The 53,418-nt window shown below is 39.8% G+C and overlaps 1 protein-coding gene across 1 annotated transcript; it reads right to left on the reverse strand.

The window, feature by feature from the left end:
• Nucleotides 1–4,518: 4,518 nt before the first annotated feature.
• LOC110670528 (uncharacterized) lies at nt 4,519–11,005 on the reverse strand. Its single transcript, XM_058133499.1, has 5 exons — nt 10,817–11,005; nt 9,997–10,141; nt 9,567–9,896; nt 6,474–9,184; nt 4,519–6,378 (listed from the first exon to the last, which is right to left on the reverse strand). Exons 2-5 carry the CDS (start codon nt 10,018–10,020, stop codon nt 5,070–5,072), a joined length of 4,374 nt encoding a protein of 1,457 aa, XP_057989482.1. The 5' UTR covers nt 10,021–10,141; nt 10,817–11,005; the 3' UTR covers nt 4,519–5,069.
• Nucleotides 11,006–53,418: the final 42,413 nt, after the last annotated feature.

Genomic DNA, 53,418 nt, shown 5'->3' on the forward strand with positions numbered 1-53,418 from the left:
AGGGTACATTAGCTTTAGATAGTTATAGAGATTATGGTTAAAATTGATATTTTACTCTCTGAGTCGAACGCTCACTCCTGTTCACCTATTTTTTCAGGCTACAGGAAGAGTTATTTTACAGAGCAACTTGTTTTCTTCCTTGCAGGTTTAACGTCGATTATTTAATTGTTTTACTATTTTTTTCTAAATTTGAAATCTAGAACTCCGCATGTGTTAGTAATAGTGTGGGCCTTGTTAGAAATCATGTTAATTTAAATTTTTCAAATTAATAAATGAAGATTTGTATGGTATTTAAATAGTTTGTAAATGAGGTAACAGGGTTGAACTGGGCTCCCCTAATTTTAGTTTCTGATAATTTCTGGGCTAAGTTGGCCCGAAATAAAAATTATAACAGTTTAATTTAAATTATTTTTATATGCATATTGGACTTAAATTGCGGGCTTGGTTATGGGTTGATGAATAGTTAGGTTGATTACAGGTCTTGGAGGCTTTAGGCTGGCCCAGGTCCTAGTGCCGGTCCGACCCATAGGTTGGGTTGTGACAATTTATTTAGTTTTTAAAAAAATCAATTTCAGGAATTTAATTCTAAGAATTGATTATGACTAAAATTAATTTCTATCAAATTTGATAAATTTTGAAATGAATTCCATAAATTTTACATAACAATATTTTTTGAACTAAAGTACTCTTATTAAAAAAAAAAAAAAAAACTCCCCCAATCAAATTCTATTGTCTAAAGAAGAAGATAAACAACTATATAAGATATTTTATATTTGTGCTTACTTTTTAATATTTAAGCTTATCATACACTTAATAATGATACTATTTGTGTTATTATATAAATACCTATATTAGGAGGTATGTGAATTTATTTCATATTTATTAAAAGTATAATGTTAGCTGGGTTTATATGTTTGTTATTTGTTGTAAATTTATTAGGTATATATTTTTTTTGAATTTTATAAAAAATTATAATTTTTTTAATTTACTCTTAAGGGTAGTTTAGAAAATGAAAGACAAATAAATTTAAATTTTGTAACTATACCAAACATGAATTATTTGGAATTCAATTAAATTCTGCATTTTAAATTGTTTCATATAAAATAGTGGAATTCGTTTCAAATGAATTTCAAATTGTGGTAGAGTTGAACCAAATGCTATTTTTATTGAATAGAAAAAAGTAATATATAAATAATATATAATTCATTGACTATAAAAGAGAGAAGGAATGAAAGGTTAAATAATTTTTCAAAGGATAGAAAAAGGATTTTTAGCAAAGGCAAATATGGAGAAGTACACTCTCATACTCTATTTGGGATTTAAAAAAAAAAAATTCAATTTTAGAGTTCTTGTTGAATAGAAAAAGATAAGATTTTAAGCAATAAGAATAAAATAGTTATATTTAAAAAATAATTTTAATATTATTATGAGAGTAATAATCTTATTCCCTTAATTTTTCTCACCATATAAAATTCTCAATTAAAAGATTTTATTAATGGTAAAATGTTCAATTTAACTCTTATATTTATTATTAGAGAAGTTTAATTTAATTTATTTTTAATTTTTTATCTAATTTAATTTAAAATTTTTAATTTAAGATCAATTTAATTCAAAAATTAAAAGTTATGAACTAATTTTTTTATTTTTTTATTTACATTAAAAATTAAAAAATTTAATTTCTTAAATTTAAAACAAAAATTTTTTAACTTTTAATTTAAATATAAAAATTAAAAAATTTCATTTTTCTTATTTTTTTAATTTTTAAAGTTAATTAAATTTAAATTAAAATTTTTAAAGAGCCTTTTACTAAATTGATTTTTCTAATCATTTCCTGTCATTTTTCCATTATTCACGCTTGCAGTTTTAGGTTTCACATTGGTAGTTTGAAAGTAACATTGACTCCCATCAGCAACTCTACAGCTGGCATTGTTTGTTTGCTAGTTGTGGACCACAACCTGTGGCTTTTGGTGCCCAAGAATGCTAGTTTCTCTTTGATTGGGTGACTGGTGATTGTTGAACTTGAAAACTTCAACGGTGACCGTACATACTAACAGACAAACACTATCTGTTACGTATCTGCCATTCTCATGGTCTGCTCCTGACAGAAAAATTAAGAGTAGACCTGAGGTGGGAACTGGTAAGTGGTCTGGCGGGTCACTAGCCTTTGAATTAGTCCACACGCAAGGAAATCTTCAAACCTGGAACACCATATCGGATTGGGAAGCATATGCCACCAAACCTTTGATGTGATTTGTCATCCCCAACAATTCGATGGGATTTTAGAGTGCATAAAACTCCTATCAATTGCCCGAGTGAAAAAAAAAAACTTATTAATTAAATAAACAAAATAATTATTCCCTTTGAATAATCACTCTCTTAAATGCTGTTGATACAATATTAATAAGTAATTATGACTCTTTTTACTTTTAACCCTCATGCTTAAAGAGATTAAATTATCTTTTTACTATTCTTGAAGAATTAAAATGTTAATCTTGAAAAGCTTAAGTCAATAATTAATCTCATTAAATATTAATTTATAAAGATAATATTTAACCTTTAATTTTTTAACCTTCTACTAATAAAATTTGGACATTCATAGGCTTAATTTGATAATAATTGTGCTTGATGACTCAAGCTTGATATGACAAAAGACAAATGCTCTACGCTGGAGACGGGATCAATTATCCTGCCACGACAAGTTCCACACCCTGCTAGTTGTTCCTAGACCAAACTCCAAGCAATTGCTTTCAGAAAACTTTATCCCTTCCACACTTCATCTCATTGTTATATCCTAGCACTTGCATAACCTGCCAAGTTTTTCAGTTTGAAAAGAGACTGCAACCTAAAGACTCATGTCTATCATATTCATATATTACCTTAATCCCTGCGCTGGAATACCTGAGTCCAGCATTGGGAAAAAGTCCAATCCACTAAGTGAATTTAACAAAAATTCATGATTCCATCCCTCAAAGCATGGAACTGTAATCTTTGACTAGGCCTCATATGAATCCCACATCTTTGGCTCCCCATCTTAATTCGTACGTTTAGACTTTCCAAGAAATTATTGGTATTTTGAAAGTGTAAACAGAAAAAGGACACATGGTTGGGCACGACTTCACTCCTCAATGAGTCACTATCTGCAACAACTTCAATGCAAATATGCAAATGTCCTGATGAGGATTTATATTACCAAATTCCAGAAATCACCATGAAGATTGCTACTTAAAAGATCATTTATGCCTACTCATAGCTCAAAAAGATCGCACAAGTCACCTCTCCCCATAAGTTTACATGGCCGAAATTTGAGAAGTTTCCTTTCAGTAAACATGGATTCCATAAGTCAACTAGGAACATATCCAGTCCACATTGAATGCCATATATTGACTCGTAGCTATCAACATATAACCCAGAATAAGGGTGAAATACACTGGGAAGATGCCAAACCCAAGATACTCCTACATATTATAAATCTCAAAACTGAGAAAATCATGTGTCAAAATCCATTGGCTATATGAATATCAACTCCTTCATTCTAATTTCTGCTACTCCTCCTCCTGTAAAAGTTACTGACAGTACAAGTTATAGAAAGATGAGAGAGCACTAGGATGATGATGATGACCATCGTATGATAAATTGCTGATCCACAAGCAACAGTACATGATCTACATCTAACTGCAGGAGATTTGACCTTTTATTCCATTGCACTTGATCAATATCCCTGTGTTTGAGATATGCCTCAAAATCACCCCTTTCTTTGTTCCATTGATGGCAGTATAAGGCAAGGAAGTTACAGCTACAGCAGAGAATCAAAAGCACTAGTATGAAGAACCAGGCTGAACCAGGCTAATATTTTCAATAGATGTTTCCCCTTAAAAGTACAAAGAGAAGATAGTAAACCTCTTAGAAATCTAAATAAGATGCCACAATTGGCAAATGTGGAACAGATCCAGGAATTCCAGAAAACATCATCATGAGATGAAACCACAAACGTAGCCAGTGACATGCTTAACCTATTAAAGAATGAAAAATGTCACAGCTAAGAAGGCCTACTCCCAGACACATGTATTGCCCATCGTCTCTTCAAAGAGCATAACCTTTCACAAACAAAATTGCCAACATCTAAACTGCTAAAACCAAAAATAGGTAAAACTACGAGGACCCTTGGATGCAAAATATAAGGAGCTATCTAAAAGTTCCCCACTTGAATCATCTCAGCCCACCAGCCATCATCAGAACCTAACAGTTATAAATGCTCTAGTGCTACAAGCAGTAATGGACCTGCAAATTTCTTGTGTCAATTAAAGCACATAACAAGGAAGGCGGACAAAAAGAGAGAGAGAGAGAGAGAGAGAGAGAGAGAGAGAGAGAGAGAGCAACACTTAATAAAACCTTCTGGCCATCAGCACCCCTGCAAAAGCTGTATCAACTGATTTCACAAATTTGGTAACATGATATGAAGGATTCATACTTTTTGCCACATCACAAGAGGAATGTGAAAAATCGAATTAAAGCAAAGAATTAGCTAATTCCAGAGTTCAATAGAGCTCCATTGATGGCTTGAAAATTAGTTCAAAGTTCAAATAGTTCCTTGTAGCATACCTGCTCTGGCCAACTAAGCACAATAATCAGCACAAAAAGCTAAAGATGCTTTGAGAAGCTCGAGGATCTCCACAGAATATATATAAAAAATATTTCACCTAAATGACCCATAAAATATATAAAGAGCCACCATAATCATGACAGTACAAAACTTGCTCAAATGAAACTTTTGAAGAAGTGCTGCTAATATCAAGAATTAGCAAATAACTGGTAGAAAAGTTGTAAGAAGATCCAAGGTATGTACAAGACAGATCAATCATCCAGTAGTTGCAAGTATCTGATAGTATGTGGTCTTAAATCAACCCAGCATCCATAACTCCATATCACACTAACAAAGTGGCTGAGAACCACAAACAGAATAGCAACTTCCTATATCTAGCTGTAATTACCAGAACTAATTCTGCCTTCCGGTTCCTCATATCCACTAAGCAGTCCTGGATCTAGAATATTGCAGATGTAAATTAATCTAGTCAAAATCTTTTTCTCTTCACTCGTGACATATCATCAAAACTATCGTCATACAACACCTGCCCTCCATGCCGGTAATTTCCTTCTTGTTCTTCAATGCTTCTTGGTCTTCTAGGTGCATTTCCTGGACGGTTCTTGATCCGTCTGTCAAATTCCCTTCCCCTCAAATTAGCTCGTTCATGGAAATCCGGATCATCTTCAGGGAAGAACCTAAAGGACCTAGGGCCATCCTCTGTATTGAGAGGAAAATTTTCACCATCAGCACCATTAAAAGGAGGCCTAAAAGCACGAACAGGTGCCCGCCTCTCACCAAACCTTCTCTCTTGACCATTTCCATCACCACCAAGTTCATGAAACCGGCTAGGATGCATGGGTCCCTCATAAAACTCATCATTTTCTGCCCTTTCTCTAGGATCAGCAACACCAAATCTCCTACTGTTTCTGAGAAAAATCCGGCCAGTTGGGCTCCTATTAGAGATGATAGACCTTGGATGACCATGATCCCGACCAGGATCCATTTCCCTCAAATCATCAGGTCGGGACAGATACGAAGGGGAACCATGCCTCCTAGGCACCCTCTCCGCAGGAAAACCTGGGTTATCGGGTGATCTTATCCTCTCCATCCTGTAAATTGGTGACCTTCGGTGGGGCAATTCTGGGTGGACTCCAAACCCATCTGGAGATCTTCTCCTAGAAGATGACCATGGACCAGGAGAACGAGATCTAATTGGAGATTTTGAATGTATTTGAGGAAGACCCCTTCTCTGAACAGAAGAAAAGGTCCTAGTCCCTTGTACAAAACGACCATCTAATCCCTCGTAGGGAGGTTGGGGACGTGTATATGCATGTCCTTCACCATCATCTGGAAATCCCCTCATAATCTTATCAGCATGCCTTAGTCCAACAACTTCAGAATTGTCTTCACCAATGCTTCTTGGAACTCTTCGAACCATTGGAAGCCCACGCGAGGCAGGTCCATCTCTCCCTCCAGGGGAGCGCCTCCTTGAGGAAAGATGACGGAAAATTGATGTCTCATCTTCCAATAGCTTTCTCCCTCCCCGAACAGAACCAACAAATGCACCATCTGGTCCAATACTATAATTCATGAATTCAGCATCTGACGCAGCAACAACAGACGCATATTTATGTCTGGGAATGCAATCACGTTCAGAATCTCTACCACTGCACATAGAGTCAATCCTACTAGCAAGCCTCCCTCTACCGTGGACATAATTCCATCTAGAGTTTCTGGATGACTGATCTTGATACCTTTCTCTTGAGAACTTGCGGGAACCCTCATAAGTTTCATCCCTGAATAAATTGTCAATGAATAAAATCAGGTAACACTAAACATAAGCCTTGAAAAAAGAAAAACTGAATGACAATTAATGATAATGAATAATCACCTCCCTCGAGGATGTAATTTGTCTCCCTCTAGAGGTACATCAGGTAATCTTTCTCTTCCAGGGTGCAATGATAATGGCCTGCCTGATATATATCTTGACTTAACAGCAGAAGACATGTTAGAAGCTATAGACAGATTTATAATCCTACTATGATTAACTCCACTGTTGGCATCCTTAGTTGCATCATCAGCATTTATTGATGTTTCCACATTGGGTAATGATGAATCATTTTGTTCCACATCATTGGTCTTTGCATTCTCATCTGTTCCTTGAGCAACAGCAACCGAAGTTCCTTGACCTCCACTAACTGCTTGATCTGATGACTTTTCAGTTCCAAGACTCTTCATAACATCTTTATTTGCTGATAAGTCGAGTGGTTTTCTTCTAATGGTCTCGACTACCTTCCTTTTATCAGCTCCACTGACCGAGATCTCAACTGCTGATGATTCTTCCCTAGAAACATCTTTATCGGCATCATCAATGGGTTTCTTATCAAGAATTATGTCAATACATTCTTCAACATTATCTTTATTGATTTCCACAGGTTCTTCTGCATTAGTTTCCTTTCCATCAACACAGGATGAAGTAGGATGAGCATCAGCATGTAGCCCTGCAGAATCCACCTTTTTACCGTCAGAATCACCATGACTAATGTCCTTTCTTTTCGCACATAAAGGACTCTCTACTACACCATGCAGTTGTGGTTCCCTGACCTCACCATCTTCATAGTCATCCTGCCCTCGACCGTCGTCTTCTATATCCATGGGCACAGAATTGCCATCAGACTCATATTCAGTGCCATACGAGTCTTCTTCTAACATATCACCTGACAAATTAATCTTTTCCTCATCACTTACAGTACCCTCACCATTTCGGTGTGGATCAGAGGGAAGTTCATCCATGACTTTGAATTTGCATTGTTCAATGTCATTTACATTTTTCTTCTCAGCAACTGCATCGTTCACTGCACCAGAACCATTAAGTTCATTAACACTGTGGCTCACAGGCAAAGAACTAGTTTCTGGAGCAAGCTGCCCAACACTCTCACATGATTCCTTAGAAGCCTCATTGTTAAAATGAGCACCTCCATCACCATCACCCCCACCATGTCCTAAATGGTCTGACACATTGCTGTTCACAGAGAAACCTATTGAACAAGTAGGTTTTGTTATGTTACAGTGACCTTGCAGCACTTGCTCATGCATTGAAGAAGTAGGTTGTCTTTCAGTATCCTGAACTTGCAGCACATGTTTATTTGTTGAACAAGTGGGTTGTCCTATCATGTCCTGACCTTGTAGAATGCATTCATTTGTTGAACAAGTGGATTGTCCTCTGGTATCCTCACCATGTGGCACCTGCTTATCTGATTGGTGTGACATCCCATCTGTTGTCTTTGGTGTTTCTGAACTACCCTCATGAAATGGTTCAGATTTCATAGGTGTAGCATCAACTGGTTTCTCAGTGCTAAAATTTAAAGCCTTGATGGTGTCTTGAGCAAACTTCTCAACTAATTCACACTTCACTGACACTGCTCTAAAATCTAATGGTACCGTTGGATTGGCTTTAGTTCTGCTAGAATCATGTTTGAGACTATCATCAAATGGTTCAGATTTTATGGTTATAGGGTTAACTGTGTTGCCTGCTGATAACAATCCTCTAGGGAAGCTAATATTAGGAATAGCAGTCTGAGAGTCTTTATTAGCAGATGAACTAGAAGGTTCCTGACTGTTAAAAGAATGAAAAGATGGACTAAGGCGCAAATGAAGAGAATCCTCAGAATTATACTGTTGGCCAGATTGTGAAGATATTTTAGAAAAACTAGATCTGCACTCACTCTCAACAATATTCTTTTCAGTAGCAACACCGGTTCCAACCATCCCTGTTAATTTCAATGGCTCGACATCATGTGTGACACCAACCATGTGTGGCCCATCAGCTGTTACTTGACCTACAACTACATCACTAACAGAATCTTCCCAAGTATCCATTGTCGTATTCAAATCCCAATTTGATCTGTCAGCACAGATATTAGCAGTGTCAGCATTTGACTGCACATCATCCATTTTACACTGGGTACTCCTTTCACCATGGCTTAAAGACAAATTCAAAGAAACAGGTTCTACATTTCCATGATTACAACTATTCCCATCATGTCTTTGATCCTCCAAAGCACAGAGACCGTGTTCCTTCAAACCTAATGAAAATTCAGGATTCCCAGAAACTATAGATTTCTCTTTGCACTTTCCTTCTGCTATTTTCTGGTTAAATATCTCTTTATTAACATGAAGTGCAGGGACTTTATTTGGAACTAAATTCAATTCAGTTTCTTCTGATTTTACCAGGATATTAGCTGATTTTTCTGCTGCCACAAGCTTCTCCACATTGTCAAGCTTGGCCAAAGAATCTGACCGAACTGTATGGTGTGGTTCTTCAATTTTAACTCTTGAGTGGTTTATAGTATTGGTCTGCACAATGCTTTCAGGAAGCATCTTACTATCCTCGGGCAAAATTTTCTTGTTTTTATCAGATAAGCAAGAACTTCCTGCAACACTAGCACTTGAAGGAGTTGACTCCTGAGACAAGCTATCATGTTCTTTCTGTAGAGAATCATTTTCCATAGCTGGTAAAGATTGAACTTCACGTGCAGGTGAAGGAGGACAAATGAACCGCCTTTTCTTCATAGGAACACCACCAAGGGGTTTAATCCCAGTCTGCCAATAGAAAATTAACAAATTAATATTCAAGGAAGCAATCATGGTGAATAAACAGATCTCGAGTGTAGCACATCCAAACACAAAATAAGCTTCAAAAGCCATCACCAGAAAGAACTCAAACTTCAAAACCACAAACCACAATTACATCAATTAAAAAAATCATCATTTAAGAACATTAAGAAAAACACCCAAATAAATTGTAATGCACACAAGCAAACACAAAAAAAAAAAAATAAATAATAATAATAATAAATAAACAAAGCAAGCACCAAAATAAATGTTTTTGCAGAAAAAAAATATACAACTTAGTTACTCATTTTACCAAAACGTTAGCAGATTTACTGCATGCTAAAGTCAACCCAGTTTTTGCTGATTTTACCAGGATGTTAGCCGATTTTTCTGGTGCCGCTAGCATCTCATCATTATCAAGCTTAGCCAAAGAGTCAGACAGAGTCCCGCTTGGTTCTTCAATTCTATAACTTGAGTGGTTAATACTATTTGTTGACAAATTATTGTCGGAAGGTTTCTTATTTACCAATTCAGAATCCGGAGATGGGCTAATGTCTTGTTTCTCTAGAGAATCATTTTCTACAGGTAGTGAAGATTGTTCTTCAGGGGTAGATGAAGTAGGCCAAATGAACCTCCTTTTTTTCATAGGAACACCTGCAATATTAAGACTAGACTGCCCAGCATGGGATTTAACAGCAGTCTGTCAATAGAAGATTAATTAATCAATATGCAGATTTCACAAAGCAAACAATTTGAATATTTTATAATCTTATTTAGTAACTCAGAAAGAAAATAAACACCTCGTCGTTTCCTGATACAGGCATGCCTCCAGATTCTGTTAGACAAATAAATTCCTCCAAAATATATCTGAAGTGGCTTCTCTATCCCACGTTGATGATATTAATGATCAGGCAATTTCTGACAGTCTTTCAGTAACCTATCAACCTGCAGGCAACCAAAGAAAAAAGGAAAGAAAATAGATCTATGTTCTTCTCAGTCCATTCAAGATGAAAAATGCAAGTCAAACAGGAAAAAGAAAATCATATAACGAAAGGAAGAGTTTCAATTTACTATCAGATAAAGCAAACCTAATTTATAGTCTCCAGTAACAATTTCTCAATCTAATTCTAAACAATCAACCAATGGCCCTGGAGAAACAAGGAACAAGTCCAAATAGATATAGAACACAAAATAAACTGAGAAAAAAAAAAAAACTGGCAGTGATTCAAAACAAAACCAATCATCTACGACATAATCTAACTAAAAAGAAAATCTATCGAAGATCCAATCAAGCAAAATAAGCTTCATCAGTTTCCAAAACCCTACAAAGCAGAATTTAAATCCACAACCAATAAAACCCAATAATCTATAAAAACAAACAAAAGATTTTAACTATTACAACCAAGATAGCAGAAAACAAAAGCTCCTTTTTTCAGAGAAGAAAACTCTGGTCGTCTGATTACATTCGATTACCAAACAACCACAAAAAAAAAATAATAAATTAAAAACCATCAAAAATTAGGAAAAACAATTTCCAGAAGCAACTAAAACACGTTGACCAAAATGGCAAATCAAAATCGGAACACAATCAATCCAAATCGGAACACAGCAAGAAAATACCTCATCATGGAAAAATCTACTTTAGAGAGAGGGAGAAGATTTAGAGGGAGAAGATAAGAGAGAGAAGAGAGTATCTGCAACTTGAAGGAAAAATACATAGATAGATAGAGAGAGAAGATATGGAAATCAGAGGAGGGTGTTCTTCCTTAAATTGGCTGTGGGCTTAGGGTTGAAGGCAAAGGCAACTTCTCTTTTCTTTCTCTCAAATAATTGATTATTTTTATTTTTTATTTTATTTTTTTATTGTAGTTTTTGCAAGTCTCATTATTGTATTTGACTTTTTTGGTCATGTCGTAAATCTCCTCACTCTTTCTACTGGGGCCACAGCAAGTGGGGACCATTCTGTCATTTTAGGTGAAACGTGAGTATCGTAGTGGAATCTCCAATAGACGTGGCTCCCACACTTTGTCCACCATTAATTACTTTTCACTTGTTTTTATTTGGTGAAAGACTCATTTTGCTTTTTTAATTATTTTTAAATAATTATATTAATTCTTAATTCCAAGAAAAAGACGTATTGACCAAAAAAGTTAAATCTTTTCACATTTTTTTAATTTAATTCAATATTTGTACAATTAATTAAAATTTAAAAATATATAAAATTTTTTCTAAATTAAAATTAATTTGAGAGGAGCAGACCTCATTTTAATATTTCAGTGAATTCCATTTGACACATACACTAATACAAGTTAATTGATTTGATTTAATCTAAGTAATTAGCTATAGTTGCTTAAAGTAATTAAAATAGATAAAAAATAATAAAAAGAACATTAACAATTAACAATCTTATCTAATAATAGAGAATAGCCCATAAACCAGAATGAATCAATTTTCAATCAACTGTTCAGCAATCTAGCATGCAGAAAGGGATCAACTCTAGCACGCAGGGTAGAGGCGTCAGGACTCAAGCGAGGTATGGTAAGGGCAAAGGTTAGGACCACGAGGAAGGGGAGGCAAGGAGGGCGAGTCGTGTGGTGTGAGAGAAGAAATTGGTTCTAATCTAAGAATTTATTATCTTAACTTTTTATTCTTTTTATTTAAATTATTTCTTTATTTTAATTAGTTTAAATAATTACAGTTAGCTAACTTAATTAATTAATTAATTAGAGTGCTACAAAAATTTAATTAATTATAACTAATTATCTAATTAGGTCAAGTCAATTCACGCGGGTTAGTTTACGTGTCAAATGGAGCCCATTGATGAGCACACTCTTCCATTTAATTTAAATTGTAGATAAAATTTTATATATTTTGAAATTTTAACCGATTTTTCTAAAATTGGAAGCATTGAATAAAATTGTAAAAATGCAAAAAGATTTCTTTTTTTTTAATCAATAGGCCAAAGAACAAAGATGGAACTTCATCATCTCTGTTGCAAACGGCCATGAATTATTGCAAATGCAGATGAATATGTAGAGGAAGAGAATTCATGTTAATTAATTTTTATTTTTTGGTAATAAAAAAATAATATTTTACTTTCCAAAAAAAAAATGTTTTTGTTAATATTGAGTGAGGATAGTTTAGTAGGCTAGTATCTTGCTCAGATTCTTTTTCACTCATAACTCTTGGGCTACTATGTTAGAATTACGTCATTACTAACAGTTTATGCTCTTGGCACATTGGTAAATGTTCGATTTTACAATTGGTATCAAAGCTGAGGTCATAGGTTTAAATCCCTGGCAGGTGCTGGGATGGGAAGGGAGGATTGTTGGCACCTAGTGAGGATAATTTAATGAGCTAGCATCCTGCTTAGATCCTTTCAACCCAGCGCTTGGTCTATTACTCTATAAGTGGTTGGAATTACACCTCTTCTAATAGTTTGAGCTCGTGACAAAATGATAAACGCTCAATCTTACACATTTATTTTATAAGTATGTCCCACTATATTTGATTTGTCTTAGATTCATAATTAACTGAGTTTGAGTAAGAATTTCTACTTTTTCATAAAGCAAAAATATTCTATTTTTTTTAGCAACCAACCAAATACTACTTCATCCATGGAAAAAAACAAACTTAGACTTAATTCGTAATGTATTCATTTATTTTATACATGGGTCCCAACATATTTGGCGTGTTTTAGAATCATAATTGACAAAGTCTAAGTAAGAATTTCCCCTTTTTTATAAAGCAAAAATCTTCTTTTTCTTAGCAACCAAATACTACTTAACCATAGAAAAAATTTGCTTAAACTCGATTAATAATATATTCATTTATTTTATCTGTGGTCCCCCACCATATTTGGGAAGATATGAGTTTTATTTTTAAATAATTATATTAATTTTTAAATTCAATTTAAAATCAAATAAATTATTAATGGGGTCGTTCATGGCCGGTGTCACTACCCAACCTATGTGCCGGACCGGCACTAGGATCTGGGCTAGCCTAAAGCTCCCGAGGCCCGTAGTAAGCCTAATTATTCCTCAACCCAACTCTAAGGCCCATTTGGGCTCAATTTCAAGAATTCAATCGGACAGAGTCGAGCCATAAAATGAACTATTTAACGGGGAGTTTTTAACTCGCCCAACCTGTAAACACAATATATAATAAATTGTGGAGCTCAGCTCCCTCATCCAGTCCCATCATGCATACAGTTAATAATTTTACAGGTCCAACATAACTTTTATAATATAGGCCCAAAATAAAAACAAGTGCTTCTAATACATGCAGAGTCTAAAATTTAACTCAATTGTACAAAATATATTAAATACTATTAATGGACCTGGAAGGAGAAGAGCAGGTTAGTCACAACAATTAATTCTCCTGTAACCTGGAAAAATAGATGAACAGGAGTGAGCGTTCGACTTAGAGAGTAAAATATTAATTTTAACCATCTCTATAGCTATCTAAAGCTAATGCACCCTGTGGAGTGAAATGTAACATTATTAATATTTTCATATCATAATAGTAAAAAGACAATTTGGAGTACTCACACACCCAACACTATTAAACAATACATATATGGGAGCTGACCCCTATACAGCCCTCTTAATCAAATCTCTGCCAGCGAGTGTCTCTCAAGCTGGACTTTCGCTTAATAAACCAAATGTGGGGTCCCAGCGAGTGTCTCTCATGCCGTGTCTACCCAGAAGGACCGAGTCCCAATGAGTGTCTCTCAAGCCGTGTTTACCCGTCCTGTCCATATCCAATATCATACCACACGTATGCCACGCACACACACTGCTCCAAATTACCACAAACAACATCCATGGCACTTCAATAATTATGAATATAATATAAAACGTGCCTAGTATTTAACTACATAGATACATATTTATAAGTGATGTATGGGCATACTTGAACATATAATAATATTGAAATTATAATTAAAATTAATATTTTACTCACAGACTTAACCGAAGTCACTGTGGTGGCTGGGCAGAGGAGGAAGGCTGTCCCGGCTCACCTGACAATTTTATTATAATTATTTAATACATTTGACTCAATATAAACTAAAAAAAGACCAAAGATGTCCTAAGTCATGCCGAAAATCCGGCAGAGTTTTCCTTATACCTAGGACCTACCCAATCTGCAAAGGGGCTCAAAATGCACTTCTACATCAATAAATCACACATCCACAACTCAATTATAAGACTTCGAAACTAATATTTTTCAAAAACTATCCAAACTAACTTTAAAATTCTATAAACCTGCCCCGCGGTCCTTAACAATATTATAAGGCTATTGCAATAGGAATTATAATTTTCTTATTATCCACGAATATTTTATAAATTTTATTCTAACCCAGTACAGGGCAAAATTTGAGTAATGTAGAGTTCGAGTTTACTTATGCCAAATCTGACAACTGGAACGCGTCCAGAACGTCTAAAAACGGTGGAGTAGCCTATAATCTTGACCCGGTTCTGAAATAGTTTCAGCAGCTTATCTGCTCGGCCCAAAATTACAGATCCAGGCGACGATCGAATTTCCACGAAATAAAAGTATATACGCGAAGTCCAAAATACCAAGGCTAGAATAATATATATATATATATATATATATATATATATATATATATATATATATATATATATAATAATTATTATTTAAAAATTAGGGATGTTACATTCTTCTCCCCTTATAGAAAATTCGCTCTTGAATTTTACACAAGGCAGAACAATAACACATAGTTGCATATAAGTACTTGCTGCGCATATCCTGCTCTAACTTCCAAGTGCATTCCTCCATAGATTAACTCCTCCACGGGACTAACCATAGGGAGTTGCCTTGACCAAAGTTATCTCATCTGATAGTCTACTATGGCTACTAGTTGCTCCTTAAAGATCAAATTCTCATTTAACTCCACTGTGTCTGGTCACAGCACATGAGAAGGATTGGAAACATACTTTCTAAGCATAAAAATGTGGAATACTGGGTGGACATAAGAAAGGTTTGGTGGCAACTCTAACTGATAGGCAACTGCTCCCACTATGTCCATGATCTTAAAAGGTCCTATATAACGGAGTGCCAATTTGCCTTTTCTTTTCAAATCTCATAACCCTTTTCATAGGAGAAACCTTCAAGAACATGGTCACCCATTGCAAATTTTACATCTTTTTGTCTTGGATCTGCATGGATGGTTAAAAATTTTTATGTTTATCTGCCCCTGTTGTAGTATGCCAGCTACCATCCTCCTTCTGAGTCTAAACCATCACATCTGACTACTCGTTTACCCCACTTTTTTTTTGTCATCTCTCGTACTCATTATAACTCAACTACTCTCGACTTGATATCTGATAACTTTAATCAACTTTGGCGCTTACCTCACTTTTATTATGCCTTAACGTGTCTCTTGGTGACTTCAGTCCTCATTCCTTTGTTTCAATAATCTCTGTTTCCCAAAAACATGACTCATGTTCCTTACCCTATAGTATCCTATGAAATGCTTTCCTGTAGCACCTATCATATACATCTCGTTTGAAACCTTTACTTGTCCTATGACCTCAATGGTCAATACCTATAAATCTTTTCACTCCTATGATACTTCAAATTTTTAATCTCTTTTGTGTCATTACTAAGGTCCTTAGACTAGCTCTTGTCCATCTTATGTAACTAGTTATGTAGAGCTCCATCCAAATGTCAAGCGCACCCTACACCACTTATCAATATTGGAAAATGAACTGGGTCTTTTCTCTTATAGGACAAATGTATTTGTATTTCCTGACAACCCAGTTAATGCAACTTTATCATTTCCCACTCCTTCTCTGGAATGAAAATATCTAGACTTATTCCTAAAGCTTCTTAGTATGTGGCCTACTTCTGACACATTGGCACTTAGATCGAGGCTCTACTACTCCTTTAATCTATCATCTCATAATAACTTTTTCAAACATCTCTTAATGTGTTCCCAGCATACTTAGTTGACACCATATTTTGGCCGATCCCCAAAATCAACAAGACTTTGAAATCGATCCCCAGCACTAGGTCTCCCTGGGCCAGCCAATGACATTTCCGACTTCTCTTCATTTTTCTTTACCAGATGACCATATTTCCGAACTCTCCTTAAAAGGAATTGAATCAATGCTAAGTCCTAACATTCGTTAAAGCCCTGCCGATCTCTCAAATCATTTACCGATCTCTCAAACCCGCTGTCGAATTTCCGGACCCGTCGGGTATATCCCTGATCTCTGTTGATAAATGAAGTGAACTAGCATTAGATCTTTTCTTACCAGTTTTAGTGCCGATCTCCTTTTCGGAAGATTAAGAGCTAAGGTTTTGGTTCGGTTTAACGAGGGTTCCGATCTTAAGTTTTCAAGTTAAATTTTCAATTTTAATCAAGTCCGTTCAAAGATTTCTTCCCCACCGATCTAATGCTTATTGTGCTTTCGATCTCTTATACTTAGATTAATAATTGCATTTTTGTCTTGCTGTGCTCATACAATCAAATACTCAGACAAACAATGGTTTAAAATTTTCCGATCACAACCCTTCATTGAACAAAGAGGCATTCCATTTCATTTCATAATTTGTACAAGTTATTCGGCTGGGGGATCACCCCCAGCCTGATTTACATTCTGCTCACTCTCTCTCTCACCCTCGGCTTCCTCCCCACTGTCCTCATCGTCGCCCTCAGGAGCCAGGTCGGCCATCCAGGAGAAGTCCTCTTGAGTAGCGCTTAGGTTCGGCCAAGAGGTCCTTGTGAGCATTCACATAGGCTCCGGCTATCCCTGTCACCATCTCTTCGTCCTTCTCCTTAAGCTCCTCATCCTTCGCCTTAAGCTCCTCGTCTTTCTCCTTGAGTTCCTCTATAAGTTGAGCGACCTGAGCGGCTTCGTTGGCGTGAAGCGCCTGGACTTCCCCAAGAGCACGGTCCCTCTCAGCCAAAATATGATTCTGCTCGCCACTGTCTTCATGGAACTTTGCCGTCCCTCGACTTGAGATATATAATCCCGAGCGGATGAGAGTTGGGATCGGAGGAAGCCACTTCCTCATTCTTCTTCCCGATCTCCTTACCTGCAGACGAATCTTATCTCGAACCATGGTCCGGTTCACGGACACTCTACGCTTAGGCTCATGGATCGAGTCAAGATATCATCGAGACCATTCGGATAGCTTTGTCGATCCTCTGAAAGAAGATGGTAGACCCGTGACTTTGGCAAAATCTGGTTCTCTCTAACAATCGGTTATTCTTCAAGGAGTCGATCAAGATTTGAGCGCCACGAGAAGAGGTCCTCCCGAAGCTTGAGTAGGCCCCCTTTACGTGCTTGGAACAATTGGGAGAGGTGGAGGCCGCTCTTCCGTTCTAGGAGGAGATCGGACAACTTCGAGTCGGCGGACCGAAGGTTGAGGCGGGTCTCTTTGTATCTCCCGTGCTCATGACCGGTGTTTGAAGTCGTTCAACGCTTCATCTCCTTTATCTTCCGGGAGATCTCCCTTTCCTTCTTCCGCTTCCTAGAACCCTCACCACCCGCCATACCTGCACAAAGAAAAGGTTAGTGAGATCGCTAAGGTCGTGAGAACTGAGATATAGAAAATACCAATGCCGAGGTCAAAGAGCGAAAGTTCGCGGTCTCGGCCGGTGAGCAATTGAATAGTCCAATGGTGCAGCTCGGCAGTCACCGCATCCAAACAAGAATACTTTTGAGTGGCGGCCTGACTCTTCAGATCCATCACTATTAAACTTTCCTCCTGACTCAGGGTAATGTGCCTCGGAAGCAAGGGCCCCTGGTACCACCAGCTACGAGGGAAGTCCTCAAAGCAGCTCGGATCTTTGCTCCTCAGAATGAAGATACGGTTATTCGTATTCTTAAGGGATGAAGGCAAATCGAAAAGAGCCCGCAATGAGGCTTCACTGAAAGAACCAAAGGTTCGCCATCCTTTCGTGAGTTAGTCTGCAGGCAGCTACGAACACCTTAGCCGTAGGTCCGATTCCCTTAGCTCGGCATAGACCTCGAAAGGCTACCAAGATCCGCCACGAGTTGGGGTGAATTTGAACAATGCATGCTCGGTAAAGTTTTAGGACCTCCTTATAGAAATCGTCTAGAGGGAACCTCAGACCGGCCTTTAACTGTTCCTCGTACACCATAACCATGTCATTCTCTTCAAAGGAGTGATCGACACGAAGATCGCCGTGGCACTTGATTAGCTCGCATTTAATCGGCCGAATGTTATATTCTTGGCTAAACGATTGCAGATCGGATTCTTGAAGAACCGACAGTAGCTCGTCTATAGGGAGAGTCTCTCTCCCTGAAGAAGGTGCGAGCCTTGATGGTATGACCCGCCCCCGAGTTGGAGCAGAGGCCCTGGGAGGTTCTTGTTGAACGCTTGGCCCGACTGCCTCTTCTTCATCGACGATGACCACGAATCGAATCGAAGGAGGGCTCGCCGCTTCGACCTTCTGCACCGTTCATTTTCAAAAGAAACAAAGAATTTAAATTAAAAGAGGATCAAAGCCCTTACCGAGTCCGATCGGCGCCTAAGAACTTGAGAAAACGAGAGAACTTCAAGTTGTGAGCAGGGATTGAAAATGGAATGAGAGAACAACGCTAACCCTCCCACCCCTATTTATACTAGTCCGAGCATTTAATGCTCATGAGGTTCTAGGCAAATGATCGATTGGTGGGACTCGATTTGTTCTGACACAACTCTCAAAAATCCGAATGTTCAGAGAACGGTTAATGGGAGATCGGCATAATAAGTAAAATAATATTAATAAAGGATCAGATAAGTGTCATTCAGGTAAAGAACCAGATCGGATAACCACTTTAGAGATCGGGAAAATAATCAATGCAAAAATAATAAGATGATAACCGATAAAATAAAGTCTTTATTTTCAAAAGATCGGATTACATCATTTGGGCGATCTCTAGGGATCGGATTACACTAACATTGGATCACATCATTTCTGTGATCTCTAGAGATCGGATTGCATTGAAAATAAAATACATCATTTGGGCGATCTCTAGGGATCGGACTACAATAAAGGTCTAACTACATCATTTGGGCGATCTCTAGAGATCTGATTACATTTTAGGATTACATCATTTGGGCGATCTCTAGAGACCGGTGGAACATCCTATCTAAAAGGCCTATGTCAAAGCCTAGTCTCGTGGCTGAATCAAAAGATGTGTTTGACCAGGAGACCGGCTGTTGGCATCGGATAGATGTGCACTTGATGGGGTGACTATGACTCCCATGAAGATGAGAGATGTCGCCACCGATGTTACCACCGAAACCGACCATTGTCGAACACCCAATGTGGAGGAAAACCGTTTAACACTCAATGCGATGAGAAACCGAATGGACTCGGTTGAGCGACTAGAGATCGGTACAACCAAGGTCCGCAATACAGATCGGTCTAATCCAGTCCTCTCACCATCGTCAGTTAAGGTAATTCGATCACCGGGATCGTGAATTTTCAGTCGGTGAGTAAATAAGTTCATCGGAAAAGATCAAAGCCACGCTTATAGCCGTAACTTCCACCGAGCAAATGAACAGGAAAGTAAGAAAAGAAGAGAGGAAAATCGATGAAAGAAATGTCTCTGTCGACAGGAGTATATATAGGGAAAATGAGCATTTATTGTCGAAGCGTAAAACGGCTTAACGCCGAATCGAGGACAATTAATACTTTGACCAGCAGGACCAAGAAGGGAAAAGATCGGAATAGTAGATCTAAGGTGGGAGACCAGCATGAAAGGTCGGAAAGAACATGTGAAAAGATCGGAAAGAGGAGGGATCGGTAGGCAAAAAGAATAAGACAAATTCCAACCGCCGCCGAATCGAGCCGAGGTAGTTAAGGCGTTGCGAGATCTCACAAAGACGCCTAAGAATCGCCGCACGTCGACAGTGCCGTGGTATGTCATGACACCCCAGACATCCCAATCTCCACCGTTGATCCCACTTGTAAGGACAAACCCGAACCCTTAGATCAAGAGAGAAGACGATAGTACCAAATGTTTTCGCTCTTAACCCTGGATCGTTAGGACAAGGAAATTTGGGACCGCTGATGGAAAGAAGAAAAGGACAAATATTATGAAGAGTGATCTCAACCATTCATTTTGATTCCCTTTAATTCTCGAACCTCCGATCATGTCCTTCAAATCTCGACCCTCCATCTCCTCAAATAAATCCCGACCCTTCACGAAGAGCACCCGATTCCTATAAATACCGCATAAAAACTGCTCAAAGGACTGCAAGAAAAATAGACAAGAGGTCATATTATAGCAGAGGAACTCAAATTTCATTTAGTTTACTACTCGCTACTTAGAAGTGTCAATCAAAAGACTTTTGAAACAAGTTTTCTCAAGTGTTTTTCTTGAAAAGATTCGAATACCGAACTCTACATTTCCAGCTTGTTCATTATCCGTCACACTCTCACTTTCTCGCTTTTATCATTTCTCGCCCAAGCTCAACTTCATTCCATTCGGTTCTTTTCATCTTGATCTGATCGCATTTTAGCTAAGCACCCTCCAGCCACGAGGAACACCACCCCTCAGGCCAATCAATCCTTGCCTTATCACTATTTGGCACCCCATAGTTATTTTAGTAGCTTTGGCTCCTTACAGGTAAGAGCTCATACTACTGTTTTATTAAGTGCTTACATTTACTTTCTGCATTTTCTTTGTTCTTCTCACATCTGTGACTTCCTACTTTTGCACAAACGATCCCCAAAGAATGTTACTGTAAGAGCTCATATCACTGTTTTATCGAGTGTCTACATTTACTTTCCGCATTTTCCTGTGTTCTTCTTACATCTGCAACTTTCTTCAAGACTATTTTTGCACAAACAATCCCCAAAGAATGACACTCTCAAATCATCTATTTAGTGATCAGTTCATTTTTATTAATCTTCATCTTTTTTGAAAGCAAGTTTTCTAACTCCTAGTAGTATGTAAGTGGTTGGGTAAACGTAGGTAACTGCAACTTAGGGGTCTCTTTTAAAAGAGAGAACATGAATAACACGTCAGGAAGATAGCCAAACTATTAGGCCGACGTAAACAGCAATTCGACAAAGATGTCATAAAGTGGAATAAGACCAAAGTAAACGAAACAGAGTAGATCGGTCATTAATAGATATCGGTAAAATGAACGCATGGAAGGTCGGTAAATCAAGTCTAGTTTTCCCTATCTAGTCAAAAGGTATCGAGAAGCCTTATCCCCCAGCATCTTAGAACGCCAGAATCTTTAGCTTTAGGTTCTTATGTCATGTAGTTGAAATTAAAAATCCGGGAGATCGGAGAAATCCCTTCCAGGCTCCTGTCAATCTGAAAGAGATCGGAAGAGAGTTCTTATCCGGTCTCAATCCAAAATTTTAATAAACGTAAAAGAGATCGGAGGAGAGTTCTTATCCGGTCTCCCTTCAAAATTTTAATAAATAACTTAAAAGAGATCGGAGGAGGGTTCTTATCCGATCTCCCCTCAAAATTTTAATAAATAACTTAAAAGAGATCGGAGGAGGGTTCTTATCCGATCTCCCCTCAAAATTTTAATAAATAACTTAAAAGAGATCGGAGGAGGGTTCTTATCCGGTCTCCCCTCAAAATTTTAATAAACAACTTAAAAGAGATCGGAGGAGAGTTCTTATCCGATTCTCACACCCGCATACTCAGGTTGTCTCATTTACTTATGTATCTGGGTGATCCAAATTTAGTGAAAAATCAAATATTCCTTTTACCAAAAGGATTAACATTGCCGTCTAAGCCCTCCTAACTAATTTATAAAGGACGCAGAATTAAATCTACTTACCCTTATTAAGGGACGAGGTGGGGTGCCTAACACCTTCCCCACCCATTTACGGACCCCGAACTTAGAATCTCTGTTTTGAAGTGGTTTCATTTTTAATTTAACTTCTCAAATGGTTTTCTTTAGTTTCCCTCAAAACTAAGGTGGCGACTCCTCACTTTTTCCCACTTCGGTGAGTGATCGTCCAGCGACCGCAAAATCTATTGCATACCAGCGACTACCGGGATCCGTCCTGCCTAGTAGTCCAAAAGTAGGTTTAATTTTGTCTGATCAAATTATAGTTAGATAGGCTCACTAGGCAATGTCTTATATGTTAATTATTATTACTGCTAACTATTTTGTTTTGCCTGTTCTATCCCTTACAGTGCTCTTCATTTCAAAAGGAAAAAAAAAAGGAAAAAAAGGAAAAATAAAATCCCCCTAAATTGGGAAGAGGTAAAGGTGTCCCTTCACACACCGAACACTCACACAATGTCCTCACACACTATGGTCCTAACCCGGGCTTTCTTACCCTTTTAGGAAAGTAGGAGGGAGTCATGTAGCGCATTGTGGGTTTGACCCCGTTAGTATCCGTGAAGGCTTCTGCTCAAATTGAAACTCGCTCTATCCACTGTGATACTCGTGGAATTTTCCCGATAACATCACAGGGGTAGAATGGGGCTCTACTGTTTACAGTAGGGGCAATTTGGGAACCTGTGGCTTTTAGAAAATTAGTTCCTGAGCTAAACTATCACAATAGTTGAAGGCCGTAGTAAACTACCTCATAAAATAGAACTATCCAGGTAGGTAGCGCTCACCCGGTGTTAGGAGTCTCCCTACTATAGGACAAAAGGGGCATACTTTCTCTTACCCTATTCTGCTTTAATTTCCTTTTGTTCATTTCTTTTGAGGGTAATCTTGAATCCTACTAGAACACCTACACATTTTCCTACTTTGATAAATGTGTACGTGTCACTCACAACAAAGATGATTCAAAATTACCCCAATTTGTCTTACTAACGAATTTTCTCACGTGCATTACCAAACCAAGAGTCCGTAAAAGGATAGGCATCATTTTTATCATGGCATCCTCGAGTCGATGCGTAAAAGGTTCGTAATGCTAAGTTTTGGTCCAAATCACCATAGTCCGCACTCGCAAAATGATGCTTCCGAGACACCGCTAGCTCGCTACCTTCGCTAGATCCGAATAAAATAGAGGTCGAATGAAATGCCTAGAGGGTCTGGTCTAACGGATGGAGGTCGCTTCCGATCGTGCCAAGGTACGCTTTGAAGAGAAGTACGGAAGATTGCAACCTTAATGCAAGTCAAGGTCCAAATCCCGGCATTAAAAGCCATGTTGTCGGTTTGGAATCCTAAGTACGGGGTATTCTCTTTCAATGACATTGATACGGTCCCCACTATGGAAGAATATCGTGCATTGTCGGGATCCCATACTCATTGCGTAACCGATCTACTTACACCTCGAGCATAGGCAAACCCGAAACGGTTGGCACATATGTTGGGTTCTCCCCGTAAGAAGTAAAGTCCAAAGAAACTGCCAAGGGAAAAACACATGGTTGGTATTGGACATATCTCCAGAAATGTTTAGATCAATGCCTCCATGAAAAACAGTGGGACCGGGTTTCAGTAGCTCTCGCTTTGGGAATCTACGGTCTGATTCTCTTCCCGGGACCATTGGGAATCATAACTTGCAACGCGGTGGAAGTGTTCTGGACGGTGGAAAGACAGCAGATTAATCCAATACCTGCAATCCTTGCGGAGACTTTATTAACCCTTACCTACTGCAGACAACAGGGCAAAGGATCCCTTAAGTGTTGTTCTCAACTGTTATACCTCTGGATTATCAGCCACATGTGTCCTGTGGAGACAAAATGATTGACTTGGTACCTTGACCAGCCTCCCATTGAGAAGATGATCCAATTAGTGATCAGCCCGAAGAATGAAAAACAGTGGTGGGAACGGATTTTGAGTTTCAATAGCCATGATTACTGTTGGAGGAAGCTGTGGACGTCAAGCCAACCCGTTTTGATCGGCAGGGGTATTCGATCGGTCCTCGATCGGAGTAACCGGATACACAAGTTACACTCCGGCATTGGTAATGAGGCAGTTCGGCTCAACACAGTCTGTGGTCAACATAGAAGAATACCACCAAGGTCGCTTCTACCACGAGCTCAAAGGAGAAGAAGGGTTGAAAAAGGCTCGCCAATCGTGGGAGAACGTCACTCTGATGGAGAGATCGCCTAAGGGCCCAAGCACCTCGGGCGATTATCTTAAATGGAAAGCTGACAGGGACCGAGAACATTCAACTGTGAAATTCGAAGACAGTAACCCGCTCCGAGATGTCCTATTAGAAGAAACGAATGGCCATCTGGATGACTCACTACGAGAGGCTAATCGAGAACTCACAATCATAGAACAAATAAAGCAAATTGAAGGACCAACATAAACTTAAAAGGAGAGTAAGAAGACTTAAGGAAGAGGTAAGGGCCGAAAGGATGGGGTTCGAGGAGCAAGAGGTACAGTGGGAAAGGGAAAGAGACTCTCTCCAAGCTGAGGTAAAAGAAGCGAAAGTACAGAATAGCAAGTTTCAGGAAAAGATGAAATACCAAGAGGTACTCGTCGAAGAATATAAGCAAGAAAGTAAGAAGAAGAATCTCGAATTGAAAGAACAAGCACTACTCATCAACGATATCTTGAAAGAGTGTGCTAAAGAAAGGAAAGAGAAAGAAAAACAAGCTGCTCTCTATCAAGGACTGAAAGAGAATGTTGACCAGCTGGAGAGAACAATAGCACGGGGAAAACAAGAATTATTACCTGAATCCGAGTACGCTCTGAAAGCATTCGACCCCGCCAAGCAAGAAGAAAGGTTATATGAGTATCTCAGAAAATGTCATCTTATTATAAAGAACCTTCCAGAGCTTAGGCCAATGTAAAAGATACGATGTACAAATTACTCAGTTAATGAAGTGATTTTTGGACCATTGTTTAGCAAAATTTGTGAATGAATAGTATGACTCCCGTAGGAACTTCCTCGCTAGGGTTATGTGAAAAATTGAAATGTGCCATATGAACAGGTATCATAAATGCGCATTCAATCCTGTCATTCACAGTCAGACTATCGAACGATGCCATGATAAAGCTGAGGCGATTATCCTTTTTACAGATTTCAACCTGGCTCTCAAATGCCACTGTATCCTTCGTCCAGACCAGGACTTTTAGTTTCTTTGCAAAATTCGAAGTTTATTTAAAATTTTCTTTTTTTACTCCTTACAGGAAATCAATATTGCTTCTAACAACGCAAGTCTGACCAAGCACACGGTTCAACCCCAGCGAGTGTACTTAACAAGATCTCGAACAAGAAAACTAATGGAAGACCAGGAACAAGTACAGAACCTACAGGCAAGTGTCCGAACTAAAAGACCGTGTTTCGTAACTTATGAAGATGATGAGGAGATGTCCCAAAATAGGCCCACTGCACCCTAACCTACCATTACCTCCCCACCTCCTACAACGGTTGATTCTCACTACGCTTCACCCTCCTACACTTTCCACACATCAAGCCCGGACCCGCCAGTCACCGTCAATCCGGTGACCATAAATAATGACCTACCTTTTTCCTATTACCCGGCTATCTCAAATGCCGAGCCACACCCTTCAATCCCGATCCTCCAGCTTTACTCCACCTCGGCTCCCAGCTGGAGGAGCGCATCATACGGTGGAAGGAGAACATAGGGCGAGAGAAAACGAGAAACTATCGGCTCTAGAAGAAAGACTGAGGGCAATAGAGGGGCTGAACATGTATGGTTCAGTCGATGTGTCGTCACTGAGATTGGTGCCAGATGTGGTGGTACCACCCAAATTCAAGGTTCCGGATTTCGACAAGTACACCGGAAACTCAGATCCCCGCATCCACCTGGCAACCTACATTGCCAAAATGTCTGCCTTAACAGAAGACGATAGACTTCTCATTCACTTCTTTCACTAGAGCCTCTCCGGAGCAGCTCTGAGATGGTGCATACAATTGGACAGAGCAAGTCGCACTCTGGAAGGATTTAGCCGATACCTTTCTAAAGCAAGACAAATTCAATTGTGATGCGGCACCCACAAGAAGGGACCTCTGCACTGGGTACAGAAGACCGGAAGGTTTCAAGCGATGCCCAACGATGGAGGGAGAAGGTCGAAGTATATCCTCCGGTGACTGACAATGAACTCTGCTCCCTATTCATCGAAACATTGAAGGCTCCCTACTTCAACCTGATGATTGGCAATACCTCCAACAGCTTCTCAGATATCATCCAAGCTGGTGAGAGAATTGAAGCTAATCTGAGAATAGGAAGACTACAGGAGTTGGCTGAGAACCCTGTAAAGAAGACTGCCAGCTTTGGCAAGAAGAAGGAGGGTGATGTACACTCTATCACCCGTCAGAATAATTACCCCCAACTTCCCCAAAATAACTACCGGCCATATCCTCCCTCTCATGGCCAAACCATCGCAAACATTCCACCTTCTTTCCCTAATTATCCACAACCACGCCCACAATACGCCCCACCTATAAATTTCCAACCAAGACCACCTCCTCCTCCAGCTCAACCAAGACCACCACAAAACAACCCGAGACCTCCAAGGAACCCTGATCCACCTCTTCCCCTCCCTCTCAGTGAAATATACCGATACCTTGTCGGTATAAACCAAATTGTACCAGTCCCCTTGGACCCAATCCAACCGCCATATCCCAGGTGGTATGATGCCACTGCCCGTTGTGAGTATCATGGAGGTGCACAAGGGCACTCAACTGATAACTGCAGGGCACTCAGAGGGAGGGTGCACGCTTTAATCCGAAACGGGTGGTTGAAGATCGAGGGAAATGGTTCCCTCCCCAATGTTACCTCAAACCCACTGCCTAACCACAATGCGGGCAGTGGTGTAAATATGATAGAGTCTAAGGGAGAAGGATCAACACCAGAAGTGGATAAGCTGGTTCCATACTTCGAGGAGATTTTTACTGTTGCAACGAGGGAAGGCTACCTTTGCCCTCAGGTAGCGGGATTCGAAGAGAGTACGAGGTGTCCTTACCATGGAGGGGCAAACACCATGAGTCGCGAGATTGTGAGGGGTTCAGGCAAGAAGTATGGAACTTATTGTCACTAAAGGTTCGAGATGCCGGACAAAGGTCAAGACGGAAAAGGAGTGAACACCACCGATGCAGCCAAAATGCTTCTACCTCCAAACCTAATCACCTTCTCGCCCCCGGTAGCCTCACCGCCGGTAACGGTTTTCCGATCTCCACCTCAGCTCGGCATCACCACTACTGACGCTGTCACTTGGAACTATAACTTCCAAGTTTTCACTGTGGAGCGCTGGCAAGACATCCGCTCCTTGTCTTGCCTCACCTCCGCACCACCAAAACCATGTTTCGCTCCTCACGAGCACTTGAATGACTTATGCCGGACTGCTAGCAACATTACTCCTGCACTGGTTCCACCAAGTATCACAACAAAGTCCTCTCCACCTGAGCAAGAAGTCGAGTTTATAACTTGAAGTGGGAGGTGTTACGGGAACGAAGAAAGAGAGAGGAGAAAAGGGAAAGTAAAAATGGGAGAGTCATCAAGAAACACGGAAGAGGAGGTTGAGAAAGCAGGGGAAGTAGAGCTCATTGAGCACAAGGAAGATGAAGAATCCGCTCCAAATAATGAAACAGAGCGAGTATGATGTGGTGGAGCAGTTGAGAAAAACACCCGCCTGATTTCATCAAGTATCACCGATCCTGAGCTCTAAGTCCACCGACAAGCCTTACAAAGAATCCTGGATCAAGCCTTTGTAAACCCCGACATTACTCTGGGGTAGTTTGAGAAGATAGTAGAACAAATCCAGGCATCTAGCTTTATAGCCTTTTCTGAAGAGGAGGTAGACCCCGCAGGTTTAGGGCACAATAAAGCTCTACATGTAACTGTGAAGTGTAAGGGTTGTATAGTGGCCAAGGTCCTCATCGACAACGGATCGCCTCAATGTACGCTTAGCGCTACCTTAGCTGCATCGCGATCGACCAATCATATATACGCCGAGTGCTATGGTGGTAAGAGCCTTTGACGGCACTGTAAGAGAGGTGTGGGAGACATTGACTTGCCACCCAAGTCGGTGCATGTACTTTCAACGCCACGCCTGTGATGAACATTGAGCCGCTTACACTATGTCGTTGGGAGGCCATGGATCCATTCTGCGAATCTTCGTTCCTTCGACTTTGCACCAGAAGGTCAAATACATTAAGGACGGCAAAATCATCACTGTAAGGGGCGAAGAAGCCATACTGGTCACCAAGCCGCAATCACTTCCTTATGTGGAAGCGGCCGAGGAATCATTGGAAAGTTCTTTCCAGGCCCTTGAACTGCAAGATACCAGGAAGGAGGGGGCTATGGCTATGGTGGCCAAAGTGATATCGAGGAATGGGTATCAAGAGGGGAAAGGCTTGGGCACCACACTGCAAGGAATCGTGGAACTCATACCGGCTATTCAGAAGGTAGGCCGTTGTGGTCTGGGATATGAGGAGGATGCCCTCGTGGATGGGCAATTCTGGATGAGGAAAATACTTCGGGATCAGAGGTTTGACCAGAAGATGGGAAAAATGAAAGTAGTCCCGAGAATCGCGGAGATCTTCACCAAACCGGTCATTCAACATCCGGTAAATACAGAAGAATCACCCGATGATCCATCCATCGATGTCATCCAACTGGACTCCTTGTATGAGACCCTAGTATCGCCAATGGCTGAGGGGCAGGAGCTTGACAACTGGACAACAGAGGATATCCCTGTACTCAATCTCGAGTAAAGTACCTCTGGTTATCTACACTTGATCACTTTGTCCATGGTGACAAGTGAAATACTGTAAATGGACATTTTCTTATGGCATTAATATTATTAATGAATTGATAGCGCATTTTTAATCCAACACTCTCTTTCTTTCCTTTTTAAATTCCATCCTTATAACATGTTCTATTCTTTATTCATTCAGGACCATTCATCAATTAACACCTAATAATCCAATAGACTCAGAAATTCCTCTGGTTAATTTTGAAACCCCCATAACTGCCATTACTTCAAGTGATTCTGAGGAAGACCTTACAGAAGAAGACGATGAAAAAGATGAACCCTCCCTCATGCCTTGTGAAAACGAAACGCGCACAATAAACTTAGGCACGGAGGAAGTAAAAAGGGAACTTAAGGTAGTGGAGAGTGAGGAATTGGGAGATATGATCGGTCTGCTTAAAGAATTCCTCGACGTGTTTTCCTGGAGCTATGATGATATGGTGGGTTTGGACCCTCAGATAGTAACGCACAAAATTCCCTTAATCCCAGGAACAATTCCAGTGAAGCAGAAACTAAGGAGAATGAATCCCGACACACTGCTCAAGGTTCGGGATGAAGTCAAGAAACAGTATGACGCCGGATTCTTGGAAGTGGTCAAATATCCCCAATGGGTGGCTAACGTCGTTCCGGTAATGAAGAAAGACGGAGAGTCGAGTGTGCGTTGACTACAGGGACCTTAATAAAGCTAGCTTGAAAGACGATTTCCCTCTCCCCCACATTGATGTGTTAGTTGACAATGCTGCGGGATTGGGCAGGTGTTCGTGTATTGATGAGGCATCAGGGTACAATCAGATCCCAATGGACGAAGAAGACAAGGATAAAACTGCTTTCATCACTCAATGGGGAGTATTCTGCTATCGGGTCATGCCCTTCGGGTTGAAAAATGCAGGCTACTTACCGGTAGCGCAATGGTCACATTATTCCATGACATGATGCATAAAGAAGTGGAGGTGTACGTGGATGATATGATCATTAAATCCAGGAGAAGAGAGCCACGTTCAGTGATGAGGAGGGTATTCGAAAGGCTCGTGAAGTACCACTTGAAGTCGAACCTGCTAAATGCATATTCGAGCTAAATCGGAAAGTTGTTGGGATTCATAGTAGCGAGAAAGGGATAGAAGTAGATCCGCATAAGGTTCGAGCTATTCAAGAAATGCCATCCCCAAAACAGAAAGGGAGGTGCGCAGCTTTCGGGAAAGTGAACTACATTTCGAGGTTTATTTCTAATCTTATCACAAAGTCGAGCCTATTTTCGACATTACTCGAAAAACAACTCTACTCAATGGGATTCATTTGTCAAGAGGCTTTTGAGAAAATCAAGCGATTCACAAATCCACCAAGATTGGTTCCACTGTGGCGGGCCTTTGATCTCGTACATGGCACCCAGAGAATTCAATGGGATGTGTTTTGGGACAACATGATGATACCGGCCAAAAAGAGAGGGCCATTTATTACCTAAGCAAGAAGTTCAATGATTTTGAGTCAAGGTACTCTTCCTTAGAAAAGACTTGCTGCTAGCGTCGACAAAGAAATCGCCTCAAGCACTACATGTTGAATCACAAGACATGGCTCATCTCCGTGATGGATCCTATTAGATATGTATTCGAGAGCCCATTCGTGCCGGTGAAGGATAGCCAAGTGGCAAGTTATACTCTCAAGACGACATAGTCTACATGACCCTAAAGCGGTGAAAGGGCGTAATTGTCGACCTCCTAGCGTAGAAAATCCTATCCAGATTATGAAGCTCGAATTTGAGTTCTCGATGAGCATATTAATGAAGTAGACTGCGAAGAGGAGGCCCGCCGACGTATGGGAAATGTATTTTGATGGAGCAACAATTTATCCGGAAACGGAATCGAGTCGCATCGTATCCCGGACGGAAAACACTTCCGATAGTCAAGTTGAGGTTTGACTGTACCAACAATGTCGCAGAATATGAAGCTTGTGTGATGGGTCTACAAGCCGCTATCGAAATGAAAATCGAAAGTTGGAGGTGTACGGAGACTCGGCTCGATAATTTATCAAGTCAAGGAGAATGGCAAACTAAGGATCCCAAGTTGATCCCATATCGTAAGTACTTATCGAGTCGATCAAGGAATTCAAGAAATCTCTTTCACACATCATAGCAGGGACAAGAAACAATTTGTCGATGCTTTAGCTACTCTAGCCGTTATGGCTCAAATGGAAGAAGGGCGCATAACTCAAGCATTGAGGGTTAAAGCAAGGGATGAACCAGCCATCGCTTCACGATTGAAGAAGAACCCGATGGAAAGCCTTGGTATCATGACATCCTGTCTCATCAGAGAACTGCAGAATTCCTCAGGGCAACCAAAAATGAAAAAGATGATTCGGAGATTAGCATTGGGATACTTCCCAAAGGAGAAACCCTATACAAGAGGAGCTCCAACGCGACCATCGAGATGCGTAGATGCAAAAGAAGCGAAGAGAATCATCTTTGAGACTCATGAGGGAAATTGTGCGACCCATTCCAATGTACACATGATGGCCAAGCAATTCATGCTACATGGGTATTTTTGGACCACAATGGAGAGGGATAGCATCGAGTATTTCCGAAGTGCCATAAGTGTCGATCTATGCCGATCCGATAAACGTCCCACCTCATAAACTGTTCAACCTCGTCTCACCATGGCCTTTCGCAATGTGGGGCATCGATGTGATCGGTCCTATCAATCCTAAGGCATCCAATGGGCACAGATTCATCCTAGTGGCCATCGACTATTTCTCCAAATGGGTCGAAGCAACGTCGTATGCTCACATCACGCAGAACACGTTCCTTAAATTCTTCAAAAGCAACATCATCTGCCGGCATGGTCTCCCGAATGAAATTGTCACTGATAATGCCAAGAACTTGAATGGTCCGAAGATTCAGGAATTATGTGATCAATACAAAATCCGGCATCTCAATTCCTCCCCGTACCGTCCCCAGATGAATGGAGCGGTAGAAGCTGCAAACAAGAACCTCAAGAGGATAATCCGGAAAATGACGGTCACATATAGGGATTGGCATGATATGCTCCCCTATGCTCTTCACGCATACCGGACTTCCGTAAGAACCTCAACCGGGGCAACTCCATACTCACTGGTCTACGGGATGGAAGCAGTATTACCTATTGAGATCAAAATTCCTTCCTTTAGGATTCTGAAGGAATCAGGGATTGATGAATCAGAATGGATCCAGTCAAGGTTGGATCAGTTAAATTTGGACGAAAAAGGTTAACAAAGAGCATGTCATGGGCAATTATACCAGAGGAGAATGGCTAGGGCATTTGATAAAGGTGTTCGCCTACGTGAATTCCAACCCGGGGACCTAGTGTTGAAGAAAGTGCTGTCGAACCAAAACGATCCCCGGGGCAAATGGTCACCAACTTATGAGGGACCCTATGTGGTTAAAAAGGCATTTTCCGGAGGAGCCTTAATCTTGACCCATATGGACGGTGAAGAATTCCCGAGACCCGTGAATGCCGACACTGTCAAGAGGTACTATGCATAAAATGAGTAAAGGACGAAAACCCGAAAGGGCGTCCTGAAAAAAAAAAAAAAAAAAAAAACTTGGAGCGAAAACCCGAAAGGGCGCCCCAAGAACCAAAGTGGAGAAATAAGGAAGAGGGTATGAAACCAAGGATGGAGAAGAGACCATTATGGCATGAGGCTGCAGAGAACTTGAAATAATGGCAGTTAAAAGACTTCAAAACCAACTAAAAGGAATATGTGAGATCTATCTTTGTACCTTTTTCTTCTCCTTTGAAAGTCTATTTTTCCTAATAAAGTTATACTTCATTCCTACTGTTTGTGTTTTCCCGTTTACCCACTTTTTAATGCTATCCTTTCTCTTTGTTTAACGCGCTATTGATTAGTTAAAATTTTTGCCATAAGATTTGAATTCGAAAATTGATAACCTCACGTACTTTATTATGAGATTTGCAGGAAGTGGCCTTCAAAAAAAAAAAAAAAAAAAACTAGAGGTGAAAACCCTAAAGGGCGCTTCTGGTTAAATGGACGGAAAGAAAGTGAAAACCCGCAAGGGCGCTTTCCATAAAATAAGAAGAAAAATCGGGAATAGAAGAGGGGCATTTGAAGCCTTGAAGGTCATGGGCCAAGTCTTGCAACTCCTTTTCCATTAATCATCGGCCTTCGGTATCTTGTTAAGTACACTTCATCAGGGAAGAACTTCATGTGTCAGGGTTAGACTTGCTTTGTAAGTTGATTTTAATTTCCAGCAATTTAAATTTCTGTCATCAACCTCTGGTTCCTTGATCTAAGTTGATTTTAATTTCATGCAATTTAAATTTCCTGTCATCAACCTCTGGTTCCTTGATCTAAGTTGATTTTAATTTCCTGCATTTACATTTCCTGCTATCAACCTCTGGTTCCTTGATCTAAGTTGATTTTAATTTCCTGCATTTACATTTCTTGCTATCAACCTCTGGTTCCTTGATCTAAGTTGATTTTAATTTCATGCAATTTAAATTTCCTGTCATCAACCTCTGGTTCCTTGATCTAAGTTGATTTTAATTTCCTGCATTTACATTTCCTGCTATCAACCTCTGGTTCCTTGATCTAAGTTGATTTTAATTTCCTGCATTTACATTTCTTGCTATCAACCTCTGGTTCCTTGATCTAAGTTGATTTTAATTTAAGTTTCCTGTTATCAACCTCTGGTTCCTTGATCTAAGTTGATTTTAATTTTCTGGTACGTCAACCTCTGTTAACAATTTCTAGGTCATTAGTTCCCTAATTTCAAACACTTAATCGTCCAAAATATGAGTCTGAATCTTTACATAATTCCTACACGGAAATTTCTTTCCTTTAATAGAAATTATGTAAAGAGGGGCAGCTGTCGACACCATATTTTGGCCGATCCCCAAAATCAACAAGACTTTGAAACCGATCCCCAGCACTAGGTCTCCCTGGGCCAGCCAATGACATTTCCGACTTCTCTTCATTTTTCTTTACCAGATGACCATATTTCCGAACTCTCCTTAAAAGGAATTGAATCAATGCTAAGTCCTAACATTCGTTAAAGCCCTGCCGATCTCTCAAATCATTTACCGATCTCTCAAACCCGCTGTCGAATTTCCGGACCCGTCGGGTATATCCCTGATCTCTGTTGATAAATGAAGTGAACTAGCATTAGATCTTTTCTTACCAGTTTTAGTGCCGATCTCCTTTTCGGAAGATTAAGAGCTAAGGTTTTGGTTCGGTTTAACGAGGGTTCCGATCTTAAGTTTTCAAGTTAAATTTTCAATTTTAATCAAGTCCCGTTCAGCATTTCTTCCCCACCGATCTAATGCTTATTGTGCTTTCCGATCTCTTATACTTAGATTAATAATTGCATTTTTGTCTTGCTGTGCTCATACAATCAAATACTCAGACAAACAATGGTTTAAAATTTTCCGATCACAACCCTTCATTGAACAAAGAGGCATTCCATTTCATTTCATAATTTGTAAAGTTATTCGGTGAGGATCACCCGGCTGATTGTCTGCTCACTCTCTCTCTCACCCTCGGCTTCCTCCCCACCGTCCTCATCGCCGCCCTCGGGGCAGTCGGCCATCCAGAGAAGTCCTCTTGAGTAGCGCTTAGGTTCGGCCAAGAGGTCCTTGTGAGCATTCACATAGGCTCCGGCTATCCCTGTCACCATCTCTTCGTCCTTCTCCTTAAGCTCCTCATCCTTCGCCTTAAGCTCCTCGTCTTTCTCCTTGAGTTCCTCTATAAGTTGAGCGACTGGCGGCCGTTGGCGTGAAGCGCTGGACTTCCCAAGAGCACGGTCCCTCTCGGCCAAAATATGATTACATTCGCCACTGTCTTCATGGAACTTTGCGTCCCTCGACTTGAGATATATAATCCGAGCGGATGAGAGTTGGGATCGGAGGAAGCCACTTCCTCATTCTTCTTCCCGATCTCCTTACCCGGCACGAATCTTATCCGAACCATGGTCCGGTTCACGGACACTCTACGTTTAGGCTCATGGATCGAGTCAAGATATCATCAAGACCATTCCGGATAGCTGTCCGATCCTCCGAAAGAAGATGGTAGACACCATGACTTTGGAAAAATCTGGGTTCTCTCTATGATTCGGTTATTCTTCAAGAACTCGATCAGTATTTGAGCGCCACGAGAAGAGGTCCTCCCAGAAGCTTGAGTAGGCCCCCTTTCTGTGCTTGGAACAATTGGGAGAGGTGGAGGCTGCTCTTCCGTTCTAGGAGGAGATCGGACAGCTTCTGAGGTCGGCGGACCCGAAGGTTGAGGCGGGTCTCTTTGTATCTCCCCAGGCTCATGACCGGGTGTTTGAAGTCGTTCCGAACGCTTCATCTCCTTTATCTTCCGGGAGATCTCTCTTTCCTTCTTCCGCTTCCTAGAACCCTCACCACCCGCCATACCTGCACAAAGAAAAGGTTAGTGAGATCGCTAAGGTCGTGAGAACTGAGATATAGAAAATACCAATGCCGAGGTCAGAGAGCGGAAGTTCGCGGTCTTGGCCGGTGAGCAATTGAATAGTCCAATGGTGCAGCTCGGCAGTCACCGCATCCAAACAAGAATACTTTTGAGTGGCGGCCTGACTCTTCAGATCCATCACTATTAAACTTTCCTCCTGACTCAGGGTAATGTGCCTCGGAAGCAAGGGCCCCTGGTACCACCAGCTACGAGGGAAGTCCTCAAAGCAGCTCGGATCTTTGCTCCTCAGAATGAAGAAACGGTTCTTCCAATTCTTAAGGGATGAGGGCAAATCGGAAAAGAGCCCGCAATGAGGCTTCACTGAAAGAACCAAAGGTTCGTCATCCTTTCGGCGAGTTAGTCTGTGCAGCTCGGCGAACACCTTAGCCGTAGGTCTGATTCCCTTAGCTCGGCATAGACCTCGGAAGGCTACCAAGATCCGCCACGAGTTGGGGTGAATTTGAACAATGCATGCTCGGTAAAGTTTTAGGACCTCCTTATAGAAATCGTCTAGAGGGAACCTCAGACCGGCCTTTAATCGTTCCTCGTACACCATAACCATGTCATTCTCTTCAAAGGAGTGATCGACACGAAGATCGCCGTGGCACTTGATTAGCTCGCATTTAATCAGCGAATGTTATATTCTTGGCTAAACGATTGCGATCGGATTCTCGAAGAACCGACGGTAGCTCGTCTATAGGAGAGTCTCTCTCCTCAAGAAGGTGCGAGCCTCGATGGTATGACCCGCCCGAAGTTGGAGCGGAGGCCCCAGGAGGTTCTTGTTGAACGCTTGGCCCGATCGCCTCTTCTTCATCGACGATGACCACGAATCGAATCGAAGGAGGGCTCGCCGCTCTCTGACCTTCGGCACCGTTCATTTTCAAAAGAAACAAAGAATTTAAATTAAAAAGAGGATCAAAGCCCTTACCGGAGTCTGATCGGCGTCGGAAGAACTTGAGAAAACGAGAGAACTTCGAAGTTGTGAGCAGGGGATTGAAAATGGAATGAGACCCTCCCACCCCTATTTATACTAGTCCGAGCATTTAATGCTCGCGAGGTTCTAGGCAGCGCATCGATTGGTGGGACTCGACAGTTGTTCTGACACTTCTCTCAAATATCCGAATGTTCAGAGATCGGTTAATTGGAGATCGGCATAATAAGTTAAATATTTTGAATAAAGGATCAGTTAAGTGTCATTCAGGTAAAGAACCAGATCGGATAACCACTTTAGAGATCGGGAAAATAATCAATGCAAAAATAATAAGATGATAACCGATAAAATAAAGTCTTTATTTTCAAAAGATCGGATTACATCATTTGGGCGATCTCTAGAGATCTGATTACACTTACATTTGATCACAACATTTCTGTGATCTATAGACTTCGGATTGCATTGAAAATAAAATACATCATTTGGGCGATCTCTAGGGATCGGACTACAATAAAGGTCTAACTACATCATTTGGGCGATCTCTAGAGATCTGATTACATTTTAGGATTACATCATTTGGGCGATCTCTAGAGACCGGTGGAACATCCTATCTAAAAGGCCTATGTCAAAGCCTAGTCTCGTGGCTGAATCAAAAGATGTGTTTGACCAGGAGACCGGCTGTTGGCATCGGATAGATGTGCTCGGATGGGGTGACTATGACTCCCATGAAGATGAGAGATGTCGTCACCGATGTTACCACCCGAAACCGACCCGCTGTCGGAACACCCAATGTGGAGGAAAACCGCTGTCGGAACACTCAATGCGATGAGAAACCGAATGGACTCAGTTGAGCGACTCGAGATCGGTACAACCAAGGTCCGCAATACAGATCGGTCAAATCCAGTCCTCTCACCATCGTCAGTTAAGGTCATTCGATCACCGGGATCGTGAATTTTCAGTCGGTGAGTAAAGAAGTTCATCGGAAAAAGATCAAAGCCACAGTTATAGCCGAACTTCCACCGAGCAATGAGAACAGGAAAGTAAGAAAAGAAGAGAGGAAAATCGATGAAAGAAATGTCTCTGCGACGGGAGTATATATAGGGGAAAATGAGCATTTATTGTCGAAGCGTAAACGGCTTAACGCCGGGAATCGAGGACAATTAATACTTTGACCAGGACTGAAGAAGGGAAAAGATCGGAATAGTAGATCGGAAGGTGGGAGACCAGCATGAAAGGTCGGAAAGAACATGTGAAAAAGATCGGAAAGAGGAGGGATCGGTAGGCAAAAGAATAAGACAAATTCCAATAACCGCCGCCGAATCGAGCCGAGGTAGTTAAGGCGTTGCAGCGAGATCTCACAAAGACGCCTAAGAATCGCCCGCAATCTTTGACAGTGCCGTGGTATGTCATGACAGTCCTGTACATCCCAATCTCCACCGTTGATCCCACTTGTAAGGACAAACCCGGAACCCTTAGATCAAGAGAGAAGACGATAGTACCAGCGTCTTTCGCTCTTAACCCTCGGATCGTTCCGGACAAGGAAATTTGGGACCGTCAGATGGAAAGAAGAAAAGGACAAATATTATGAAGAGTGATCTCAACCATTCATTTTGATTCCCTTTAATTCCTGAACCTCCGATCATGTCCTTCGAAATCTCGACCCTCCATCTCCCTCAAATAAATCCTGACCCTTCACGAAGAGCACCCGATTCCTATAAATACCTGCATAAAAACTGTTCAAAGGACGGGCAAGAAAAAATAGACAAGAGGTCATATTATAGCAGAGGAACTGAAATTTCATTTAGTTTACTACTCTGCTACTTAGAAGTGTCAATCAAAAAGACTTTTGAAACAAGTTTTCTGAAGTGTTTTTCTTGAAAAGATTCTGAATACTGGAACTCTACATTTCCAGTTTGTTCATTATCTGGTCACACTCTCACTTTCTGCCTTTTATCATTTCTGTCCAAGCTCAACTTCATTCCATTCGGTTCTTTTCATCTTGATCTGATCGCATTTTAGCTAAGCACCCTCCAGTTCACGAGGAACACCACCCCTCAGGCCAATCAATCCTTGCCTTATCACTATTTGGCACCCCATAGTTATTTTAGTAGCTTTGGCTCCTTACAGGTAAGAGCTCATACTACTGTTTTATTAAGTGCTTACATTTACTTTCTGCATTTTCTTTGTTCTTCTCACATCTGTGACTTCCTACTTTTGCACAAACGATCCCCAAAGAATGTTACTGTAAGAGCTCATATCACTGTTTTATCGAGTGTCTACATTTACTTTCCGCATTTTCCTGTGTTCTTCTTACATCTGCAACTTTCTTCAAGACTATTTTTGCACAAACAATCCCCAAAGAATGACACTCTCAAATCATCTATTTAGTGATCAGTTCATTTTTATTAATCTTCATCTTTTTTGAAAGCAAGTTTTCTAACTCCTAGTAGTATGTAAGTGGTTGGGTAAACGTAGGTAACTGCAACTTAGGGGTCTCTTTTAAAAGAGAGAACATGAATAACACGTCAGGAAGATAGCCAAACTATTAGGCCGACGTAAACAGCAATTCGACAAAGATGTCATAAAGTGGAATAAGACCAAAGTAAACGAAACAGAGTAGATCGGTCATTAATAGATATCGGTAAAATGAACGCATGGAAGGTCGGTAAATCAAGTCTAGTTTTCCCTATCTAGTCAAAAGGTATCGAAGCCTTATCCCCAGCATCTTAGAACGCCAGAATCTTTAGCTTTAGGTTCTTATGTCATGTAGTTGAAATTAAAAATCCGGGAGATCGGAGAAATCCCTTCCAGGCTCCTGTCAATCTGAAAGAGATCGGAAGAGAGTTCTTATCCGGTCTCAATCCAAAATTTTAATAAACGTAAAAAGAGATCGGAGGAGAGTTCTTATCCGGTCTCCCTTCAAAATTTTAATAAATAACTTAAAAGAGATCGGAGGAGGGTTCTTATCCGATCTCCCCTCAAAATTTTAATAAATAACTTAAAAGAGATCGGAGGAGGGTTCTTATCCGATCTCCCCTCAAAATTTTAATAAATAACTTAAAAGAGATCGGAGGAGGGTTCTTATCCTCTCCCCAAAATTTTAATAAACAACTTAAAAGAGATCGGAGGAGAGTTCTTATCCGATTCTCACACCCGTACACTAAGGTTGTCTCATTTACTTATGTATCTGGGTGATCCAAATTTAGTGAAAAATCAAATATTCCTTTTACCAAAAGGATTAACATTGCCGTCTAAGCCCTCCTAACTAATTTATAAAGGACGCAGAATTAAATCTACTTACCCTTATTAAGGGACGAGGTGGGGTGCCTAACACCTTCCCCACCCGTTTACGGACCCCGAACTTAGAATCTCTGTTTTGAAGTGGTTTCATTTTTAATTTAACTTCTCAAATGGTTTTCTTTAGTTTCCCTCAAAACTAAGGTGGCGACTCCTCACTTTTTCCCACTTCGGTGAGTGATCGTCCAGGCGACCGCAAAATCTATTGCGACACTCATCATTATAACTAGCTCTACCGAGCTTTCTTCCTGTCCTTTGGATCTTATCCACTTTCTTTTCCTATTTCTGCTATCATTGATATCTTTTCAACATATTGTACTTATTCCTTAATCTTAGTCCTATCTCACCCTTACACCTTTTCCTTCAAGGATGTCCATGCCATCATCAACTTTTTCTTTTTTTATTTTTTATTTTTTATTTTTTATTTCTTAGTCTTATCTTGATTACTAGTTCCATTACTTCGAGAATTCTAACTTTACGATTGACTCCTACCAGCACATTCTTCACATTACGTAACACTTTTAATTAACCATAGAAAATTTTTTTTGTATTCCCTTTCCCAACTTACCTATCAGAACATTATCATTCCCTACCAGCCTTATTAGGAAATTGCTCATCCTGGATGGATAGGAGCCCTAGAAATTATAAGTTCCATCTGAACTAACACGACTGTGGAAAATATGTGCCATGCCTTAATTCTGAACAAGATACTTCACGTGTTCATTATCCTTAATATAATCACATATACTGCCTATAGCTTTCCAAACTTCAGCCTCAACTTTTTCCATTAGCAACAATTTCATTTGTTGTAACTCATTAGCAAATAGGACTTCCTCTAGCTTATAGTTCAAAAGGGTTATATGCCCTAGTAACTAGCTCGATTTAACTCCTGTCACCTCTCTGATCATTCTTTCATACTTAACATTAGGTACACCATTATCGTCATTTTCGCCTCAAAAGATTGGATATGTACTAATGCCCATCAAATTTTCAATTAATTTGGTCACTTTGACATGACCTTTCTTCTTAACATAATCTCCTAGAATCGAAACACAAGCCAATTTGAAAAGAAGGAGAAATGTTCTCCCACCATTTATGGTATACCATTGTTTGATAAACAAGATTTAGCTCATACCCCTTAGTCTCCCTTTTTAGTTTCATTATTTCTTTGTAATTATTATGCGTTATTACAAGATATCAATTGTATCTACCATTTGTTATACTGTTGTCCTGCCTGACATATCATCTTAGAATTTACTATTTCCTTTTTACTCTCCATTTATCTTCCATACCTATAATTATTTGTCCAATGCTCCTTATACTTAGTTATATTCTAGAAGATAAAAGCACTCACAGATTCTTTCAAATCTACTCCAATCTTACCAACAATCACTCATCTAATCCATGTACTTCTCAATATCTTATAATTACACCTATACCTATCTTGTCCTATTTTGACCGTTATTAGCTTTTTGCTACATATTATCATACTATTATTTATTTATTTATTATTACTCTTTTTTTTACATAATTATTCTATCGATCACACTAAAAATATACGTCTAACTCTAATTTTTGACTCTAGGTCTCACCACTCTAAATTTTAATATAAGCCTCTGTGACATTATCCCTCATCTTACATATTTATATCCCTTATGTTGACTTTTATCCAACTTACTCTTACTAATCTTGCTTCTTTATCTGACAATACAATTTAAGTTGCCACAGCACGCTCAACAGTTACTACCTACTTTGGTCGCACACCTCACCTAATTTCCATTATACTATCAACAACCAAAAGGGTTCTTATGTCATTGCCCCATTATCCTACCTTAGGGGTAGAAAACAGATAAGTTCTAATCCAGATCCTGTAACTTTAAGCTCTAGGCTCAAGCTCCTAACACTACATCAATTATGACCTGCTCTAAGTCCTATACTTCTGGCTTCCATAACTTAACAATGTTCTTCCTAGTGTCATCCTTTTCTATGCTCTCTATTACCCTTCCTAGAACCACATTCATGATGTGGCCCAACCGCAAGTGCACGGGTCGTACAAGTAATATAGAAAAGATATCGTTCCCACGAGGAGTTGTGTTAATGATTGAATTTTTGATATAAAAAGTTGACTAAATTGAACTATTCTTGAAATTAAAGTAATAAATTGATGGGTATTTGAGTATGAAATCTATATGTGCAAAATTAATAATCTATCCAACAATGTATTAATTAAACTAAAATTGCATCAATTTGAAATAAGCAAGCTGAAATCTATATGGCAAAATTAAAATGGCAAGCAATTAAATTCAATTAAAAATTAACAATTATGAAAAGGCGATTCCGGAGTTCGGGATTTCATATTCGAGCTATTTTGGGATTTTAAATTAGTTATCCAATCTTGTGGAACTTACGAGTTTTAAGGAGATTAATTCTTAAATCCTTTGAATACCCTTTTGAGTGAGACAAAGAGTGCCTTAATCAATCTAATCCTACTTTCGTGGAGTTAGAGTTAATTAAGACCCATTAAGTTCTTTAATTAATCTGTAAATCCTCTTAATCCTTAGTCTATTTCTAGAGCTAAGTTAATTAAGTCCAATTTCTTGATTATCTATCACAAGGCCTTCTCCTTTCGGTGCCTCAACCATGGATTAAGAACATTACTCAATGGGATCCTACACTAAGCATGTCATCAAGCACATAAGAAATGAATAAAACTCATTAAGACCAGAAAATATGGATTACCCAATCAAAATCCACAAAATATCTCAAATATTACAACCCTTACTCCAGAATCAAAATAAAACTACTCACTACCCATAATGTTTACGAGAAATTCTTAGTTTGTATGGAAATAAAGCTTTAATCTAAGCTAGGAAACAAGAAACTAAACACTAGAAATGTAGGAAAAATGTAAGGAAGGAAAGAAATCTGTAAATCTTGGTTGAAAATGGTGTGGAAGGTGAAAATGACTCTTCAGCTGCTGCCTCTCCTCTTTCTTTCCTTTTCTGCTCCTTCCCTCTTCCTTCTAAAATGGGAAATGGGACTATTTATAGCATTTTCTGACATGGAGCCCTAAAATGGTGTGTTTGAGGAGGGATTTTCTGAGGGAATCTTCTGCCAGCTCATTAATGAACTCTTTATGGGACTGCATAAGTGGACTGCATAAGTCATGCAGTCCCTTATGCGATTTTACTGATTTCTGGTTCACTTATGCGAAACTGCATGACTTGGCGCATAGGTTATGCACAATTCCGTGAAAGTGCATAAGGGAGGCGTGAATGTGCATAAGCTATGCAGTCTCCTTATGCACATTTCGGCAGGTATTGGAACAATGATTTTTCTCCTTATGCAGATCCGCATAACTTATGCGGCAAGTTATGCACAATTTGGTCAATGCATATTTCAGCTTGAAAACTTGTTTTTGACATCTTTGGCTGTAGAAGTCACTCCTCAATTGCAAAATTTCTCTTCAGCCCTTCAAAAACAGCATTTTTCCTACAAAACAAAGTAAAAATTACAAATTAATGCAAAATTGACAACTATGAAAAACTAACTAAATAACTAATGAAATTGGCTAAAAATGACTAATAATAAAATAAAATGACTATGAAATTAGACCTAAATGACTATGCAAAATGTATGCATCAATTCACCTCCTTGGTATTTTGGCTCTATTCTTCCTAATCTTATCCTAATATGTTTTTTCAGTTTATTCTTTAAACAACTCTTTTTATCTTACCCAAATCCGAACTTTCACTCTTCCATCCTTTAACTCTATTTTCTTTTTGAACATGATTGTCATATCAGAAACTTATACATTTTCACTGTCCCTACCACGTCATCTATACCTCAATGTTACTCAGAATTGATCCTCTAACTACCCTAGCTAGACTTCTACCGGTATTCAGGCTATTCTATGATTTATCAATGCTAACTTTTATCCTTTTTTTTTTTACTTTATTTGGAGTATACTTTAGTCTTAAGCATTAAGAAGTTAAGGATGAACTTAGGGAATAGCAGTCATACTTCTCCTGCATGATCTCTATTCTTATCCTTTTGGACTACATATTACCCCCTACTATCTTAGGGAGGGGATTTGTAGCAACTCTAATTTTTCATATCCATTTAATTAGCTGCAACTTAAAATACTAGGTATCCAAACCCATCATTCAATTTAAAGGCTTACATACATCTTGATCTTAAATCTTATAATTCCTACATGGAACTTGTACCCTCTCTAGAACACCTGAGCTAACAATTCTCTATCTCACGCTACAATCCCATCTGGGGCACTACTCCATAAGTCATCATTATCAGTAATAACCTTCAATCCCTTCTGAAAAGATAGGACTATACCCTAACTTACTACAACAAAGGTACTACATTTACCACATTGCCAAAACCATGTCAAATTAATGACTCTCTTATCATATCATAGCTCTGTAAATCATCAATTCATAGTTCCGACCTTCCCTAGGTAGTAGGGTTATACTTTACACCTTGCTGATAAATACAAGGTATACTATTCTCACTAAGGTCTAAGCAAAACGTCTGTCGTACTGCAAAAATCATCCAAAATTCCATAACGAAGACCAGATGGTCTCACTCTATAGATGTCACCTTTACTTTGCAACTAATTCGCAACCTCTGGTCTGATGGCAACTCTTGATGTAACTCGAGCTCATGCTAGGGTAACCGAGTTACTAACTCTAGTTCTCACCCAACTGTGACTGTAACACCCCTGATTTTTTTATATATTATTATTGGGCTTCGTGTAGGTATCCTCAATTTGCGGAAATTCGACAGTTGTCGGATCGTGAATTTCCGCCGCATGCACCAACTACCGGAAAAGTCTCCGAATTGGATCGAGGTTTTGGCTACCCCACCATTGTCATGCATCCCGAGCGCGTTCCCGAAGTCGGAATCGGCAAAGGTAAACCCGAACCTTGCTTTTTCGTAATTTTCTAGTGCTTAAATCCATAAAATATTCGTGGTAGCTTAGAAAATTACGATTCTTTTTGCAATAGCTTAGTAATATTTCTAAGGATCGCGGGCAGAGTTTTATAATTTTTAGAGCTTATTTGAGCAGTTTTTGCAAAAATGATCAATTATAAGGACTAAATTGAAATTTTACATATTGTGATGGATGATTGATTTGATGGGCCCAGGAGGGGCTGTGTGATGTGATTGAGTTGTGGATATATGGATTTGTAGATATAGAAGTGTGTTTTGAGCCCTTTTGCAGGTTGGGTAGGTCCTAGGTATAGGGGAGACTCTGCCGGATTTTCGGCACGACTTAGGACGTATTGGGTCTTTTCTTGATTTGTATTGAGTCATTTGTATTAAATAATTGTAATATAATTGTCAGGTGAGTCGGGACAGCCTTCTTCCTCCGCCCAGCCGCCACAGTGATTGCCGTCAAGTCTGTGAGTAAAATATTAATTTTAATTGTAATGTCACTATTATTATATGTTCAAGCATGCCCATGCATCACTTATATGCATATATTTATGTAGTTAAACTCTAGGCACGATTTATGTTGCATTTATAACTGTTAACGTGCCATGAATGTTGTTGTGGTAATTTGGAGCAGTGTGCGTGCGTTGGTGTGCGTGTGATGTGGTGTGGACTATGGGCAGGACGGGTAGTCACGGCTTGAGTTCTTTGCTGGGACTCGATCCTTCGAGGGGTAGTCACGGCTTGAGTTCTTCGCTGGGACCCTCGATTTGGTTTATTAAGCGAAAGTCCGGCTTGAGTTCTTCGCTGGCACCAGGTTGGATTTAAGAGAGCTGTATAGGGGATCAGCTCCCATATATTATGATTGATACTACAGGGTGTGTGAGTGCTCCAAATTACCTTTTTGATGTTATGATGTGAAAATGTTATTGATGTTGCATTTCACTCTACAGGGTGCATTAGTTTTAGATAGTTATAGAGATTATGGTTAAAATTGATATTTTACTCTCTGATCGAACGCTCACTCCTGTTCAAAAATTTTTTCAGGCCACAGGAGGATATTTTTGAGGTTAACCTGCTTTCTCCCTCGCAGGTCGATTACTAATGTTTGTATAAACTTGTTAAATCTTAGAATTTCCACATGTGTTAGAAATGTTTATTTGATTTAGATCTGTAAACTAAATTATTATTTTGGACCTGTAGACTTAATATTCTATGCATGTTTGATGGATTGGATGAAGGAGCTGAGCTCCCATTTATTTTTGTGCTGATGAGTATGTGGAGGGTGAGCTGAGCTCCCCAATTGAGTATTTATGTGTTTACAGGTCGGGTGAGTCGAAAACTCCCCGTTGGAAAGTCCATTTTATGGCCGGACTCTGTCCGTTTGTTTTTCTTGAATTTGGGCCCAAATGGGCCTTAGAGTTGGGTTAATGAACAGTTAGGCTTACTACGGGCCTCGGGGGCTTTAGGCTGGCCCAGGTCCTAGTGCCGGTCCGGCCCATAGGTTGGGTCTTGACAGATGTGGTATCAGAGCTTAGGCTCCAGATTCATAGGGAAAAATTATCTAAGTGTTGGGAAGAGTCTACTAGGAGTCACATGCGGAGTATAGGATTCTGTTTCATCTTTTCTTGTAATTCTTTGTTTCTAGATTCTACGTTATACCTCGGGAAATATAAGATTACCTCAGTTAGTGTCTTGATTTTCGTGGAGTACATAGAAACATGAAATAGATTTAGCAAACTTATTGAGGTCTACGTTGGAAACACATACTCCAATAAATACTATATTTTCGTCAGTATGGGTTTAAATGGTGTGCCCATTTCGTGCAAGGCACGAGTACATAAAAGTGAGTCTTGAAAGTACAGTTGCCCTAGATAAGGATGACGATACCATTGCTGGCAATCATCAGTGGATGACCCAGACAGAATAAGTTTATGATAATAGAAGATTCAAGAGAGATAAGAGATTAAGAGACCTAGTCTGCCAGGACGTATCGTAGTAACTATACAATATTCTCGATGTCTTTTCTGTAAGCTGTAGATTACAGTACCGACATGAGATTATTGTGTAGAGCTGCGTACTTCCCTGTAGTGCTTATGATGAGGATGTTGCAGGCAGTCTCTGTTTTGGTACAGCAATGCCAGAACAGAATTCTATATCTGCAAAGAAGTTGGGAACTCCTGGTTAAGAGTCCAGAGCTAGAATATCGAAGGTCACAGTTGGGTGATAACTAGAGTCAGTGACTCAGTTACCCTAGCATAAGCTAGAGTTGCATTAAGAGTTGCCATCAGACCAGAGGTTTCGCACTAGATGCAAAGTAAAGGTGACACTTATAGGGGGAGATCATCTAGTCTTCAGTATGGAATTTTGGATCGTTTTTGTAGTACGAAAGACGTTTTGCTTAGAGTTTAGTGAGAATAGTATACCTTGTGTGTATCAGTAAGGAATAAAGTACAACCCTACTACCTAGGGAAGTTTGAAACTATGAATTGATGATTTACAAGCTATGATATGATAAGAGAGTCATTAATTTGACGTGGTTTTGGCAAGGTAGTAAATGTAGTACCTTTGTTGCAACAAGTTAGGGTATAGTCCTATCTTTTCAGAAGGGATCGAAAGTTATTACTAATAATGGTGACCAACAAAATAGTGTCCCAGATGGGACTGTAAAGTGTGGTAGAGAGTAGTTGGCTCGGGTATCCTGCAGAGGGTACAAGTTCCATTATAGGAACCATATATAATCAGATCATGATGGATGTAAATCCTTTGAATTGGATGATGGGTTTGGGTGCCCGGAATCTTAAGTTTTGGCTAATTGAGTAAACATAGAAAATAATAATAATAACAAATAAATAAAATTATTGCAGAATCAGTTCTCGAGGTAGTAAGGGTATTATGTAAGCTAAAGGATAAGAATAGAGATCCTACAATAAAAGTATGACTGTAATTTCCTGAGTTCCTTTCTAACTTCATATTATTCAAAACAATAGTATAATCTAATTATAATAGTGTTAAGAGAAATAAATTAGCGAAGATAAATTATAGAAGGCCAATGGATAGAGGAAGTGCAGAATAAAGGTTTGGATAATTGATTACAGATGCTTTAAGCAGAAAATCTTCTGGTAGTTTGGCGCACATTTCAGCAAAGAAGAGACCATTGATTCAGGAAGTACATGAGTTAATGGATCAAGGTTTAATCCTAGATCTTTCAGATGAGGGGGTCTTGTTGGCTCATTTTTCAGTGAGGCCAGACTTGCGAGATAGAGTTAGAGTTTCCCAATACAGAGACCAACAATTAATGAAGATCATAGAAAGAGTACAGCAAGGTGAAGGTGGTGAGTTTGGATTTGCCAATGATGGTGCCCTAGTGCAAGGTTCTAGGATGTATGTGCCCGATGTGGACAATCTCAGAGATGAAATCATGCGAGAGGCACACTATACACTGTACAATGTCCACCCAGGTTCCACCAAGATGTACCATGATGTGAAAGATAGCTATTGGTGGAATGGCATGAAGAGAGACATAGCAGACTTTGTGTCCAAGTGCTTGACTTGTCAGAAGGTGAAGTTTGAACACCAGAGACCGTCAGGGAAGTTGCAAGAGCTCCATATCCCAGAATGAAAGTGGGAAATGATTTCTATGGATTTTGTGGATAGGTTGCCTGCATCACGCGAGGATATGATTCGATTTGGGTATTTGTAGACCGCTAAACAAAATCAGCTCACTTCTTGCCCTGTGAAGACTACATATTACGTGGGCACAAGACGCGCTCTACATTCGAGAAATAGTCAGATTGCATGGAGTTCCGGCTTCCATAAAATCTGATAGAGGGCCCCAGTTCACTTCTCAATTTTGGAGAAAGTTGCAGGAGGCACTTGGCACACAGTTGAACTTCAGTACGGCTTTCCACCCTCAGACAGACGGACAGTCCGAAAGGACAATCCAAACACTGGAAGACATGCTTCGCATGAGTGTTTTGGATTTTGGAGGTCAATGGGATGAGCAGCTAGCTTTGGTGGAGTTTGCCTACAACAACAGTTATCACTCCAGCATAGGGATGCCACCCTATGAGGCACTATATGGAAGAAAGTGTAGGTCTCCTCTGTGTTGGATGAAAATGGGGGAAGCGAAGGTGCATGATGTAGACCTAGTGCAGTACACTTCAGAGATAGTTCCTTTAATCGAGAGCAGTAGCTTTGCGATCCTTTAATCGTGAACGAATCAAAACAAATTTTCAAAGGCGTAAGAGTTATGCGGACCCAGACGGAGGGATGTGGAGTTTGCGATGGCGACTATGTATTCCTGAAGGTTTCTCCAATGAAGGGAGTCATGAGATTTGAAAAGAAGGGCAAGTTGGCACCTCGGTATATTGGACCTTTTGAGGTTACTGATAGAGTTGGAGCAGTTGCCTACCGGTTGGAGCTACCACCCAACCTTTCTCACGTTCATCCCGTGTTTCACATCTCCATGCTCAGGAAATACATTCTCGATCCTTCTCATGTACTACAGTCGGATGTAATAGAACTAAAGGAGAACTTGACATTTGAGGAGCAACTTGTAGCCATAGTGGACTACCAAGTGAGACAGCTAAGATCAAAACAGATCCCTATAGTTAAGGTTTTGTGGAGGAGCCAGTCAGTGGAAGAGTGCACCTGGGAGTCAGAACGGGACATGCGTAGCAAGTACCCTTATCTGTTCAATGTGTAATCATGTACTTTATTCTGCCTTGTGTAAAATTCGAGAACGAATTTTCTGTAAGGGGGGAAGAATGTAACACCCCTGATTTTTTTATATATTATTATTGGGCTTCGTGTAGGTATCCTCAATTCGCGAAAATTCGACAGTTGTCCGGATCTGTGAATTTCCGGCGAACATGCACTACGAGAAAAGTCTCCGAATTGGATCGAGGTTTTGGCTACCCCACCATTGTCATGCATCCCGAGTGCGTTCCCGAAGTCGGAATCGGCAAAGGTAAACCCGAACCTTGCTTTTTCATAATTTTTTAGTGCTTAAATCCATAAAATATTCGTGGTAGCATAGAAAATTATGATTCTTTTTGCAATAGCTTAGTAATATTTCTAAGGATCGCGGGGCAAAGTTTTATAATTTTTAGAGCTTATTTGAGCAGTTTTTGCAAAAATGATCAATTATAAGGACTAAATTGAAATTTTACATATTGTGATGGATGATTGATTTGATGGGCCCAGGAGGGGCTGTGTGATGTGATTGAGTTGTGGATATATGGATTGTGGATATAGAAGTGTGTTTTGAGCCCTTTTGCAGGTTGGGTAGGTCCTAGGTATAGGGGAGACTCTGCCGGATTTTCGGCACGACTTAGGACGTATTGGGTCTTTTCTTGATTTGTATTAAGTCATTTGTATTAAATAATTGTAATATAATTGTCAGGTGAGTCGGGACAGCCTTCTTCCTCCGCCCAGCCGCCACAGTGATTGCCGTCAAGTCTGTGAGTAAAATATTAATTTTAATTGTAATTTCACTATTATTATATGTTCAAGCATCCCTATGCATCACTTATATGCATATATTTATGTAGTTAAACTCTAGGCACGATTTATGTTGCATTTATAACTGTTAACGTGCCATGAATGTTGTTGTGGTAATTTGGAGCAGTGTGCGTGCGTTGGTGTGCGTGTGATGTGGTGTGGACTATGGGCAGGACAGGTAGTCACGGCTTGAGTTCTTCGCTGGGACCTGATCCTTCGAGGGGTAGTCACGGCTTGAGTTCTTCGCTGGGACCCTCGATTTGGTTTATTAAGCGAAAGTCCGGCTTGAGTTCTTCACGGCACGTGTTGGATTTAAGAGAGTCAGAGGGATCAGCTCCCATATATTATGATTGATACTACAGGGTGTGTGAGTGCTCCAAATTACCTTTTTGATGTTATGATGTGAAAATGTTATTGATGTTGTATTTCACTCTACAAGGTGCATTAGTTTTAGATAGTTATAGAGATTATGGTTAAAATTGATATTTTACTCTCTGAGTCGAACGCTCACTCTTGTTCAAAAATTTTTCCAGGCCACAGGAGGATATTTTTGAGGTTAACCTGCTTTCTCCCTCGCAGGTCGATTACTAATGTTTGTATAAACTTGTTAAATCTTAGAATTTCCGCATGTGTTAGAAATGTTTATTTGATTTGGGTATGTAAACTAAATTATTATTTTGGACCTGTAGACTTAATATTCTATACATGTTTGATGGATTGGATGAGGGAGCTGAGCTCCCATTTATTTTTATGCTGATGAGTATGTGGAGGGTGAGCTGAGCTCCCCAATTGAGTATTTATTGTGTTTACAGGTCGGGTGAGTCGAAAACTCCCCGTTGGAAAGTCCATTTTATGGCCGGACTCTGTCCGTTTGTTTTTCTTGAATTTGGGCCCAAATGGGCCTTAGAGTTAGGTTAATGAACAGTTAGGCTTACTACGGGCCTTGGGGGCTTTAGGCTGGCCCAGGTCCTAGTGCCGGTCCGGCCCATAGGTTGGGTCGTGACAGTGACCTTTCGATATTCTAGCTCTAGATCCCTAACCAGGAGTTCCCAACTCCTCTGTAGATATATAACTCTGTTCTGGCATAATTGTACCAAAACAGAGGCCATCTGCAAACACTCTCATTATGGAGCACCGCAGGGATACACGTGGCTCTACACAATAATCTCATGTCGATACTGTAATCTGCAGGTTACAGAGCAGACATCGAGAACATTGTATAGTTACTACAATACGTCTTGACAGACTAGGTCTCCTAATCTCTTATCTCTCTTGAATCTACTATTATCATAAACTTACTCTGACTGGGTCATCCACTGATGACTGCCAGCAGTGGTATCCTCACCCTTATCTTGTGCAATTATACTATCAAAACTCACCTTTATGTACTCGTGCCTAGCACCAGATAGGCACAACACTTAGACCCATACTGATAAAAATATAGTGTTTCTTGGAGAACGTATTTACATGGCAGATCTCAATATGTCTGCTAACTCTATTTCACACTTCTAAGTACTTCACAAAACTGAGTGCTAAACTAAAGCACTCTTATATTAACCGAGGAATAACGTAAAATCTAGAAACAAAGAATTACAGAAAAAATATGAAACAGAATCCTATAATCCTCATGTGACAACTCTAGGTGCACACTTTCCCATGAATCTAAAGCCTAAGCTCTGATACCACTTTTTTCATGACCCAACCTATGAGCCAGATCGGCACTAGGACCTGGGCCAGCCTAAAGCCCTCGAGGCCCGTAGTAAGCCTAATTATTCCTCAACCCAACTCTAAGGCCCATTTGGGCCCAATTTCAGGAATTCAACCGGACAGAGTCTGGCCATAAAATGGACCATTTAACGGGGAGTTTTTGACTCGCCCTACCTATAAACACAATATATAATAAATTGGAGAGCTCAGCTCACCCTCCACATAATGAAAATGTTATAACTCAAATGGGAGCTCAGCTCCCTCATCCAATCCCATCATGCATACAGTTAATAATTTTACAAGTCCAACATAACTTTTATAATATAGGCCCAAAATAAAAATAAGTGCTTCTGATACATACAGAGTCTAAAATTAAACTCAATTGTACAAAATACATTAAATACTATTAATGGACCTGTGAAGGAGAAGAGCAAGTTAGTCACAACAAGTAATTCTCCTGTAGCCTGAAAAAATAAATGAACAGGAGTGAGCGTTCGACTCAAAGAGTAAAATATCAATTTTAACCATAATCTCTATAGCTATCTAAAGTTAATGCACCCTATGGAGTGAAATGCAACATCGTCAATATTTTCATATCATAACAGCAAAAAGGCAATTTGGAGCACTCACACACCCAAAACTGTCAAACAATACATATATGAGAGCTGATCCCCTATATAGCCCTCTTAATCCAACCTCTGCCAGCGAGTGTCTCTTAAGCCAGACTTTCTCTTAATAAACCAAATGCGGGGTCCCAATGAGTGTCTCTCAAGCCGTATTTACCCGTCTTGTCCATATCCAATACCATACCACACACACGCCACGCGCACACACTACTCCAAATTACTACAAACAACATCCATGGCACTTCAACAATTATGAATGCAATATAAAACATGCCTAATATTTATTTACATAGATACATATTTATAAGTGATACATGGGCATACTTGAACATATAATAATATCGAAATTATAATTAAAATTAATATTTTACTCACAGATTTAATCGAAGTCACTATGGTAGCTGAGCAGAGGAGGAAGGCTGTCCCGGCTCACCTGATAATTTTATTACAATTATTTAATACATTTGACTCAATACAAACTAAGAAAAGACCAAAGATATCCTAAGTCGAGCCGAAAATCTGGCAGAGTCTTCCCTATACCTAGGACCTACCCAACCTGCAAAAGGGCTCAAAATGCACTTCTATATCAACAAATCACACATCCACAACTTAATTATAAGACTTCAAAACTAATATATTTCAAAAACTATCCAAACTAACTTTAAAAATTCTATAAACCTGCCCCGCGGTCTCTAACAAAATTATAAGGCTATTGCAATAAGAATCATAATTTTCTTATCATCCACGAATATTTTATAAACTTTATTCTAACCCAGTACAGGGCAAAAATTAAGTAATGTAGAGTTCGAGTTTACCTATGCCAAATCTGACAACTGGAACGCGTCCAGAATGTCTGAAAACGGTGGGTTAGCCTATAATCTTGGCCCGGTTCTGAAATGGTTCCAGCAGCTTATCTGCTCAGCCCGAAATTGCAGATCTGGGCAACGATCTAATTTCTACGAAATGAAAGTACATATGCAAAGTCCACAATACCAGAGTTAGAATAATATAAATATAAATAAATATATATATATATATATATATATAAAATAATTATTTAAAAATTAGGGATGTTACAGTCGGCCTTC

Source organism: Hevea brasiliensis, chromosome 14 (assembly GCF_030052815.1).
Source record: "Hevea brasiliensis isolate MT/VB/25A 57/8 chromosome 14, ASM3005281v1, whole genome shotgun sequence".
NCBI classification, from domain to species: domain Eukaryota; kingdom Viridiplantae; phylum Streptophyta; class Magnoliopsida; order Malpighiales; family Euphorbiaceae; genus Hevea; species Hevea brasiliensis.

Coding starts and splice junctions, on each gene's coding strand:
- LOC110670528 (XM_058133499.1), bottom strand. CDS start 10,020: ATGCCTGTATCAGGAAACGACGAG. Junction 9,185..9,566: donor AAAAATCGGCTAACATCCTG/GTAAAATCAGCA, acceptor TTCTATTGGCAG/ACTGGGATTAAACCCCTTGG. Junction 6,379..6,473: donor AAATTACATCCTCGAGGGAG/GTGATTATTCAT, acceptor CAATTTATTCAG/GGATGAAACTTATGAGGGTT.